The sequence below is a fragment of the Schistocerca cancellata genome, chromosome 11 (assembly GCF_023864275.1).
Source record: "Schistocerca cancellata isolate TAMUIC-IGC-003103 chromosome 11, iqSchCanc2.1, whole genome shotgun sequence".
Taxonomy (NCBI): Eukaryota; Metazoa; Arthropoda; class Insecta; order Orthoptera; family Acrididae; genus Schistocerca; species Schistocerca cancellata.
Window position 1 is genome coordinate 100,165,495 of NC_064636.1, and position 72,089 is coordinate 100,237,583.

The 72,089-nt window shown below is 43.2% G+C and overlaps 1 protein-coding gene across 1 annotated transcript; it reads right to left on the minus strand.

Annotated features, from left to right (window-relative positions):
• Positions 1-23,688: 23,688 nt before the first annotated feature.
• LOC126108263 (ankyrin repeat domain-containing protein 65-like) lies at positions 23,689-53,754 on the minus strand. Its single transcript, XM_049913491.1, has 3 exons — positions 53,300-53,754; positions 37,957-38,301; positions 23,689-24,070 (listed from the first exon to the last, which is right to left on the minus strand). The coding sequence occupies exons 1-3, from the start codon at positions 53,752-53,754 to the stop codon at positions 23,689-23,691; spliced, it is 1,182 nt and encodes a 393-aa protein (XP_049769448.1).
• Between the last annotated feature and the right edge of the window lie 18,335 nt (positions 53,755-72,089).

The following is a 72,089-nucleotide window of genomic DNA, read 5'->3' on the forward strand; positions in this document are numbered from 1 at the left end:
GGCACACCTGAAATCACTATTACTTCGGAAGACTTCTCTCCATTGAGAACGACATGCTGCGTTCTGTTATCTAGGAACTCTTCAATCCAGTCACACAATTGGTCTGATAGTCCATATGCTCTTACTTTGTTCATTAAACGACTGTGGGGAACTGTATCGGACGCCTTGCGGAAGTCAAGAAACACGGCATCTACCTGGGAACCCGTGTCTATGGCCCTCTGAGTCTCGTGGACGAATAGCGCGACCTGGGTTTCACATGACCGTCTTTTTCGAAACCCATGCTGATTCCTACAGAGTAGATTTCTAGTCTCCAGAAAAGTCATTATACTCGAACACAATACGTGTTCCAAAATTCTACAACTGATCGACGTTAGGGATATAGGTCTATAGTTCTGCACATCTGTTCGACGTCCCTTCTTGAAAACGAGGATGACCTGTGCCCTTTTCCAATCCTTTGGAACGCTACGCTCTTCTAGAAGGGGGGCAAGTTCCTTCGCGTACTCTGTGTAAAATCGAACTGGTATCCCATCAGGTCCAGCGGCCTTTCCTCTTTTGAGAGATTTTAATTGTTTCTCTATCCCTCTGTCGTTTATTTCGATATCTACCATTTTGTCATCTGTGCGACAAACGAGAGAAGGAACTACAGTGCAGTCTTCCTTTGTGAAACAGGTTTGGAAAAAGAGATTTAGTATTTCGGCCTTTAGTCTGTCATCCTCTGTTTCAGTACCATTTTGGTCGCAGAGTGTCTGGACATTTTGTTTTGATCCACCTACCGCTTTGACACAAGACCAAAATTTCTTAGGATTTTCTGCCAAGTCAGTACATAGAACTTTACTTTCGAATTCATTGAACGCCTCTCGCATGGCCCTCCTCACATTACATTTCGCTTCGCATAATTTTTGTTTGTCTGCAAGGCGTTGGCTATGTTTGTGTTTGCTGTGAAGTTCCCTTTGTTTCCGCGGCAGTTTTCTAACTCGGTTGTTGTACCGCGGTGGCTCTTTCCCATCTGTTACGATCTTGCTTGGCACATACTCATCTAACGCATATTGTACGATGGTTTTGAACTTTGCCCACTGATCCTCAACACTGTCTGTACTTAAATCAAAACTTTTGTGTTGAGCCGTCAGGTACTCTGAAATCTGCTTTTTGTCACTTTTGCTAAACAGAAAAATCTTCCTACCTTTTTTTGATATTTCTATTTACGGCTAAAATCATCGATGCAGTAACCAGTTTATGATAGTTGATTCCCTGTTCTGCGTTAACTGTTTCAAATAGTTCGGGTCTGTTTGTCACCAGAAGGTCCAATATGTTATCGCCACGAGTCGGTTCTCTGTTTAACTGCTCAAGATACTTTTCAGATAAAGCACTTAAAAAATTTTCACTGGATTCTTTGTCCCTGCCACCCGTTATGAACGTTTGAGTCTCCCAGGCTATATCCGGCAAAGAAAAATCTCCACCCAGAACTATAACATGGTGGGGAAATCTACTCGAATTTTTTTCCAAATTATCCTTCAGGTGCTCAGCCACAACAGCTGCTGAGCCAGGGGGCCTACAGAGACATCCAATTACTATGCCTGAGCCTGCTTTAACCGTGACCTACACCCAAATAATTTCACATTTCGGATCTCAGTCAATTTCCTTCGGGACAATTGCACTTCTTATCACTATAAAAACGCCTCCCCCTTCACTGTCCAGCCTGTCTCTGCGGTATACATTCCAATCTGAGTTTAGGATTTCATTCCCGTTTACATCTGGTTTCAGCCAACTTTCTGTCCCTAGTACTATCTGGGCATTGTGACCGTTTATTAATGAGAGCATTTCTGGGACCTTTCTATAGACACTCCTGCAGTTTACTAATAGCTTATTAATATTGTTATTCCCCGTTGCGTTTTGCCTACTACTACCTTGTCGCGTCTCAAGAGGGGTCTTGTTGGGCCTAGGGAGGGAATTCTCTAACCTAAAAATCCCACATGTGCACTCCACACGTACTCCGCTACCCTTGTAGCCGTTTCCTCACGCCTGACCTATTGATTGGGACCGTACATTTCTCCACCTGATAGCGGAGGTCGAGAAATTTGCACCCCAGATCTCCGCAGAATCGTCTGAGCCTATGGTTTAAGCCTTCCACTCGGCTCCAAACCAGAGGACCGCGATCGGTTCTGGGAACGACACTGCAAATAGTTAGCTCAGATTCCACCCCGCGATCGATGCTTTCCGCCTTCACCAACTCCGCCAACCGCCTGTACGCACTGAGGATGACCTCTGAACCCAGACGGCAGGAGTCATTGGTGGCGACATGAGCAACAGTTTGTAGTGGGGTGCACCCAGTGCTCTCTATGGCCGCCAGCAGGGCCTCCTCCAAATCTCGGGTGAGACCCTCCGGCAAGCAGACAGAGTGAACACTGGCCTATTTCCCAGACCTTTCCGCTTTTTCCCTAAGCCTAACGTTGGAGCTCCCAATAACTAATAAACCCCTCCCCCCGTGTGCCTGCTCGGACCTTGCTGAAGGAGCGGCCACATGTCCACTCACAGGCAGAGCGGGCGATGCCACACGGACAGCCTCCACATTGACCCTCCGCCTCGTGCGCCGCGAACGCCGCTGAACCCGCCACTCCCCTTGGGGAGAGGGTGGCCCAACCGCGCCCGGTACCCGCGAAGGTGTCTCGACAGAAGGGACAGTGGGTGACGCATGTAACACCTGGGGTGTACCTTGCGACGCACCAGACTCCCCACTGCCGCTACACTCCGAGGCAGCAGCCTGAAGATGGCTGACCGCGGCCATCAACACGCTCAGCTGTTTGCGGACAGTGGCCAGCTCCCCCTGCGTCCGTACACAGCAGTCACACATCCTATCCGTCCTAAGAAATCAATTTACTGTAGATAGTTAATCAACTTTTAACTAGACTGCTAATTCACTAAAGGCAGCTGATAGTTGACTTAACTGTGGTTACCAGACACTTTTTGCACAAAACAATGAAAAAAGCACTACCAGTGTAAGGACTGTATTCAAAACACTAGCACTGCTGGCACTATGGCTGACTAAAGGGACTCTAGAGATCAATTACTGCCCTGAATGGTGATTACAAAATTTATGGTGCGCGTTCTTGCCTGGAGAGTGAAAATGATAATGCATGAGCTAACTGGCCCGTATCGAACTACTGTGGGTAGAGACAGATCAAGTATTCAAAGTGTCCGTGAATATAGCGACATGGTAGCTGCGGCACATGTTGTCACGCTCGAGTGCGCCGTAATGTCGCTCGATTTCGGGAATGCTTTCGATAGGGTGAGTCACCAGTGCCTTCTTGAAACAATGACCGTACTGGATTTTCTGCAATATTTTGTCAAGGTAATTGGTATAATGTTGAAGAACAGCAGTTTGCAAATCATGATCAGTGGTCAGCTAACAAGGCAGCTCGCACTCAAGAGTTGTGTGCGACAAGGTGGTCCTGTGTGGAGGGCCTCGTTCGCCACTGCCGCTGAGGCCCTGCTAGCCGCTCTGCAGAAACAGCTACGAGGGCTGCACGCATGCACACACACACATACCGCCAGAATATCGTGTGTTGGGCATACACAGGTGATATGGATGTAGTGATCGTTGGCGACAGCGACTGGGAGAAGGCACTGCAGGTCATCAGCAAATCCGAACTTGCATCAGGTGCGAAGCTGAGCAACATTAAATCACACGTGGAATATCTCTGCAAAACACGGGAGACCTTAATGTGTTGCCCCATATGGAAATTTTGGGTACCAGCTACAGTTACATATGAATCGTACTGCAGCTGCAAACTCTAGGAACTTCCTTGCCAGTCTGCCAGCTAGCGCCAAAGAACATAGTGAGAGAAGACTTGACGATATCCAAAAGGCACACTTTTCAAATATGTACGTGGTTTTTAAAGTCAATTGTGTAGCAAAGGTTTTACCCAAACCACGTGAAACAGCAGCAAGATTTCTCTCAGCTCGTGGTAATATTTTCAAGGTAAAGTTTGACACGCTGACTCCTTCAGCAGGAAATGGCCCGGGGCTGGGGGGGGGGGGGGAGAGAGAGATTAAATCTCACAATCTCTCAGACGTTGGGAGAATATCACAAGCTGTATTCGTGTGTTCCACACACGAGATGCGGAAGAAGACTCACACGACCCTGGTGTCTCACTTAGCAGACGAAATTACTCCCACTGTCTTGAATCCAGCCATAGATGCACGGCTTCTATCATTTTGAACAATTTCGATTCGAACTCAGTTACACTCGAACCAGAGTTCGCCCGTCGAATATGGTAAAAGTTAGGAACATATACGTGCAATTAACGGAAAAGGAATGCGGAAATGTGGCTGTACAAAAGTAACTGCACAACAGATGGAAGGTCATTTGGATAAACATCAGCACCCCTCAACTACCAACAAGTGTGAAACCTGCTGGGTAGAGGGCAGTAAACAGGAAAGTAGCAACCAAAGGGAAACTTCAGGCAGTCCACCTGGGTGATTCGCCAACACGTGATAATTGGGACCTGATAGCAAGCGAAGAAGACAGGTTTGTGAGCACTAAAGTGGAGGATATCCGGGGACTTACCAGACAAATGTTGGCCACAATAACACCAACATTATTTGCAATAACTTGCATGACGATTTTTTGAATTCTAGCAAGGTGACATGCCATTTAGAATAAAGAAATGCTGTAAAGTGGCTAAAAGGACAAACAACGTGTCACCTGCTAACAGAAGGAAACAAAACAAAACGCACGCCGGGCACAAGCGGACAACGGGTCGGCGCGTCTCCTCCACTCCGGCCGCCCTGGGTGTGCATCGCAGAGGCGACAATCTGCAGGAGAAACTCCGCAAAAATATTTTAGTACATATAGTTACGTGAAACAGTGTGCAAACTGAATAGAAAGAGACGTAAACGCAAGAACAACGTAATGAATCGTGCTTAACCTCTTTTGTCTTTAACACTATTTTTTACTCAGTTATTCATTTATTTTTAAGGAAACAGAAATCTACACTAAAATAAGTGGATCAGAAGCACCCTATTTCGTGTTGAAGGCATCTCGCAGGAAAACTTTGTCCTCACGACAAAAGACATGGTACTTCTTAGTACATTTTATTTTACTTTATTCCGTATGCCACAACTTGCTTTAACCAGAAGACGGGACTGCCCTCATTTCTTCTTTTCTGTGTTACATTCTTCGTTACCCGAAGCATCCAAAGTGGCAGCACGGAGCTTCCAGCGAGTGGATTGCTCGGAGTTAAGAGAGGACCAAAATGGGAAAGAAACCTCGCGAGAATTATGCATTGGATTAGGAAGAAGATACTGCGAAATAAATTGGAAAGCCAACCAGAGTGAACACGAACTTCGAAGCCGTCGCCCGCAGCTGACATAGTTTCTGTGCAGACGTAGTCTTCTGGATGAAGTATTAAAAATAAAAAATAAATAAATAACCCACGAAAACAACGGAGTGACTCGGAGACATGTATGGCGGGAGGCGTCGTGGCCAGGCACCGGAATGGTTAAAAAATTAAATGAAAGAAAAGGGGTTAAGGGCGCGAGTTTCTAGTCTGCACGTAGTGTGTTCGAATCCCGCAACTTACATGAATTTAAATTCGTGATCAAGGTAGCTAGTTAAAAAAAAGTTGAAATGATTCTAGCTACCTATGCTGAAGTTCTGGGTTCGTTTCTTACATCCGGCAGTCATTTTCATCCAACAGAAGTAGCAGCTCTCCCACCACTGGTAGCCTGGAGGAGAGTCGGTACAGGCTGGGCCCTGACAGAGGAGGAAGTCATGCCGGGTCGAAACTCTGTCACCAGTTACCTTCCTTATGCCATTTTTGTTTTAATGAGCCAATCGCTGTGCAAGATCACAGGGGACTTGACTCTACCAGAGCCTGAGATGTAGAAAATATTGGTGGCGAAACACAATTCAGATCGTTCCGTAAAGTTTCTGGCGTGCTGCCGCATAAATTCAGCCTCTTCTCCTAATATTTCCGCCGAACACCGTCCCGCCATCTCCTGAGTGAGCCGAGGTGACTGACGCTGCCGCACGTGGTCCGTCCTTTTAAACCCGAGGACCGAACCACTGAATTTATGCGGCTGCACGCCAGAAACTTTATGGAACAGTCCTTACGCCGCAAAAACATTAAGATGGACGACAACTGAGGTCGTTCAGATGATTTTGAGCATGATAGCACATGTTAAATACATGTGCATATGCTATCAGGCCATAAAGTCTGACACAGAGACAGGTTTTGATGTGGGTGGAGTTGCCAATTTGGTGTTTTTATATGACGTGTTTTGAATAAATTGTTGTCTGTGTGTCAGTTTCGGTATTTGGTGAGGCTGTGTCAAGAAAACTGCCGTTAACTGCAGTGAAATTTTTTTGCCTGCATGCCAGGAAAGTGTCTGTTTGAAAACCAGGAGATGGGATTCTTCTTGTGTGTGACGTCTGGCAGTGCAGCTGCAGACAGAGACCAGTATCAGCTGCAAGAAGGCTGTTCCGTAGCGGAGGTGAGCGACTGGTTAGGTGTTGCGTCCCGAGAGCAAAGAAACTGACTTGCAGTAATGAGTGCGACAAAATGTGGTAATGAAATTCTTTCACAGGTTGTATAATGCTATTTGTAATGGACGATGAATGAAGATTTTCATATGAGGGGGATAGAACAGATGTACTGTAATTTAATACACACACACAATTGCGCACTGTTTTGTACTGTGGCAGGGGGAATACGGTAGGTTTGTTTGAGGACAGATTTGTATTTGCAACAGTTGTTTCCTCATGTGGCTGTTTTCCCCGTTCTGTGTGCTGTGTGTTTGTAGCAGAGAGTGGCAGTTTGTGTGTTTTGTGCAGGAGCCTCTCTGCAGAGGAGAGGGGCAGGAGGCTGGTCCAGGCGGCTCAGCGGGGGGCAGTGGGGCAGCTGAAGGCGCTGATCGCCGCAGGGGCCGACGTGGAGGCGAGAGGCGGGGATGGGAGGACCGCCCTGCACTGGGCAGCGGGCTGGGGAGACGTCGAGGCGGCGAGGCTGCTGGTGGGGGCGGGGGCGGTGGTGGACGCCAGGAGTTGCGGTGGGTGGACGCCGCTGCATTACGCGGCAGGCAATGGCCGCGCAGAAGTGGCGGCTGCGTTGCTCGTCGCGGGGGCCGACAGGGGGGCCACAGATGGTGGTGGGCGGACAGCGCTGGACCTCGCCAGGCAGTACAAGCACAGGCGGCTGGTGGAGATGCTGTCATGAGGCAGCCCGTCCAGCGAACTCTGTGCAAAAAAATAGGAACTGAAAGAATTTGTAGGAGAGCAATATTCATCATTTTTTAAATAAAGATCCAAAAAACTCAATCCTATTGTGACTCACTAATTTCAGCCCTCCTCAAGTAACATAGAGCACACACATACTCTAAGGAACGTTGTAGCAAAACCCAGACAACGCCAGATAAAAGTAAAATAATTCATATAACAATGGACAATCCTTCTCTCAAGAAAAATCTCACGAGTACACTTGCAGACTAAGCAGTTCATTGTGAACAAACACGACTGCTGTATAATATCTTATCGCTCAAAAGTATTTCACACCACTCTACAAGGTGCTACATCAGACTATTCTAATTTGCAACATACCGAGAGTAACGCTATATGAGTTCTATCACCAGAATTTTTGCTCCTGATATCAGACTCAATTTACTTCTCCATATTCAGCAAACATTCTACTCTACTGTATCTGTTGTGTTTAATAACAACGAGATCGTAGTAGCAGTATTCACACTACATAATGCGACTATCATCTGGAACCATACTGTCAGTCTACATTTAACTAAACACAATCAGACCACAACATGACACGCAAAAAAAAAATGTGAAGGAAATGCTGTCTATCTGGTATTGTTGTCTCTACTTGACGTAAAAGATTGCAACAACCAAAGTAATTATAGTTGTATTCGAGACAGAACAGCGAGGCCAGAGTTTCAGCACACGAAAGCAATTTTGCAACGATGCACACGAGTCTCCACACTCATCGGTCAGAATGGCAAAGCTGAGACGGAGTCGTGGAGCTACAGGTAATAAAATTACACTTACCTTCACTCATACATCGAGTAAATAAGTGTAGTGGAGAGTGTACGCCTATCAACTCAGTTGCTGTCACCTCACTTCATTCCCTGTGGCCGTGCTGCGGCCGCAGCTGACGCAGCTCGCCCCTCCCCGCCAGTCCGTGGCTCCTGCCACAACTGTCAGCGGCCTCTCTGCTTGTGAGGCGCCAGCAGGCAAACGGCAGAACAGTCCGTGAGGCCGTCACTCAAACTTCACTCACAAAGAGTACTGACAAGGCGCAGAAGAAATGCTCAGACACAACATTGACTTCACGAATCTTTTCAACACTAAAATTTCTTCTCCGAGACCTTCGTTATTAACGTCTACACTGTAGCAAGATTCGTCGTTTCCCACAAGCTCTTGGACCGGAGAATCGTTTTCCCTTACGTAGTTCCACGGTAAACGGCATGTCTCCATGTTGCATGTGGCTGCACACGGTACAGTCAAGTTCCCTACAGCTGTGTAATAACGTGGCAAACATTTAGTTGAAAACTGTTCCTCGAGCTATGGTTTAAATCGTCCCCTGCTGCTTCATCAACAAAGCGTTTTCTTCTGCCTTGCCGTTTCTCTCCGTCATCCATCATTACATTCAGTTCAGGTGATATTCCAATATTTTCTGCTACTTGGCAACTTCCTGCGTAAATAGTATCCCAACATTTCTCAGCTGATTTAATTCTTCCGCGAGACTATTATTAATACTACTTGAAACATATGTTTCTCCGGTTTGAAGTACAACTTTACGTATGTTTATTGCAGCTAATAATTTCAAATACTTATGAATGCTCCTTAGTTCAATGTGTTGCTCCCGCAGTCCAGGTTATTAGCAAGTTCAACCGCCCATTGTAATCCTGGCAAATTCTCGGCAAATGGATGCGTGGCACCTACCCACACAGACCCTCTCGTTGCCGATATTTTCTTTTTAAAACTTTCCATAGCTGCCACTTTCATTTTAAATGAGTTTCTTAGAAACAGCAGTTGTACTGAAAACAGAGCAGAAACGTCATCGGGAAGTATCGCAGTTAAACTCGAGTGCTTATTTTTGCCGCATCTACCCCACAGGTGGCACATGTAAGCTGACGTTTCGTTGCTCTGAGTGCAAATATGACTTCCACATCAGACACAATCTTACACACCGCCGCGATATTAAACGCTCTTTATGCAGGTAACACAGAGCCATGTTGTGCATCTCGCCGAAAGTTCGGGATGCGCCTGACGCCCTCCACCTGGTGTTGCCTGCTACTGCGGCTCACTGGAACGGCACAGCACGCTACAGCAGAGGGGAAACAGCCCAGAACTCCGTCCCCTTTCCTCGCATCGTCAAACACGCCGGAATTCACTGCTCATATCGCTCAATAACCGGACGCCAAATAGTCTGAAACGTGTTCCTGTTTAAACTCGTGTATGTAAATGTCTGGTTGGTATCTGAGAAACTGGTAAAATTTATGTTGATATGTAAATAGGTTAATCTCAGAGCAGGGCATGTAGCGTTGCTCTTGGGGGACGAAAATAAAAAGAATTGTTACTTTTTTTTTTTAATGTCGAAAAAGTGAATATTTTTGGTGGGCCACTTGGCAACAGAATCAGGGATTGATTACACTATTATAATAACATACCTTGAGCATTAAATACCTGAATAAGAGCAGCATATATATATATATATATATATATATATATATATATATATATATATATATATATATATATATTTGAGATTGTTCGGAAGAAACATTATCATTTCTATGCATTTTTATAGTCGTGATGTAGTCATACCCGGATCAACACTAAGGGACCAGAAGATTTATAGACTTTTAAAAAATGCAACACTACACAAAAAAAATTGGTTCAGAAATAATAGGAAAACGATAATGTTCCTTCTGCCTCATGCTGCGTTCGGCCCATCAGCGTGATCGTAATTTCTGATGATGAAGTAACACAAAAATAATTATCATACAGGTAAATAAGGAGATGGAATCATCAAGGTTAATTTACGAAAATAAGCACACTTATCTTTAACACACGTTTTTTAATGCTACGTACCTTTTCATATTAAATTACAATAGATGACCATTGTGGTTAGATACTTTATACATAACAGTCAAAATGTCCTCTTGACGCTGTCTGTTCGATATCAGTTACAAGAAACTACATGTTTTCTGTTTGGAAAAAATAACAATTAGCATATTCACTCAATACTTTCACATAGAATATAAAATACAGTTGCGGAACGCAGCAAGTCCGCGTCCGCCTCTTATGGAATACAAACAGTAAAAAGTGAGGCGCCAAAAACCTCATTTGTCTTGAAACAACAGAATTCTTTTTTACACCATTAATCGATACATGTACATAGAGATTTACTGGCACCGCGCAAGAACGGCAAAGATAAAGAATAATAGATTCTGTCGCTGCTATGCGATGGTTCATTTCTTTTACTTTACAATTGTTCGATAACTTTAGGCCATCAGGCGTTTACTATTGAGCGTATATTAATGTTTGTGAGGCGAAAATTACTAATATTACACTGCCTCCCATGAGGAGGGAAGGAATACCGAAGGTATTACTTTCATCCTCATGCCCACTGGAATATTTGTAATTTTCGGGTGTAACATACAGGTTATTAAAAGTTTCATTTCATATTCATTCTATAATAAAAGAATTAACGTTTCAATTTGTAATTACTGCCGGTGGATCATTGTGAATTTGTTCTGTTTTTCTATCAGTGTTTGTATGGACTCAGTCCATCTTGATGATTCTTAAAATTAAGGCTATAAGTACACATATTTACAAAATTTATAAGGAAATAGAGTCACACTTCATTTTTCATCGTTGCAAAAGTAATTTGTCTATCACAACTGGTACACAACTTTCTGTTTTGACTGTATTCATTATATTGTCATCGTCTTGTCGATTGATTGCCTTGTCCGTTGTCGCACTTAATTATACATTTATTTTCGTCGCACATACACTATTTATGATAGACTTGGATTGTAGAGCGGCCACTGGTGATGGCTTCGACAAGGAAGTCCATATCTTTCACTTTCAGGGCTCGAGTGTGGCTCTCCGAATTATTTCACATACGAAACAGATAAAATATCTTATATTAGAATAGCTTACAAAACTAATTTTATATACATGTGGGATGGGGTATATGAAGGATCGGATCCTTTGACGTACTTTCGTGTGCTTATTTTCATTCGTATCGTGACCTCTCGTTAAAGTTTACATTTCAACATTGTTTAGAGGTGACCTTGTGACTTGTCTCTGTGTACAATCAGTCATTATACTAATTACGTTAACTTCTCTTTCTTAGAGTCTCTCGGAAGGTTTATGATACATACAAAATGTTTTTCAGTACTGGGTGTGAATGTTTTTTGCTACAGAATGTAGCGCACAGCAACCGGGTTGGCGGTTGAACGTTTACATTATTTCGTCACGTGGTGGGTGTCAGCCTCCACTGTTGCGAGCAGTCTTGAAATTCAGTCTGTGCGCGCGCACGTGACCGGAGCTTTCTTGCAGATCGTTGATTTCGCGCTTGAGGTGCCGTGCGTCGCTTTTGTTCGGCGGATCGTGGCATTGTGCTTTTTAGATTGCTGGAGGGAGCCTCTGCCACCGAAACTGCCTCACATCACTTCCTGTCCACTATCCAGTTACGGATTCACAGGTAAGTAGTAGCTACCGCTGCAACTGCACGTGTGGAATAACACTGATTATTACACACTGCACACATCAATGAATTTTTCACACATTTGGTGCAGTAGAATACTGCCACTGAAAATCGTCGAACTTTAAATCTTCACTTGCACTGTGGTGAGCGTCTGCGTGAACGATGTATTAAAAGAAATTCTCGCTTCATAACATCACACGGTGTTTACAATTTGATTTACATACTAATATTTACAAGAGTTCATTTAAATCGAGAAATAATCTAATTGATCACTTTGAATACATACAATTGTTTCTTAATTAGTCCTCCTTTTTTATTTATGCCTACGGTCACAGGTAGGCTATTATAAGTCCTTTTTCTTTGACCAAATTCATTCCAATCTCCTTTACAAATTAATTTAATTCATAGTAATCTTTATCACGCTTGCTTATTCATTTTGTAGGCCCAATAAATTAGTGCTCATCTTATTTAGTGACTTGTGAGGGGAGCTTCATTTATGTCAAAGTTTTTTCTCGTATGTGCTTGTCTTTAAAGAAAGTTCGAGGACATATTTGAAAATAGCAATTCCGCCTCGGGATTTCGTGTAGGAATACAAACAGTCGAAAAAGAAAAATGGGCAAAGCGGGCCTACTCGCGGATCGTCGACAGAATTTAAATTACACCTCTACCAGGCCGAAAATTTAATTTACATTGCGCATTACAAAAGCAATTTGCGCGTCGCGAACCTACTCATTTTTATATGTAGTGCCTCACTTCCTAAGCACACGTGCATCTTTACAAGTTGATCCTGAGGAGTGGATAGGATCAAGGATCTTAAAGGATTTGCACTTAGGAAAGGGATTCAATAATCACATATTCACAGAGAAAACAATAAATATTGCAGTGCGCACTTAAAATAAAATCTATCACTTCTAGCATTTATATCTAATATGTATCTTGCTGCAGCTTGCTTACTACTCTTTGCTCATTTCTTAGACTAAGTCAAGTTTATGCATTACGCATTTGGGTATTAATTATCATTTGTATGTATAAGCCTGTCACTAGAGTGTTGTTGTTTGCTGCTGTCGCGACCTGTGAAGCTTGGGCGAGATCCTTATTCTATTTGCTACTAGCTTGTGAGTTTGCAGTATCGCTAATGCTCAATAGTACCGTGAAGTTGGCATAATAAACCATGCTACTTATATGTTCTTTTACTCAGCTCGTTTATAGTCTGGACTCATCTTACTTTGCGTTATATAATAAAATTCCTTTTTATTCCATCACGCTTTTACTTAAGGTTAACGTCAGGCCTTTTTTAGAACAATTGCACTGCGTTATCAATTTGTTCATGCTTAATCCTAGGTATCTGTTTACTTCAGAGAGATGTTATTTCATCGCTGGCACAGCACTGTGCTGGAAGTTACAAGTTAAATCTACCGACTGTTTTGCGCTAACAGGTGGTGCCTTATTTACGTCACATTTGAAAATAGGGAATAACCTCATGGAATCGAATCTTCTCTCACAACTTTCCTCTTTTGTCTGGACGTTTAAGTATTTCCTTTTAAAACAGGTCATTAATTTGTCCTCGATTAAATTTCACTTACTAATACTAAGCACATATAATCATCATTTTCATATTACTATTTAGTGAGAGAAGTGCATTATTCGCTCCTTCCTGCTCATTCTCAAATTACTGTTTAGCGAGAGAAGTGCATGATTCGCTCCTTCCTCTTTCCTCATTTTAATACCTCGGGGCTAATTAATACCTCTCGAGTACATCATTTTTCTTACATACTAATTTATAACTAAAATTGAAAATCGCCTCTAGGACATGTCCTCCTGTTTGCATAAAGATTATTCATGTAAATACTTGTCTACAACTTATTCTGTATTTTATTTTCCAGACGCGTTGTTTTAATACATAGGTTCCCTTTTAGCACCGGTTAACGTCCGTAGTCAGTTCAGTTCAGTTCTTGTTACTCATTGGTTAATCCTGATCTCCAATACCTTAGAATTTTCTTACAGCTTAAATTAACTTAATTCCTGGCGTTATAAAATTTTCTTAAATCATGATGGTGGAACAATCCTTTGATTTTATTCGTGGCAGGGTCAGATAACAAATAGCTACCATTATCACAAAGGGACCTTCATAAATGTGTTGCCACTTACGATTCTTCTTTAACAACAGGGATGGTTAAAAGTGAGTCCTGACTAATACCTTTTCTCCTTCTTTGAAATCTATAACTCTATTTACCTTCTTATCAAATGCCGTTTTTCGGAGGTTAGCATACGTTGTCAATGATATGAGAGCTTGCCTGATTTTTGCGTCTAGGTCCAATTCGTTGTCTTGTAACTTTGGAAGGGGGTCTATCCATTCAAACCTGCAGCATCCTCTAGGAGGCTCAAAGGTGCTGCTTTTAATTTTCCGCTCGACGCTTACTTTCCTGCTGATTTATATTTCTTAAAGTTTCTTCCGTCTGGAACTGGTGTTGGTTTTGTGGTACGAACTCGGTTGGAAATGGATCTTGTTGTCCTGGCGTATTCGCTTGCGCATAATAAATTTGCGTATTATGCGGGCGTTTAGGCTTCAGACTTCCCGGAGGTCCGTTCGCTTGTTGCGTGTAGTGTATATTTTGTGGCTGAAAGGTATTTTGCTGTGGCTTGTGTTGATTGTAACCGTTACTGAAAGGTGTACATTGGTCTCCACCTTGATTATGCCATTTATTTCTTTTCCACTGACGATTTGAATCGTAAGACTGATCGTTTTGATAATTACCGTTGATCGGTTGCGTGTTTCCATATTGCTGGTGCTGTGTATTATAAAGTGCATTTCCGTACTGAGGTGTTGACGAATTATATATTGGATTGTATCTCTGGCCGTTATTGTACTTATTTTTGTATTTGCTGTTGAAATACGTAGTGTGTTTATTTTTGAAACCGTTGTGGGGTTGGTACTGGCTGTCGCTGTGACGCGCTTTCGCTCGGCCACCATTGTTGCCTGCATATTCTGTATTATGCTGGCCGCCTGCACTGAAGTGAGCGTTGCCAACATCAACTCTAGCATCCTCGTAAATCAGATCTAACGAGTCTAACACAGATAGGAAAGTGTCCGTATCGTCCTCAGACACGTTTACTAACTTTTCTCTGATCGCAATCGGTAGCTTAGTTTTTAGAATCATAATAACGTCTTTGGCGGTGATCGGCGAATCCCAGATCTTGATTTTCGCTAAATACTTTTCAAAATTTCTTCTCAAACTACCGCGCTTGCTGTTAAACACTTCGGCGTTGTAAACCTCTTTTCTCAGGCGCTGCTGCACACCAGAACTCCAGAATTTAGCTAAAAACATCTGTTCAAACTCTTTGTAACTTTTACAAGCGTCGACCATTTCGGTTCCCCATAAGGCAGCATCGCCTACGATAAATCCACTAACGAATTGAATTCGCTGGCGGTCACTCCAGCTACTCGGGAAAATTCCTGAAAAATTTCGGAGGAACACTATAGGATGAATTTCTCTTTTCTGTGGGTGAAAGGTCGGAAAAATACGATGTTTGATCACGCTTTCCTCCTGCATCAAACTGACGAAAGTGGGTGGGCTGGTACTCTGGTTAACTTGTGCTTCTATAGAACTATGAGTTTGAGCGTTATCAAATGGTGAACGGTAATGTACCTGCTGTTGTTCATTACATCGTGGTGAATTATTCCACTCTCCTGACACGGAAGGTGGGGAATTTTCAACTTGACATTTTAGTTTACGAACTTCATCAACTATCTGTTGACGCCATTCAGGTAAATCTTGAGCTAACGTTCGTCTTATCTGGCCGAATTCTGACATCACCGTGTCTCCTGTTTTTCCAGGGGCTGCCAATATTTCAAAGGTCACGTTTTTGACAGTTTCCCTGAGTTCGTTCTTAACCTTGTTTTCTATGAATCCGTTTTTGTTTTTAATCCACTCTTGGTAGTGGTCGGACAATGCTTCAGCATGTGCCTTAACAGTATTCTTTATTTGATCCTCTACATTAAGAGTCTCAATCTGTTTGAAAAGATCATCAACAACATTCTCGATCATGTCAACTGCGGTTTTAACTCCTTTGACCTCATCAGAGATTGCAGTATAATCTTCTTTTAAGGTCACAGCTTGTTTTTGATATTCCATCACTTTTGAATTTATTTCTCCCTTGGCTGCTTCGATTTTTTCATCTAACCGTTTTGAAATATCCTCTATTTTGGACTCTACTTGTGTGTCAATTTCTAGCCTCATGGTCGTGATCTGACTACTGATTTGGCTTTGGACATTACCCAACAGGGTATTTAAATCAGCTGTTATGTCTGCCTTTAGTTCGGCCTTTACCGAATTTAACCGTGTATTTAGGTCATTTATCTCCGTTTGCAGATCTGTTTTTACCGAATGTATTTCTGTTTTTACTGAATTTATGTCTGCTTTTACTGAGTTGCACAGATTTGTAAGGACCTGATTTTTATTATGCCGTCTTTCGGCCTTCTCTTTTCGTTTGCGGGCCTTTTCATCTAATTTTTCCTGCTTTTCACGTTCCTGTCTTTGCGCTTCTCTCTGTCTTTGACTTTCGAACTTGCGTTCCATTATTGCTTCGATCATTGCAGCCAAGTCATTTTTTTCAAAAGCGGGAATAGTTTGCACACTAGGACCAGCTTCAAAAACTTCGGTCGAGGCTGTTTCTGCCTCCGCTCGTGTACCTATCGCGCGTGATCGTAATGGATAGTGAGGTCCATTCGCATCACCGCTGTCGTCTGGTTTTGTTTGTGTCCGCTGTTTACCGTCAGCCATGTTCATGAATTATTTGTCAAACGTCAAATTGCTACAGATATTGTTTGTCACTGCCGTCAGTCGTTTGCCTGTGACGTAGTGCTATGGCTTACTGGGACCTAAGATGAAATTTTAACTCTGGGTAACAACTGACGTTCATGTACGCCAAGAAGACAAGATGGTTCCTACTAATTACAAACAAATGAAGTATCACACGTTTTACCAGTTTTGGGCGTAGTTATCCGCCATACCGTAATTTTTTTTATGCACTGACAACAATGGTACACTTTCACTGAATTTAACTACATAAGAATGGACTATGGACAAATTGAAATAAAGCTGTTTCAAGGCAAGGAAAGACAGGTTTACGTTCTGATCAACTCGAAAGATGCTACGTCACTACGAAAGCTTGGCTACTGCGTATAAAAATTTGACTTACTATGGCTGTCTTGATGATGATACGGCTGGATACTCGGGTTTTTTTGGTAATTTCATCAATCGTTCTCCTGGATTAATTAAAAGGCTTTCCCACTTCTCTTTCTCGGTTGAATTGCATCCGCATGAAAAAATGAAACAATTATTAGAACAAGCACTGAAAAATTTTTAAACACATACATGAAATGATTTTTGATCAAGTCCCTGTTCGGGCGCCAAGTGTAGCGTTGCTCTTGGGGGACGAAAAGAAAAAGAATTGTTATTTTCTTTTGAAAAATGTCGAAAAAGTGAATATTTTGGTAGGCCACTTGGCAACAGAATCAGGGATTGATTACACTATTATAATAACATACGTTGAGCATTAAATACCTGAATAAGAGCAGCATGTTGATATATATATATATTTGAGATCGCTCGGAAGAAACATTATCATTTCTGTGCATTTTTATAGTCGCGATGTAGTCATACCCGGATCAACACTAAGGGACCAGAAGATTTATAGACTTTAAAAGAAATGCAACACTACACAATTTAAAAAAAGTTGGTTCAGAAATAATAGGAAAAAGATAATGTTCCTTCTGCCTCATGCTGCATTCGGCCCATCAGCGTGATCGTAATTTCTGGTGATGAAGTAACACAAAATGATTAATATTCAACTTAATAAGGAGATGGAATTATCAAGGTTAATTTACGAAAATAAGCACACTTATCTTTAACACACGTTTTTTTTAATGCTACGTACCTTTTCATATTAAATTACAATAGATGACCATTGTGGTTAAATACTTTATACATAACAGTTAAAATGTCCTCTTGATGCTGTCTGTTCGTAATCAGTTACAAGAAACTACATGTTTTCTGATTGGAAAAAAAATGACAATTAGCACATTCACTCGATATTTTCACATACAATATAAAATACAGTTGCGGAACGCAGCAAGTCCGCGTCCGCCTCTCATGGAATACAGACAGTAAAAGGTGAGGCGCCAAAAGCCTCATTTGTCTTGAAACAACAGAATTCTTTTTTTAGACCATTAATCGATACAGGTACATAGAGATTTACTGGCACCGCGCAAGAACGGCAAAGATAAAGAATAATAGATTCTGTCGCTGCTGTGCGATGGTTCATTTCTTTTACTTTACAATTGTTCGATAACTTTAGGCCATCAGGCGTTTACTATTGAGCGTATATTAATGTTTGTGAGGCGAAAATTACTAATATTACAACACGTCACGAGTTGAGTGGATTCTGGGAGCAACGGCCGCCCAACGTCGGTCTGTCGCCAAAGGACGAAAAACCAGACAGAGCTCTTAACAGACGAGTAGTCCGAAGATATTTCTCGCACCGTCCCTGAGGACTAACCTGCCACGGCCTTTCACTTACCGAATATTCTAGAGTCCTCCATTCCGAAATCATTCACACCTGGAAAGCATGTCAATAGAAACGGCAGAATTTCAGCTCCGTTCTCGATTGGTTCCTCAGTTACAGTAAGCCTAGCGTCAGAATGAACCTTGTCCACTACAGTTGTGAAGCAGCTTTTAGGAAAAGGAGGACAATGCAATTTCATAATCTCAATACAGTTCAACAGAACTGTACAAAAATTTAATTTTGAACGGAAGTACGTGATCGATGCGCTCGGCACTTCTGCCTCTCGTAAGTGGAACTGATGCTTTGAGATGAAACATATGAAAGCTGTTAACTCTTGCGGGCGTAAAGTTTTTCACTCGATTTCAAACATTCTGATGAGAGTACAACACATTGGCGACTGCAACAGGAAAAGGCTGAAACACCTGTGGTACCCAGACTTACCTCCGCCACACACCAGAATGCATCTGTGAAGATATCACATCATTTCAGACGTTTCTGATCGGTAAATTGTTTCAGAAAGGTGTTATTTGTCAATTTTTAAGCAGTTTGACACAAACTCAGATGCGTTAAATTTTATGTTTATTTGCATTATAAATACAATAGCAGTTCTGGTACAGTCATTGTTTCCATGTCTAAAGATAAGGATTAACAGTATCCAGGGCCAACATTTTAATCTAAGTCATTAGTTTTGTAGACAAGTTGCGTATATAAATTACATTCAAAACGGCCTGCTCTCTCGCAGGCAAATTGTTTGATGAACTGGCTACAGGGGATTTCGCATCGTGTAGCGTGTCCTTCACATACATTTTTATACAGTTCTGCTGCACTGTATTGAGATTTACAGTATTTCGGTATCAAATTTCAACTATTACTCAGTTACCAGACAGACACTTTAACGACGAGTTTAAATACGAACTCGTTTCAAAAGATATCACTTTATTTTTATCACAACATATATGCTGTGAATGCCGTTGTGTTTGGTGATGGAAAGAACGCAAATGGAGTTCTGGGCTGTTTCCCCTCTGCTGAAGCGTGCCGTACCGTTGCAGTGCGCCGTAATACCAGAGAACAACAGACGAAGGCCGTTAAAGGAGCGTTCCGTAATTTTCGGCAGTCGCCGTTCTTAAGCGCGCTCTATCGCCGTCACCGCTCGCTGTCAGAAAATCAGACCTGATTGGTGCGTTTTGTAGAAGAGTTTGGCTACTGTAATTTTGTGCCGGGTTTCAACTTCGAGAAACGCATAGTCTTCTTGAAACGGACGAAAATCTGAGAAGAGAGTGAAAATTTTGAGGCTTTCTGGATCTTTCGTTGTGAAGCCGATCTCCTACAATGCACCAAACACGAAAATTGAATTTAGCATCACAAAACACGTAATTATAGAACCGCTGAGAAATTATGTTCCGCAGTTTAGTTACGGTACAACCTCCAGTTTTCTGCGCTTCATTCAGTTGCAGAGGTGAAAACAGACATACACAACGTTGTATTTTAAGAATCTGCCAAAGGAAAGAGGTCTAAAACTAAACTTTGGAATATTTGTAGTTATTTAGCTCCATAACTTTGTAGATTTTTCCATTCTCTTCGATGGCGGTGCGCTCAACACCGATTATGTTAATTATTTTTCCACTTCAGCTCTAAGACATTTTTTGCACAATTAGATATCCGTTGCGTCATTTGAATTACATTTTCGAAATTACGGTTGACCCTTTCTTCACCTGATTGTTCTGTAATCTCCTAGGGACTGTCGCAACCTGTAAGAACTGTTCTATAACTGGCAATGGGAGAAAAACAGATTACTTTTCCTAATATCAGCCTTTACTGTGCAGCTGTAAGTAAACATATACAGGGCTGATAATATTTCGTAATGATTTTCTCATGTACGGCCTGGCTCGTGCAGCACTGCATTCAGACTTAGTTCTGGAGGTATATTGTGCTGGAACAGCTGGAGGCTGTCAACCACACCGAGCGAGGTGGCGCAGTGGTTAGACACTGGACTCGCATTCGGGAGGACGACGGTTCAATCCCGCGTCCGGCCATCCTGATTTAGGTTTTCCGTGATTTCCCTAAATCACTCCAGGCAAATGCCGGGATGGTTCCTCTGAAAGGGCACGGCCGACTTCCTTCCCCATCCTTCCCTAATCCGATGAGACCGATGACCACGCTGTCTGGTCTCCTTCCCCAAACAACCAACCAACCTGTCAACCACAGACGTATCAGTAAAAACACGAAATGTAGAAATTACCCCAGAACTAATAACATACCACAAAATATTTCAAATATGAAACGATGTAACAATCATGGTGCCAAGATGGACAATGTGTTTTGCATTATAGCACAGCACTGTAGCTATCAACGCAGCGTGCGAAATCACAATAAATTCTCCAGTTCCTGCGTGGTGAGTCGTTTCAAGTATTTCACTCGTAGTATGTAAGCGCGTCGCACCAGTGAGTGTGGTGACATGTGTAGTTGTGAGTAATTGATGAAAGGGTGTGTTGCTGTTGTGGCTTGGTGAAGAATAGTTATACTTGGAACCTTTTTCTCATTTGTCAGAAGTTAACTTCAGTTCCTCTTTTTTGGTTTTTGACAGTTCTGTCATACTAATACTAAATAGGTTGCAGAAGAAACGAACCTTCCGTTCTCAGAGGCAGGCCAACATATTTAATTACCATTTCCCACTGTCAGATAGTGTAATTGACGGGATATATCTGTGAAAGTACATCATTTCAGAGGTTTCAAATCGGTAGATGATCTGAGACCGGTGTTACCTTGTGAGTTTTGGAACAGTTTTAACACAAAGTTGGATGCGTAAAATTGTGTGTTCATTTGCTCTGTAATTACCGTAAAACTGCTGGTACAGTGATTCTTTGCGAGGCTGAAGATAAACATTAACAACATCCAGGGCCAACATTTTAAACTGAGTCATTTGTTTGCAATCACATAGCATTTGTAAGTTTCATTGAAAACGCCATGCTCTCTCGCAGGCGAATTGTTTGATGAGGTGGCTCGACTGGATTTCGCATCGTGTAGCGTGTGCTTCACATACTTCCGCTCAAAATTTAATTTTAAAACAGTTCTGCTGCCATGCTCTGAGCTTAACCTATTTACATATCGACATAAATTTTACCAGTTTCTCAGGTACCAGGCAGACATTTACATACACGAGTTTAAACAGGAACACGTTTCAGACTATTTGGCGTCCGGATATTGAGCGATACGAGCAGTGAATTCCGGCGTGTTTGACGATGCGAGGAAAGGCGATGGAGTTCTGGGCTGTTTCCCCTCTGCTGTAGCGTGCTGTGCCGTTCCAGTGAGCCGCAGCAGCAGGCAGCACCAGGTGGAGGGCGTCAGGCGCGTGCCGAACTTTCGACGAGATGCATAACATGGCTCTGTGTTACCTCCACTAAGAGCGTTTAATATCGCGGCGGTGTGTAAGATTGTGTCTGATGTGGAAGTCGTAGTTGCACACAGAGCAACGAAACGTCAGCTTACCTGTGCCACATGTGGGGAAGACGCGGCAAAAAGAAGCACTCGAGTTAACTGAGATACTTCCCCATGACGTTTCTCCTCTGTCTCCAGTACTACTGCTGTTTCTAAGGAACTCATTTAAAATGAAAGTGGCAGCTATGGAAAGTTTTAAAAGAAAATATCGGCAACGAGAGGGTCTGTGTGAGTAGGTGCCATGCATCCATTTGCCGAGGATTTGCCAGGATTACAATGGGCGGTTGAACTTGCTAATAACCTGGACTGCGGGAGCAACACATTGAACTAAGGAGCATTCAGAAGTGTTTGAAATTACTGGCTGCAATAAACATACGTAAAGTTGTACTTCAAACCAGAGAAACATATGTTTGAAGTAGTATGAACAACAGTCTCGCGGAAGAATTAAATCAGCTGAGAAATGTTGGGATACTATTTACGCAGGAAGTTGCGAAGTAGCAGAAAATATTGGAACATCACCTGAACTGAATGTAATGATTGATGACGGAGAGAAAGGGCAAGGCAGAAGAAAACGCTTTGTTGATGAAGCAGCAGGGGACGATTTAAACCATAGCTCGAGGAACAGTTTTCATCTAAATGTTTGCCACGTTATTACACAACTGTAGGGAACTTGACTGTACCGCGTGCAGCCACACGCAACACGGACACATTCCGTTTCCCGTGGAACTACGTAAGCGAACACGATTCTCCGGTCCAAGAGCTTGTGGGAAACGACGAATCTTGCTACAGTGTAGACGTGAACAACGAAGGTCTCGGAGAAGAAATTTTACTGTTGAAAAGATTCGTGAAGTCAATGTTGTGCCTGAGCATTTCTTCTGCGCCTTGTCAGTACTCTTTGTGAGTGAAGTGTGAGTGACGGCCTCACGGACTGTTCTGCCGTTTGCCTGCTGGCGCCTCACAAGCAGAGAGGCCGCTGGCAGTTGTGGCAGGAGCCACGGACTGGCAGGGAGCGGCGAGCTGCGTCAGCTGCGGCCACAGGGAGTGGAGTGAGGTGACAGCAGCTGAGTTGACAGGCGTATACACTCTCCACTACACTTATTTACTCGATGTATTGTACGAGTCAAAGTAAGTGTAGTTTTATTACCTGTAGTTGCACGACTTGCGTTACCGCCTCAGCTGTGCCGTTGTGACCGATGAGTGTGGAGACTCGTGTGCGTCGTTGCGAAATTGCTTTCATGTGCTGAAACTCGGGCCTCGGTGTTCTGTCTCGAATACAACTAGAATTACTTTGCTCGTTGCAATCTTTTACGTCAAGTAGAGACAACAGTACCAGATAGAGAGGATTTCCTTCACATTTTGTATGCGTGTGATGTTGTGGTCTGTTTGTGTTTAGTTAAATGTGGTTCCAGATGATAGTCTCATTATGTGGTGTGAATACTGCTACTAATATCTCATTGTTATTAAACACAACAGGTACGGTAGAGTAGAATGTTTGCTGAATATGGAGAAGTAAATTGAGTCTGATATCAGGAGCGAGAATTCTGGTGATAGAACTCATATAGCAGTGATCTCGGTATGTTGCAAATTAGAAGACGCTGATATAGCAACTTGTAGAATGGTGTGAAATACTTTTCAGCCATCAGATATTATAGAGCAGTTGTGTTTGTTCACAATGAACTGTTGACTTTTGGTGTGTTTAGTCTGGAAGTGTAGTCTACACATTTTTCTTGAGAGAAGGATTGTCCGTTGTTACCTGAATTATTTTGCTGTTATCTGGAGTTGTCTGGGTTTTGCTACAACGTTCCTTAGAGTATTTGTGTGCTGTATGTTAGTTGAGGAGGCCTCAAATTAGTGAGTCACAATAGGATTGAGTTTTTTGCTTCTTTATTTAAAAAATATGACGATTGCTTTTCTACAAATTGTTTCAGTTTCTGTTTTTTGCACAGAGTTCGCTGGACGGGCTGCCTCATAACAGCATCACCACCAGCCGCCTCCGGTTGCACCGCCTGGCGATGTCCAGCGCTGTCCCCCAACCACCAGTTGTGGCCCCCCTGTCGGCCCCCGCGACGAGCAGCGCAGCCGCCACTTCTGCGTGGCCATAGGCTGCCGCGTAATGCAGCGGCGTCCACCCACTGTCATTCCTGGCGTCCACCACCGCCCCCGCCCCCACCAGCAGCCTCGCCGCCTCGCCGTCTCCCTTGCACGCTGCCCAGTGCAGGGCGGTCCACCCACCCCCGTTTGTCGCCCCCACGTCGGCCCCTGCGGCGATCATCGCCCTCAGCTCCCCCACTGCCCCCCGCTCAGCCGCCTGGACCAGCCTCCTGCCCCTCTCCTCTGCAGAGAGGCTCCTGCACAAAACACACAAACTGCCACTCTCTGCTACAAACACACAACACACAGAACGAGGAAAACAGCCACACGAGGAAACATCTGTTGCAAATACAAATCTGTCCTGAAACAAAACTACCGTATCCCCCTCCTACAGTACAAAACAGTGCGCAATTGTGTGTATGTATTAAATTACAGCAAATCTGTTCTATCCCCCTCATAAGAAAATCTTCATTCATCGTCCATTACAAATAGCATTATACAACCTCTGAAAGAATTTCATTACCACATTTTGTCACACTCATTCCTGCAAGTCAGCTCCTTCACTCTCGGCACGCAACACCTAACCAGTCGCTCACCTCCACTACAGAACAGCCATCTTGCAGCCTAATACTGGTCTCTGTCTGCAGCTTCACTGCCAGAGGTCACACACAAGAAGAATCCCATCTCCTGGTTTTCAGACACACACTTTCCTGGTACGCAGGCAAAAAAATTTCACTGCAGTTACCGGCAGTTTTCTTCATTCAGCCTCACCAAACACTGAAACTTTCTGACACATAATTTATTCAAAACATGTGAGAGATAACAAACACAAACTCGGCAACACCACCCCCATAAAAAAACCTGTGTGTGTGTGTGTGACATTTTATGGCCTCATAGCATACGAACATGTTTTTAACATGTGCTATCATGCTCAAAATCATCTGAACGATCCCAGTTGTCGTCCATCATAATGTTTTTCGGCGTAAGGACTGTTCCATGAAGTTTCTGGCATGCAGCCGCATAAATTCAGTGGTTCGGTCCTCGGGTTTAAAAGGACGGACCAAGTGCGGCAGCGTCACCCACCTCGGCTCACTCTGGAGATGGCGGGACGGTGTTCGGCTGAAATATTACGAGAAGAGGCTGAATTTATGGAATTCAATATTTCTTCTGTTATCCAAGAATTTCTACTATCCCTCGTCTTTTTACCTATTTGGTCCTCTGCTGCCTTCACTATTTCATCTCTCAAAGCTACCCATTCTTCTTCTACTGTGTTTCTTTCCCCCGTTCTTGTCAATCATTACCTAATGCTATGTCTGAAACTCTCTAAAACGTCTGGTTCTTTCAGTTTATCCAGGTCCCATCTCCTTAAATAACCACCTTTTCGCAGTTTCTTTAGTTTTAATCTACAGTTCATAACCAATAGATTGTGGTCAGAGTTCACATCTTCCCCTGGAAATGTCTTACAATTTAAAACCTGGTCCTTGAATCTCGGTCTTACCATTATATAATCTGTCTGAAACCTTCCAGTGTCTCTAGGCCTTTTGCATGTATACAACCTTATTTCATGATTCTTGAATCAAGAGTTAGCTATCATTAAGTTACACTCTGGGCAAAATTCTACCAGGTGGCTTCCTCTTTCATTCCTCACGCCCATTCCATATTCACCTATTACTTCTCTTCCTTTTCCTACTATCGAATTCCAGTCACGCATGACTATTAAATTTTCGTCTCCCTTCACTATCTGAATTATTTCTTTTACCTCATCATACATTTCATCAATCTCTTCGTCATCTGCGGAGCTGGTTGGCATATAAACTTGTACCACTGTGGTACGCATTGGCTTTGTATCTATCTTGGCCACAATAATTCCTTCACTATGCTGTTTGTAGTAGCTTACCCATGATCCTACTTTTTTATTGATGATTAAAACTGCTCCTGCAGTGCCCCTATTTGATTTTGTATTTATAACCCTGTATTGACCTGACCAGAAGTCTTGTTTCTTCTGCCACCGAACTTCACTAGTTCCCACTATATCTAACTTTAAGCTATCCATTTCGCTTTTTAAATTTTCTAACCTACCTGCTCGATTAAGGCGTAACACATTACAATTATTGGGTAACAGTTGGAAAGGAAGCAAAACGAAACATCCACTTATCAGTATAATACATTTGTTTGTATCAAAACACTACATCCTTCCGTACATGGTGGTAATTATATACGAGCATCGAAGTCATGCTGTTGTTGCTAGAATATCCCCGAATATCAAACGTCCCTCCTGCGACACCCTTTGCGTTTGTGTGTGTCAGGATATTGTAGCGCAAAGATCCAACACAAACAGTAGCCTGGCAGAGTCACTTCAGGCTATACAATATAGTTGGTGGCACTGCTGCACCAACTGGTTGTCACCAACCCGACACCACAGCACCACAGCTATCGATTCGTTGAGTACAACGGTTTCGAATTCAGATCATTCGTGTGCCATACAAGGTATGATGAAGATGAAAATGTCGTCAGCGTCAAGGTAGGTGGCATCAAATTCGTACCACGTATTTCCTGATTCGCATATCGGAAAAACCCAAGCCACAAAAGGCATTCGATATGACTAGAAAGGCATGCTGTTATGGCATTGACGACAACATATCTAAGTTTTCTATTTGTTGTGAAAGACAATCAATAGTTACTGTATCGGTTCTGCCTATGAGTGATTGTAATGTATACCGACTGTTGTGGAACAGGGAGAAACAGAGACAGAACGCAAAAAACTATCTGCTTTTCGAGCACATATGTGATTCATACATGTTAACTGGCATAAGACAAATGTCACTGACTATGTACGAACATTTCAGCACATTTCCCAGCTGATCAGGAGGCGAGTAACTCACACCGCAAAAATTCGCAACTGCGACTGGTCACCATCACAGCTGTCTACGGTCTCCTACTGACTGGTGAATTATCCTTACCTTTGCGCCGAGAAAACTTCCTTGTCCACACTGAGAACTGAAATTCAAATTTCGTGTTACCGATTTCTTTAAAAGGAAACTAGTAACTTCGAATTCTCTTTTTATGCAGGTGTCTATTACAGAACAACGATGACTAATGCCGAAAAGGAGTAAATAAGATTTTAGAGCCGCGTTTGTCGACCTTTTCCACTCTTTGGCACACCAATTTACGTTTCAAACTTTTGTGACACCCCTGCATATGACCACTTTTTGTAGGTGCAGAAAAGCGAACACATTATGTTCATACAACATGCTTGTAATAATGATTAGTGATTTCTTACAAATTCAGCTATTCCAAAAAATGGTTTGGCGATAAATTTTTTGCGGTCAAGATGTTTTATCTGCGGACCACGGGAACAAAAAGGACTCCGCCCGAACACGCTTTGAAGGCACAACGGTTCCGACCGGCCGCCGTGTCATCCGAGGCTCACAGGCATTACTGGATGCAGGTACGGATGGGCGTGTGGAGAGCACACCGCTCTCCAGGCTGTTGCCAGTTCTGGTGACCTGTGTCGCTGCTTCTCACTCGAGTAGCTCCTCGACTGGCCTCACGAGGGCTGAGTGCGCCTCGCCTGCCAACAGCACTCTGCAGACCCGGACAGTGACCCAGCCAGGTGCCAGCCAAGCCCGACAGCCCTTAACTCAGATGAACTGATGGGAACCCGTGTTACCACTGCGGCGAGGCCGTTTGCTGGAAGATGAGAAGGCACTGAGGATCCTACGACACACCTGACGTGTATTTGTGTATATCGCGTCGCAGTGGCTGCGTGTTGTCTAACCACAGTCTGGACTAACAGGTTACTCTCACCACACTGGTGCCCGTTTTCCTTATGCACAGCGACGGCAGCGCCCCAAGCGGACAGTAACCTGCACTCCTGAAGACGGTAAGGGATGAGAGCCGGTAGTAACGTCTGTGTGATGACTTACAACACAGTTTTCACAAGAGGCAGCGTGTGTAGTGCAGTAAACATCGGGATTAACTAAAAAACTACGCCGTATTTGTCTCTCTTTAGTTTGCTAAAGACCTCGGGAGGTACAGAGTGGTACATTAAGCGGGGTTTACATGGACACGTATCAGTCGCGCACGTTGACTTACACATGTAAAGATGCGCGTGTGGACGACCAAATTAGCACGTCATAGCAACTGCCTCACGTAGAAATGGAAATTCAAACCAGGTGTACCCAGTATCTTGTCTCGTTTTGACTTTATCCATTTACCTACCTTCATGCAAAATTTGAACCCATTTATGCAAGTTAGAAGTACAGAAGCTGCACGTTTCAAAAAATTCCCAGATAAACGTGTTTTCTGCATGCTGTTGCACACAAAATGCTATCGGTGCAACTACAAATGGTGCCATTAGCTGTGCATTAGTTTCATCCCAATTAAAATCTTTTGCAAAACGAATTAATAGCATTGCACAACTTGCCTGGGCGCCAGCTCAGGGTCGTCGTTCGAATCTCGCTTAATACAGTACACTGTAACGTAGCTGCAGTAAGACAGATGTCGAATGGCTACACAAATGGCCGCCGGTTCGAAGTAAACCAAAGGCAGTTAACCCTATGCAGCTAGCTCAGACAGGAACCGAGCACCAACACCTCCCTCCCTCCCTCCCCCCCACCCACACACACACTGTTACAGTGCTCCTGCGTTGTAACGATAAGTAGCCTAGCACGGCAAAAACAGTCTCGTACCGAACGACATTCAATGTTTATTGTCAGTCATAACAAAAAAGTTAAGCAAACTGTCGATTTGAAAACAACTACGTCGATGGTACTAGTCCCATGTTACCCTGTATACGTATTGGCAAAAATGTTACTCCAGTTTTATCCACTTAATGAATTTTTCGCCCCTGTATTTTGGACGGTGCGTCTTTTTCAGTATGCCAAAATTAAACGTCCTGGCAGATTAAAACTGTGTGCCGAGACTCGAAATCGGTCCGGCATACAGTTTTAGTCTGCCAGGAAGTTTCATATCAGCGCTGACTCCGCTGCAGAGTGAAAATCTCATTCTGGGAGCCAAAATTAGACGCACCTGTGCAACTGTGTTTTGTTAGTTTGCTGAGGATGACAACCAGATTCGCAGTGTGTCTCAAACTAACCGGTGCTCTTTCACCCTGCACTCAATACTGTTCTATCCTGATTAAACTGAGCTTAACTTAAATTCCATAAGGCAGTGAAGCAATTTCGAAGTCTCGGTGCGATGAAAATTGTCAGTCGATCTCATAAAAACATTTGTAATAATTATTAACTTTCGGTGATCACATGGGGAAGACCGGAGATCTGCTGGTAAGACCGTGTTAGCCTATTTATTGAAAGTAATAAACTGGATATCTTGAGCGTACAAAACGGCAGGTTCGTCCAGTGTAAATCAGACGTTCCCCACTGATCCCGTGGAACACAGCGTAGTAAGCAGACACTGTCAGTAATAATCAGTTAAATAACACGCCAACACACTTACTTTAGTTTAGTTCATGTATTAAATTCCTTCTCGTACAGAATCTCATAAAGATGGCGACTAACTCAGCAAACATACATATACATCTTCGTTCTTTCACTGCTAATCGGCAAGATCTGAATCCTTCTTTTCATAAGAGAAAACGTAGACAGCAGAGGAGCTATTCCATGGAGTAAATGCACGCTCCAAGGAATAATAGGACTTGAAACTACTTTGCATTGATAATCATCGTATATTAAAGTTTAGGAATCGGTAACATAAGAAGAGATATTTCGAGATATGTACTGAGTTATATAATTTATAAAATTTCTGAAAATAGCGCGGAGAGACCGCTGCAAGAGACATTTCAAACTGATCAGCTGTCGGACCCGCTCCATCTACTTGCCGCTGCTCATGCATCGTTGTTTAGATCTTTTGGGACAGTTTAGTGACATCTCTGAACAATCAAAGGGACCGAGTCTGTGATACAATATCCACAGTCGACGTCTGTCTTCAGGAGTTCTGGGAAGCGGGGTGACGCAAAACTTTTTTTAATGTGTGTATTTGAAACAAAACATTTACTTCAAATCTGCTGACCAAATTTGCTGCTTAGTCAGCTTCATACCTGGTAACGCCAATAGTGCGGAACAAAAGACTTCGTTTCAAATAAACTAAGTGCCTCAACGGAAAAAAATTAATAGAAGCAAAGTTCTCCACAGATGTTACAGAAATAGCTTCATTAAGAGATTAATGGTTGATTGTTAATAACGTGGAAATAATATAAAATCAGAAAATTGAAACTACTGACTTATTTTAGTCTTTCATTATCATGAGAATGTATATTAATTCACTTGATGGCTGCCAGACACAGAAATCCGTTTTGTTTTCATTTGATGTGGAAGCTGTAAAGGAAGAGAGACCGGCAATATCACGAAACATACACACAGGTCACGTGGAGATTGACTCCCCACTACAACTCAGCTACTGGCTACTCGCTGCTGCTGCTCATACGGGAAACAGCCGCGTTTCAAGTGGCCAGGAGCGGGAGAAGCCACTGCTCATACGCGAATTCAGCTCTGCGCATGCGCACGAACGTGCTGGCAACTGCTCACAGGAACCCCGGGCTTCCTACGCAGTCGCCGCCGCGCGTGCGCAGTGACGCCTGTTTCCTGGCGCTCCCTGGCAGCTGCTGAGACGGACGTAAGCAGCCGTAGCAAGACGAAAGGCCCCAAAAAATTGTCGCCAGAAATAGAAAATACTTTTTTCGTTGCAGATGTAACACTGGCTGAACTTAATTTAATTGTTATCAGCGTATGACGCGGAATGTACAAAGTAGCTGTTTAGCGGAAGAGTGGAACTGTTTTCTAGCAACACTGCAATAGTTAATTCCGGTTGGGAATGGCGGTAGCTTTTTAGTTTCATTTCTTTCAGCTAAACACATATCTGCAAAGAAGAGGGATTTGCTTCCTGAAAGCGGAGGAAAAGCGTGACGCATTACAACTGTAACAACACTCGTGTTGCCATTTTTCCAGATGTCGATGAGTCTGTCACTACTCTGTCTGTGGGTGACGTTGACCTTTCCACAAGTCCTGCACTTTCCAGCCGATTGACACAGGTAACAATGAACATTGAGCCATCCAGAGTGATGATGTGTATTACCCTGTATAGAAATGTGGGTGCAGATACTGGCTCAAAATCCGCCTCTTCACGCCTCTCAATGAAAGCGTCCTTTTATCGCAAATTCAGAGACTGATTTCATTGTTCACGGTAGAGTCACTGTGAACAGCGGTCCTATTCTTTACATATCAGACAAAATGTACCAACACCTAAATATGAATTATATACTTTTAAGACCTTCTTTATTATCTTTATAGACGTGAATTTCTGCGATGTTTTGGGAGCGGATAGTCCAGCTTGGTGAAGTTACAAATTCTTTCGCTCCTTATATCGTTAGCAATATCAGAAACCATGTCATACAAGATGGTGTTTCTGTCACTGATTGACTTTTCTATTGCTTCATAGGAATAGGTCCAAAGTGTGTATATTAAACGTCCCGATTATTAACGACCGGATTTCACGTTATTGTGCATCTTATTTTTCCACCGACGTATTTCGCAGTCAGTAAGGATATCATCGGATTGGTTTCCACCAGGGCTACCAGTATCTAAGCATTCCTTACCATACACTTCTCAGCATGTTCTTTCATCCCGTACACGAAAGCTTTCCGTACTTGCGGCATGGAAATTTTAACTGCCTACGATTTCTTCACTTCGGAGAACCAGCAGTCGGTTTTATGGAGCATTTCAGTCCCAACGAACCACATGCTGCACTATTTAAACGCTCATCTGGGAGGTTAACAACAATTTTGTTCTTCACACAGTCCTTACAGGTGTCTGCCTTTGATGAGTGTTTCATTTTGATGCATTCAGTTGGTGTCTAGACTAAGTCTCCGTAGCAAGCCGTGAAACTTCGACACGCTCATCTGGGAGGTTAACAACAATTTTGTTCTTCACACAGTCCTTACAGGTGTCTGCCTTTGATGAGTGTTTCATTTTGATGCATTCAGTTGGCGTCTAGACCAAATCTCCGTAGCAAGCCGTGAAACTTCGACAGCGCTACCCATGACCTCTGTGTCGAGACTGAATGCGAAGAATTTTTTGAACACGAATAACGCTCATCTGATGATGGTACAGATTTATTCTTTGCTGGGCGTTGTGTAGCTGTGGCTATGGATAAATGACGAAACGTGTAAGCAGTGAGTGTGGCTCGAATTATGTACGACGTGAGATCGACTTAACGGCACTACTTTGAGTTCTGGAGGACACGGTGTGTGTTTTGCCGTAACCTCTCACACCTCGCTACAGCCAGCAGCTGGGTACAGGAGTGCGCTGTGTCGCCTCTACACAGGGTGTTCAGCACCACGGCGACGGTGTGGAAGATTGCGTGCGACGTGGTACGAAATGCTTAATGCAGTTCCTATCGCAATATTTGGTATAAATAGCAGAGGACGCGAAAGAACAAAACTAAAGCCAACAGGCGCTCGCCATCCGGAGTAGCTTAACTTGGGTCGGCGGACGAGAATCGGTGTATTCAAAGAGGTACGGCCGTGTGGGCGTTTCTCCAGACATACAGAATTCACAACTGTCGGCCGAAACCGTGCAATATTTTATGCAAGGATGGCCGCCCTGCATTGCATCCGATGCGGCAATGAAATTACGTGTGTAAGTGGTGGTGAAGTGTTGGTCTGTTTCTACTGTACTCCACTCCGTTCCACCCCCGATTGGATTCAGGAGTTGATACTGCCACTAAACTGGACGCTCACGCTTTTAGGAAAATGCCCATAATGCAGAAATATCCCGTGTTGGCACTTAAATGAGAAATGGAAACGGGGTGTCCTATTTGCTGTGTCAATTTTGTAGAAGTCTGGGCCACAAATCTGAATGAAGTTGTGAATTTGACAATTGCACTCAACTTCTGTAGTATCGGTACAACCATATTCGTTGTAGGTCTGTTGCCGACAGCACGGGTGTTGCTTCCTTTCACGGCAGTGGCAGGCAGTGTGTGTGTCGGGCGGTCTGGCTGTGTACTCGGCCTGCCGTGTGCTGGACACAGCGTTAGCTCAGGGGGACTTTGTACCGACGTACTTCGAGTAATGAAAACATGTCCGTATTTCACATACTTCTAACTGTGTAGTTTGTTATTGTTATGACACTGCGTATGGCTGACGTTTGCAGAAGAAATTTTATAATGCGACGTAACGTTTTGTCTCGTAAGTGAAACAACTGTTATCAAAATAGTGTTTAGTGTTAGTACACCGTATACGGCCATTAGGTAGATGTGACCTGCTGAGACAAAACGGCGAAATTATTGGTAGATCGGGGGAAAATATTTTTGTAATATCGTGACATTAACATCGAGCCGGACGCTGGTGTCTGCGATCACGGCTGAATTTTGAATTGTTGAGTAGAACTGGAGCTCGGATCGCCAAAGACTGTTGCAGATTTTATATGCTAAGTGACAATCCCGATTTATTTTCGGCCTCCCCGTCGCGTGGCCGCTCTTCTCTCTCTCTCTCTCTCTCCCTCTCTGCTCGCAGCGCCCCTACCGCCTGTTCCCGCCCCGCCCGCTGCTTCTGCGCATGCGCGGCCCTCGGCCGGATTCGCTGCCCACATTCCGCGTCGCGCCCCCACCTACGACTTTCCCCGCGGCGTAAATGTCGCCCCCTGAAGCTACTGTACGTGGATAAAAGTGCCGTAAGCATTTTTTCCTAAACCACCAGATCGAATGTTTACGCAGGTTTTCGTCGCGTAGAGAATAACGCAGCATGTTACAGGTGTGGATCGCTTCCCACAAAGAACTCTTTCTTTGGCTCGAGTTCCATGTTGACATTCGGATCTCGGACATTTCTGTACTGTTCTCTCGTGTTCTGGCGTGCGCCGAGGCGCACTTGTATGGAAATCAGTGCCTTAAACTCATCGCTGTGATCCTACAGCGTACTGTACGATGCTCTTCAACTTCTTCCTTTGATACCCACGCTTTTAGTACTGCAGAGGAAATTTTGGTGCTGACTGCTCAGGTAGTCTGAAGCCTGTTTCTTGTCGCTCTTGCTAGGCAGAACGACCTTCCCGCCTTTCTTTGTATTCCTGTTTACAGTCGTCTTCAGTGATGCTGTAGCGGCCTTGTGATCGCCGATTCCGTTCTACCCTAACACATTCGAAAAGTTCGGGTCTCTTTGTTACCGGCAGGCCTAAGATGTTATCTTCACCAGTCGCTTCTCAGATTAATGGCTCGAGGTAGTTTTTGGGTAAAGCACTTGGATCAACTTATTATGATTCCCTGGCCCTACCACCATTCTTAGCCACGTCAGTCTCCCTGTATAGATGGCAGGATAAAGTTTCCACCTAAAACTGTAACATGGACAGCAAATTCACGCGAAATATTCTCCAGGTTCCCCTCAAACTGTTGCGCCGCTATTGCTGCTGAGTCTATAGCGTCCCATTACCACGTTTGATCCAACTTTAATGCTTGGCTTGACACAAATTATTTTACATTCGGGATCTCCACTGATCTCTCTAATGTAATCCTACTTTTCACTGCTTTAAACACCAGCGATCGAACTCTCTTTAAGACCTACGGTGCGACCGGAATTTAGAATCTCGTTGCTAGTGACTTCGCGTTTCACCCAGCTTTCCGTCCCTACTGCTGTGTGACCATTGTTACTGCTTATAAGCGAGATTAGTTCTGAGAACTTTCCGTAGACGCTCCTTTAACTAATACCATGTTGACACAGTGAGAACAATTCAAGACCAAGTTCCCCAGATTATAGCGTGCTGCATGCGTAACGGCGCTGGATCGGTTGTAATAAACACGTCACGAGTTGAGTGGATTCTGGGAGCAATGGCCGCCCAACGTCTGTCTGTCGCCAAAGGACGAAAAACCAGACAGAGCTCAAACAGACGAGTAGTCCAAAGATATTTCTCGCACCGTCCCTGAGGACTAACCTGACACAGCCTTTCACTTACCGAATATTCTACAGTCCTCTGTTCCGAAATCATTAACACCTGTGAAGCATCTCAATAGAAACGGCAGAATTTCAGCTCCGTTCTCGATTGGTTCCTGAGTTACATTAAGCCTAGCGTGAGAATGAACCTTGTCCACTACAGTTGTGAAGCAGCTTTTTGGAAAAGGAGGACAATGCAATTTCATAATCTCAATACAGTTCAACAGAACTGTACAAAAATTAAATTTTGATCGGAAGTACGTGAAGCATGCGCTCGGTACTTCTGCTAATCGTAAGTGGAACTGATACTTTGAGATGAAACTTATGAAAGCTGTTTACTCTTGTGGACGTGAAGTTTTTCAGTCGATTTCAAACATTTTGATGAGACTACAACACATTCGCGACTGCAACAGGAAAAGGCTGAAACTCCTGTGGTACTTCGAGTATCCTCCGTCATACACCAGAATTAATCTGTGAAGATATCACATCATTTCAGACGTTTCAGATCAGTAAATTATTTGAGAAAGATGTTATCTTCTGAATTTTCAAGCAGTTTTGACACAAAGTCAGATGCTTTAAATTTTAAGCTGATTTGCCCTATAAATCCAGGAGCACTTCTGGTACAGTCATTACTTGCAAGTGTAAAGATAAAGATCGACAGTATTCAGGGCCAACATTTTAATCTGAGTCATTTGTTTAAAAGTCAAATGAGGTATACAAATTACATTGAAAACGGATTTCTCTCTCGCAGGCGAAATGTTTCACGTACTGGATAGCCAGGGTTTCGCATCGTGTAGCGTGTGCTTCACATACTTCCGATCAAAATTTAATTTTAAAACAGTTCTGCTGCCATGCTCTGAGCTTAACCTACTTACATATCAAAATAAATTTTACCAGTTTCTCAGATACCAACCAGACATTTACATACACGAGTTTAAACAGGAACACGTTTCAGACTATTTGGCGTCCGGTTATTGAGCGATATGAGCAGTGAATTCCGGCGTGTTTGACGATACGAGGAAAGGGGATGGAGTTCTGGGCTGTTTCCCCTCTGCTGTGGCGTGCTGTGCCGTTCCAGTGAGCCGCAGTAGCAGGCAACACCAGGTGGAGAAGGTCAGGCGCGTGCCGAACTTTCGGCGAGATGCATAACATGGCTCTGTGTTACCTCCTTAAAGAGCGTTTAATATCGCGCCGGCGTGTAAGATTGTGTCTAATGTGAAAGTCATAGTTGCACACAGCAACGAAACGTCAGTTTACATGTGCCACATGTGGGGAAGATGTGGCAAAAAGAAGCACTCGAGTTAACTGTGATACTTCCCAATGACGTTTCTCCTCTGTCTCCAGTACAACTGCTGTTTCTAAGAAACTCATTTAAAATGAAAGTGGTAGCTATGGAAAGTTTTAAAAACAAAATATCGGCAACGAGAGGGTCTGTGTGGGTAGGTGCCATGCATCCATTTGCCGAGAATTGGCCAGGATTACAATGGGCGGTTGAACTTGCTAATAACTTGGAGGAACACATTAAACTAAGGAGTATTCAGAAGTGTTTGAAATTATTAGCTGCCATAAACATACGTAAAGTTTTACTTCAAACCGGAGAAACGTATGTTTCAGGTAGTAGTAATAAGAGTCTCGCGGAAGAATTAAATCAGCTGAGAAATGTTGGCATACTATTTACGCAGGAAGTTGCGAAGTAGCAGAAAATATTGGAATATGACCTGAAGTGAATGTAATGATTGATGACGGAGAGAAACGGCAAGGCAGAAGAAAACGCTTTGTTGATGAAGCAGCAGGGGACGATTTAAACCATAGGTCGAGGAACAGTTTTCAGCTAAATGTTTGACACGTTATTACACAGCTCTAGGGAACTTGACTGTACTGTGTGCAGCCACACGCAACACGGACACATTCCGTTTCCCGTGGAACTACGTAAGCGAACACGATTCTCCGGTCCAAGAGCTTGTGGGAAACGACGAATCTTCCTACAGTGTAGACGTGAACAACGAAGGTCTCGGAGAAGAAATTTCACTGTTGAAAAGATTCGTGAAGGCAATGTTGTGTGTGAGCATTTATTCTGCACCTTGTCAGTACTCTTTGTGAGTGAAGTGTGAGTGACGGCCTCACGGACTGTTCTGCCGTTTGCCTGCTGGCGCCTCACAAGCAGAGAGGCCGCTGACAGTTGTGGCAGGAGCCACGGACTGGCAGGGAGCGGCGAGCTGCGTCAGCTGCGGCCACAGGGAGTGAAGTGAGGGGACAGCAGGTGAGTTGACAGGCGTACTCACTCTCCACTACACTTATTTACTCGATGTATGAGTGAAGGTAAGTGTAATTTTATTACCTGTAGCTGCACGACTTGCGTCACCGTCTCAGCTGTGCCATTGTGACCGATGAGTATGGAGACTCGTGTCCGTCACTGAGAAATTGCTTTCGTGTGCTGAAACTCGGGCTCAGTGTTCTGTCTCGAATACAACTAGAATTACTTTGCTCGTTGCAATCTTTTACGTCAAGTACAGACAACAGTACCAGATAGAGAGGATTTCCTTCACATTTTGTATGCGTGTCATGTTGTGGTCTGATTGTGTTTATTTAAATGTGGACTGACTGTATGGTTCCAGATGATAGTCGCATTATGTAGTGTGAATACTGCTACTACTATGTCATTGTTATTGAACACAACAGGTACGGTAGAGTAGAATGTTTGCTGAATATGGAGAAGTAAATTGAGTCTGATATCAGGAGCGAGAATTGTGGCGATAGAACTGATATAGCGTCAATCTCGGTATGTTGCAAATTAGAATAGTCTGATGTAGCACCTTGTAGAGTGGTGTGAAATACTTTTCAGCGATCACATATTATAGAGCAGTTGTGTTTGTTCACAATGAACTGTTGACTTTTGCCATGTTTAGTCTGGAAGTGTACTCGTGAGGTTTTGTTGAGAGGAGGATTGTCTGTTGTTACCTGAATTATTTTGCTGTTATCTGGCGTTGTCTCAGTTTTCCTACGACGTTCCTTAGAGTATTTGTGTGCTGTATGCTACTCGAGGAGGGGTGAAATTCGTGAGTTACAATCGGATTGAGTTTTTTGGATCTTTATTTAAAAAATTATGAATGTTACTCTCGTACAAATTGCTTCAGTTCCTGTTTTTTTGCACAGAGTTCGCTGGACTGTCTGCCTCATGACAGCATCTCCACCAGCCGCCTGTGGTTGTACTGCCTGGCCATGTCCAGCGCTGTCCGCCCATCACCAGTTGTGGCACCCCTGTCGGCCCCCGCATCGAGCAGCGCAGCCGCCACATCTGCCTGCCAATAGAATGCCGCAACATGCAGCGGCGTCCACCCACCGCCATTCCTGGCGCCCACCGCCGCCCCCGCCCCCACCAGCAGCCTCGCCGCCTCGACGTCTCCCCTCTGTGCTGCCCAGTGCAGGGCGGTCTGCCCACCCCCGCCCCTCGCCCCCACGTGGGCCCCTGCGGCGATCAGCGCCCTCAGCTGCCCCACTGCCCCCCGGTCAGCCGCCTGGAGCAGCCTCCTGCCCCTCTCCTTAGCAGAGAGGCTCCTGCACAAAACACACAAACTGCCACACTCTGCTGCAAACACACAACACACAGAACGAGGACAACAGCCACACGAGGAAACAACTGTTGTGAATACAAATCTGTCCTGAAACAAACCTACCGTATTCCCCCTCCCACAGTACAAAACAGTGCGCAATTGTGTGTATGTATTAAATCACAGTACATCTGTTCTATCCCCCTCATAAGAAAATCTTCATTCATCGTCCATTACAAATAGCATTATACATCCTCTGAAAGAATTTCATTACCACATTTTGTCACACTCATTCCTGCGAGTCAGCTCCTTCGCTCTCGGGACGCTACACCTAACCAGTCGCTCACCTCCACTACAGGACAGGCTTCTTGCAGCTGACACTGGTCTCTGTCTGCAGCTTCACTGCCAGACGTCACACACAACAAGAATCCCGTCTCCTGGTTTTCAAAGAGACACTTTCCTGGCATGCAGGCAAAAAAATTTCACTGCAGTTACCGGCAGTTTTCTTCATTCACCCTCACCAAACACTGAAACTCTCTGACACACAGACAACAATTTATTCAAAACATATGAGATAACAAACACCAAATCGGCAACACCACCCCCATAAAAAAAGTGTGTGTGTGTGTGTGTGTGTGTGTGTGTGCGCGTGTGAGACATTTTATGGCCTCATAGCATACGCACATGTATTTAACATGTGCTATCATGCTCAAAATCATCTGAAGGATCTCAGTTGTCGTCCATCTTGATGTTTTTGCGGCGTAAGGACTGTTCCATGAAGTTTCTGGCGTGCAGCCGCATAAATTCAGTGGTTCGGTCCTCGGGTTTAAAAGGACGGACCAAGTGCGGCAGCGTCAGTCACCTCGGCTCGCTCTGGGGATGGCGGGACGGTGTACAGCCGAAATATTAGGAAAAGAGGCTGAATTTATGCGGCTGCACGCCAGAAACTTTACGGAACGATCTGAATTGTGTTTCGCCTGATTTGTAATCAGTCCTCATAACATTGTTCCTCTGCTCTGTTTGCGGTACAGTCTTTGCCTGTACAAAATGTTCACTGCATCAGGCCACAAGAGACAACTGCTCTGTGTGATTATCGGTTTACATGCAAACTGACACTTCGATAATGCAAATACCAGGAAACGTGTTATTGGACGCTACACAGCCATTACGCTTGCATATTCAAACTTATTGTAATAAATGAAACCTCATAAAGCAGCATCCTCCTTTAAATGACACGACGAAAGTTTTCTTACTGCACTACTATCCGGGAATGCAATCTAACAAGTAAAGAAGAAATATCTGACGTATGGTTTCAGTCACAAGTAACAAACTCTGTGCAAGTTGAAACTTGAAATGATCTGCCATAAAGTTGTGTGTTTCCCGGATATTCGAACGCAGCACTTGATCGGATGGTTAACTAAGCAGAATGAAACGTCAGAAACCGTCATTTTTAACCAGGAGACGAAAGTGTTTTGTGTTAAGGGCATTCGAAACCAACACCTATCGACACTGACCTCTAGTCACGCATAGACGTTATATATTGATTTAGTTCATGAGCAGCGAAATGTGGACATGTCATAATTTTAAATTCAAAGATGAAAATTTTCTGCCGACTAGGAATCGAACCCTGGACACATCGTTGTTGACTACATACAAAGATACCTCGACTGTACTATTCTCTTTCACCAGTAGCTCGGAGTGCCATGTTTGAAACTGACACGACAGGACGAAAAGCTGCCCGTCTGACTTGGGACTCGAAACCAGTACCACCATTATTGTTAACAAAGCCCAGAGAATCGGTAAAATCAGAATAATTCCTCACATGTATTTTGCTGTGCTCATGTTGCAACTTAAAGTGACATGCCAGGGTTCCAACCCAGGGATGTGTCTCTTGTGAATGTCTGTATGACTTTGCAGACAAGTGCAGACAATGAAGCAGTGGAAATGCATCATCTGAAAGTGATCAAACGTGACGAAAAGGGAGATCTGAGTTCGAATTCCAGTCCATCACCAATATTTTCCACGTCTCAGGCTCGAATACAGTAAGAGTCAAGTGCGCTGCGGCCTTTTACAGGAATTGGCTCGTTGATTTAAAAAAATATCGCTTAAGAAAGGTGACTGGTGACCGAGTTCCGACCTGGCGTGACTTCCTCCTCAGTCAGGGCCCAACCTGTAGCGACTCTCTTCCAGGCTACCAGAGGTGGGAGAGATGCTGCTTATGCTTGTTAAAAATGATTGCCGGATGTGAGAAACGAACCCAGACCTTCAGCATATGTAGCAAGAATCATTTCAACTTTTTCTTAACTAGCAACTATTACCACGAATTAAAATTCATGCGAGTTGCGGTATTCGAATCCACTACATGCAGACTAGAAACTCGCGCCCTTAACCCCTTTTCTTTCATTTAATTTTTTAACCATTGCGAGGTCTGGCCACGACGCCTCGCCCATACCTGTCACCGAGTCGCTGCGCTATTTTCGCGCATAATTTTTTTATTTTTTTTATTTCTAATTTTTTTTATTTTTAGCAGTCAAACTTCATTTTTAAGCAGCAATGAGATGACTCCAACTGGCACGCTGGCAAGCACTTTCTTAGAGTTTGCAGCTGCAGTACGATTTACGTTAGACCTGTAGTCCAGAGCCAGAACTTGGACTGAGGTCTCCCGTGATTCGCAAAGATATTCCGCACCCCCACATTCATGACGTGTGGTTTACTGTTGCTTAGCTTTGAACCTGATGCAAGTTCGGATTTGCTGATGACCTGCAGTGTTTTCTCCCAGTCGCTGTCGCCAATGATCACTACATCCACATCACCTGTGTACGCCCAACACACGATATTCTGGCGGTATGTGTGTGTCTGCATGTGTGCAGCCCTCGTAGCTGTTTCTGCAGAGCGGCTAGCAGGGTCTCAGCGGCAGTGGCGAACGAGGCCCTCCACACAGGACCACCTCTCGTCGCACACAGCTCTTGAGTGCGAGCTGCCTCGTTAGCTGACCACTGATCATGATTTGCAAACTGCTGTTCTTCAACATTATACCAATTACCTTGACAAAATATTGCAGAAAATACAGTACGGTCATTGTTTCAAGAAGGCACTGGTGACTCTCCCTATCGAAAGCATTCCCGAAATCGAGCGACATTACGGCGCACTCGAGCGTGTGAACATGTGCTGCAGCTACGATGTCTCTATACTCACGGACAGTTTGAATACTTGTTCTGTCTCTATCCACCGTAGTTCCATACGGGCCAATCACCTCATGCATTATCATTTTCACTCTCCAGGCAAGAACGCGCACCATTAATTTTGTAACCACCATTCAGGTCAGTAACTGATCTCAAGAGTCCCTTTAGTCAGCCATAGTGTCAGTGTCGTCGTAACTGCAGTCTGCTTCACGTCTACTGTGCAGCGAGCTACCTTAATTCAAGTATTAACTGTATTTTTTTTTTTTACTTGTCACTGCTTCTTCCGTGTGTTTATGCTTTTAGGAAGCTTTAATTGTCGAGTGTTCCATAGATTTCCTGTTTGTTTTGAATACAGTCAGAGAGAGTACCTTTAGTCAGCCATAGTGCCAGTACTGCTAGTGTTTTCAATACAATCCTTAGACAGGTAGTGCTACTTCTACAAGAAGTGTCTAGTAACCACAGTTTAGTCAACTATCAGCCGCGTTTAGTGAATTAGCAGTCTAGTTAAAAGCTGGTTAATTATCTAAAGTAAATTGATTTCTTAGCATGGATAGGATGTGTGACTGCTGTGTACGGACGCAGGGGGAGCTGGCCACTGTCCGCGAACAGCTGAGCATGTTGATGGCCGCGGTCAGCCGTCTTCAGGCTGCTGCCTCGGAGTGTAGCGGCAGTGGGGAGTCTGGTGCGTCGCAAGGTACACCCCAGGTGTTACACATGCGTCACCCACTGTCCCTGCTGTCGAGACATCTTCGCGGGTACCGGGCGCGGCTGGGCCACCCTCTCCCCAAGGGGAGTGGCGGGTTCAGCGGCGTTCGCGGCGCACGAGGCGGAGGGTCAATGTGGAGGCTGGCCGTGTGGCATCGCCCGCTCTGCCTGTGAGTGGACATGTGGCTGCTCCTTCAGCAACGTCCGAAAAGCACACGGGGGGAGGGGTTTATTAGTTATTGGGAGCTCCAACGTTAGGCGGGTGATGGAGCCCCTTAGGGAAATAGCGGAAAGGTCGGGGTAGAAGGCCAGTGTTCACTCTGTCTGCTTGCCGGGGGGTCTCACCGGAGATGTGGAGGAGGCGATAGAGCACTGGGTGCACCCCACTGCAAATTGTTGATCATGTCGGCACCAATGACTCCTGCCGTCTGGGTTCAGAGGTCATCCTCAGTTCGTACAGGCGGTTGGCGGAGTTGGTGAAGGCGGAAAGCCTCGCTCGCGGGGTGGAATCAGAGCTAACTATTTGTAGTATCGTTCCCAGAAACGATCGCGGTCCTCTGGTTTGGAGCCGAGTGGAAGGCTTAAACCAGAGGCTCAGACGATTCTGCGGAGATCTGGGGTGCAAATTTCTCGACCTCCGCAATCGGGTGGAGAAATGTAGGGTCCCCCTGAATAGGTCAGGCGTGCACTACACGCCGGAAGGGTAGCGGGAGTACGTGTAGAGTGCACATGGTTTTTTTTAGGTTAGATAATTCCCTCCCTAGGCCCGACAAGACGCCTCCTGAGACGCGGCAAGGTAGGAGTAGGCAAAATGCAACAGGGAATAACAATATTAATGTGCTAATAGTAAACTGCAGGAGCGTCTATAGAAAGGTCCCAGAACTGCTCTCATTAATAAACGGTCACAACGCCCATAAAGTACTAGGGACAGAAAGTTGGCTGAAACCAGACGTAAACAGTAATGAAATCCTAAACTCAGATTGGAATGTATACCGCAGAGACAGGCTGGACAGTGAAGGGGGAGGCGTGTTTATAGCGATAAGAAGTGCAATAGTATCGAAGGAAATTGACGGAGATCCGAAATGTGAAATAATTTGAGTCAAGGTCACGGTTAAAGCAGGCTCAGACATGGTAATTGGATGTCTCTATAGGCCCCCTGGCTCAGCAGCTGTTGTGGCTGAGCACCTGAAGGATAATTTGGAAAATATTTCGAGTAGATTTCCCCACCATGTTATAGTTCTGGGTTGAGATTTTGATTTGCCGTTCATAACGGGTGGCAGCGACAAAGAATCCAGTGAAATTTTTTGAAGTGCTCTATTTGAAAAGTACCTTGAGCAGTTAAACAGAGAACCGACTCGTGGCGATAACATATTAGACCTTCTGGTGACAAACAGACCCGAACTATTTGAAACAGTTAACTCGGAACAGGGAATCAGCGATCATAAAGCGGTTACTGCATCGATGATTTCAGCGGTAAATAGAAATATTAAAAAAGGTAGGAAGATTTTTCTGTTTAGCAAAGGTGACAAAAAGCAGATTTCAGAGTACCTGACGGCTCAACACAAAAGTTTTGATTTAAGTACAGACAGTGTTGAGGATCAGTGGACAAAGTTCAAAACCATCGTACAATATGCGTTAGATGAGTATGTGCCAAGCAAGATCGTAAGAGATGGAAACGAGCCACCGCGGTACAACAACCGCGTTAGAAACCTGCTGCGGAAGTAAAGGGAACTTCACAGCAAACATAAACATAGCCAACGCCTTGCAGACAAACAAAAATTACGCGAAGCGAAATGTAGAGCGAGGAGGACTATGCGAGACACGTTCAATGAATTCGAAAGTAAAGTTCTATGTACTGACTTGGCTGAAAATCCTAAGAAATTTTGGTTTTTTGTCAAAGCGATAGGTGGATCAAAACAAAATGTCCAGACACTCTGTGACCAAAATGGTACTGAAACAGAGGATGACAGAGTAAAGGCCGAAATACTAAATGTCTTTTACCAAAGCTGTTTCACAGAGGAAGACTGCACCGTAGTTCCTTCTCTAGATTGTCACACAGATGACAAAATGGTAGATATCGAAATAGACGACAGAGGGATAGAGAAACAATTAAAATCGCTCAAAAGAGGAAAGGCCGCTGGACCTGATGGGATACCAGTTCGATTTTACACAGAGTACGCTAAGGAACTTGCCCCCCTTCTTGCAGCGGTGTACCGTAGGTCTCTAGAAGAGCGTAGCGTTCCAAAGGATTGGAAAAGGGCACAGGTCATCCCCGTTTTTAAGAAGGGATGTCTAACAGATGTGCAGAACTATAGACCTATATCTCTAACGTCGATCAGTTGCAGAATTTTGGAACACGTATTACGTTCGAGTATAATGACTTTTCTGGAAACTAGAAGTGCACGAGACTCAAGAGGGCCATAGACACCGGTCCCGAGGTAGATGCCGTGTTTCTTGACTTCCTCAAGACGTTCGATACAGTTCCCCACAGTCGTTTAATGAACAAAGTAAGAGCATATGGACTATCAAACCAATTGTGTGACTGGATTGAAGAGTTCCTAGATAACAGAACGCAGCATGTCGTTCTCAATGGAGAGAAGTCTTCCGAAGTAAGAGTGATTTCAGGTGTGCCGCAGGGGAGTGTCGTAGGACCGTTGCTGTTCACAATATACATAAATTACCTTGTGGATGACGTCTGAAGTTCACTGAGGCTTTTTGCAGATGATGCTGTGGTATATCGAGAGGTTGGAACGATGGAAAATTGTACTGAAATGCAGGAGGATCTACAGCGAATTGACGCATGGTGCAGGGAATGGCAATTTAATCTCAATGTAGAGAAGTGTAATGTGCTGCTTATACATAGAAAGAAAGATCCCTTATCATTTAGCTACAATATAGCAGCTCAGGAACTGGAAGCAGTTAATTCCGTAAATTATCTGGGAGTACGCTTTAGGAGTGATTTAAAATGGAATGATCATATAAAGTTGATCGTAGGTAAAGCAGATGCCAGACAGATTCATTGGAAGAATCCTAAGGAAACGCAATCCGAAAACAAAGGAAGTAGGTTACAGTACACTTGTTCGCCCACTGCTCGAATACTGGTCAGCAGTGTGGGATCCATACCAGATAGGGTTGATAGAAGAGATAGAGAAGATCCAACGGAGAGCAGCGCGCTTCGTTACAGGATCATTTAGTAATCTCGAAAGCGTTACGGAGATGATAGATAAACTCCAGTGGAAGACTCTGCAGGAGAGACGCTGAGTAGCTCGGTACGGACTTTTGTCGGAGTTTCGAGAACATACCTTCACCGAGGAGTCAAGCAGTATATTGCTCCCTCCTACGTATATCTCGCGAAGAGACCATGAGGATAAAATCAGAGAGATTGGAGCCCACACAGAGGCATACCGACAATCCTTCTTTCCACGAACAATACGAGACTGGAATAGAAGGGAGAACCGATAGAGGTACTCAAGGTACCCTCCGCCACACACCGTCAGGTGGCTTGCGGAGTATGGATGTAGATGTACATTGTTTCTATTATTTGTGAGTTGTTCAACGTGGCAGACTGTCGAGAGTATCGCTATCTCCAATTCAATTCCAGTTCCAGCATTAATTACAGCGACATACCCCAAGAGATCGTGTAGCGCAGCGGCCGTTAGTCCCTGATGTAGAATAACATCAGTGTCTGCCACATACATAAAGTGTTTCAAGCCACATACTTTCAGATGTTTAAAGGTGCAATCCTCTAAGTTTGACAAGGGTTCGTAATGTACCACGTTTCATAAATTCGACTCTTTCATCGAATACACTCAGTACAAAAGCTATTGGCAAATGTGACATACGTATCCGCCCCCTGCCACTTGGGTCTGGGTGAGGTAACCGTTCTTACCGGAGACTGACAGGTGCGCCTCTGGAAGCTGAACGAGTTTCCGCCGCTTCCCCATCTGCCGCCACCTCGTCCGCGCAGTTCTTCGCGAGGAGGAACCTGCACAGGCCATCAGCGGCTGTTGGGCGCGTTTCTGCGATACCGCTGTGGGGAGCTGCGCTTGAGTCTCGCTGTACTTCCGCGGAGGCTGGGGCGGGCGCACTGGCGGCGGCTGGTGTGTGGATGACAGGTCCAGGCTGAGTAGTGCGACTGGAACCTCCCTCCGCAGTTTCATTTACTTCCTGGACTGCTTGTTGGAACTTTTCGCGCTTCAGTCGACCAGTTTGTGTCTGCTGTGCGGAGCTGACTCATACTAGCATCTCCCGACATTCACGAAGACACAAAGACTGCAGCGGAGAGCTGCGATAAGCTCTCAGACTCACCGCAGCTCGCAGCAGAGGTCCACACGCGGCGGCCGCTGAAGGCACACTGGCGTTCGTTTCACCAGCAGCGGAATGTGCGCGTGTCTGGTTTGGAAATGACACGACGAAAATTCCTGTGGCGACTGGGAATCGAACCCTGCACATACCGTTCGACTACATGAAAAGAGACGCTGACACTCTTTCATCACTAGCCAAAAGCCTCTGACTAAATCGAAACCCATACCCATTGTTATTGTTGACAAAGTACGGAGAGGCGTCAAAAATCATAATAATTTGTGACATGAGGTTTGGTGTGTCCTTGCTACAAGTTGAGAAGACAGACCAAGATTCGAACCCAGTCGTGCATCTTTCGTCAAGACGGTAACGACTTTGGAATCGTGGGGAAACAACGGAATGGTGGAACTTTTTATTTGTGGTAAGGTCTTACTGGACCCAACTGCTGAGGTCATCGGTCCCTAAGCTTACACACTACATCATCTAACTTGAACTAACTTACGCTAAGGACGAGACACACGCCCATCCCAGAGGGAGGACTCGAACCTCCGACGGGGGCAGCCGCGCAGACCGCAAGGCGAACGGTGGAAAGTCTCAACACAAAGGGGAGATCCGAGTTCGAATCTCAGTCCTGCACCGATATTTTGCACATCTCATGCCGAAATAAAATAAGAATCAGCTGCCCAGTGATCTTGCACGATGAGTGGCACATTCATCAAAAGACACTCTCGCTTAAGAAAGCTCACTGGTGACTGACTTTCAACCTGGCATGATTAGGCCTCTGTCATGGCCCACCCTATAAGGACTCTCGCGCAACAAGTAGCCAAGTGACGTCTCTTATGTCCGTTTGGAACCACAGTGCAACACTACATTTTTCAAATGACGTCATCAGAGTGTGTTTGTACTTCTTAAATTGATTGCCTTATGTGAGAACCTAGCCCCGACCATCACAAGAATCATTCCAAATAAACACCCGTCTGCACAGAGCATTGGGTCATGACTGTGTCGTAATGAAGGCCTTTGCACACTAATGGAAAATTCCGATTCCGTGGAGGTCGATTACAACCTGTTGGAAACGTTTCTTTGTTGGTCCACATCGACAGTCACTGGGCACCTTGGCTACCTAAGGCGTGCTCCTGACTTGGTTCTGTTATCGCCGAAATAAGATCACGTTAAGGGGCAGCTGCACGAACGGGCAACACGGTATAGTGCGCAGATTTCTGCAGGATGTGTCTCTCCACTTGCGATTATACGCTCATAGTATTTCGCGTCTATTCACAAATTTGTGTAAACCCTAAGGCCAGATATCGAACATACTCTCGTCTTTGGATTTCGTCTCGCATAATTGCATTCCTGCAGCATTTTATGGGGAGAGTACTTAAGTATGTAAGCAACCACGGTAGATTATACCTACAAACTGCACAAGTTTCTGTCAAAACTTAAATCGTGTTTGCAGGTGCTAGTAACATAATAATTGGTTGGATGAAAACGTGCACTTTTGAAATGCAGCAAACAGCTGAAGTATTGTTCTGCAAGACGATTAAGGCCCACCTGCCAGGAAGGTGGAAATAAAATAAAATCTGAAACTAACAACATATTTAATTCTACTGTACTCTCATCAGTGTATTTTACTTCGCTTGATAGCTCGCGGCCACAGAAATCAATTTTGTTTTCGTTTGACGTGACAGCAATAAACGAAGAGGAGACAGCAAAATCACTAAACGTAAACGCAGGCCACGTGGAGGTCAGCCACCTCCCCACCATAACTCACAAGGAGGCGGCACGACCACGGGGTCGGGGATTTGTCCGAAATTTTGCGAGGACCCCTAACACCTCACGTGGTTAAAATACTAGGACGCGCTACTCGGAAAATCCCGAGAAAAATCGGTCCAAAGATTCTCAGGTGCCTTATGAGTATAAAATGTTGGTCCAGTGCCGAGCCGCCGTTTGGCCTAGTCATTGTGGTATTATTTAGTGAATAGGAAATTTTCAACGAACTCCAGACTACATTCCATTCATCTGGCTGATTCCCCTTCGTGTACCACTTGCAACCTGATTGACACAGATGAGCATCAATTTGTCTGTGGAAATGCAAATAATATATGGTTGTCAATCAGAAAAAAAATTATCAACTATGCAGAGAAAACCGCCGTATTTGATAACGCCAGCGTGCCTTTTATTCCCGGAAGAAGAATTATACCCCACCTCAAAGAAGAATGCCGACAACTGGTTGAAGGGACACGCGGTATTTTACCCGCTGTCCAGTAAAGAAAGGAGCAGAGGAGATTTTTGGACGTACATCTCCGATCGGCATCACAAGCTACTGCGCATAAATAATTACTATGATACATACACCAACTTCCTCAGAAGAAGCGTCATGTGAACTCCATTTTCGATTATGCGATTCAGAACATGAAGAAACGAGACAATTTAATCTTTGAAAAACCAAATACGATCAAGTGACGAACATCACTATCTGGTTTAGGCCTTGATTTCTTCTAAAATGTCAAGGAACCTGTAATTAATTTTCTTTTGTTTTATTACTTTTAAATGTTAGTTGAAAATAATGTACTACTGGGAATGTTATGACCAATTTAAAAAAATGGTTAGGGCTCGGACTCTTATGCCAGAGGCCTTGGGTTCTTTTTCTTCTGATTCATTTTCTTTTGTTATTCCACCAATTATTCAAAAAGTTTCTCAAACTGACATTATTTTAGCTCAAGAATGTAAAGTTTTTCATTTACTGAAAAATATTCGTGCTCGTTGTCCTATTTCGTTTCATGGGGTTTCAAGGTTTAGAGGGGGCTTTGTAAGGGCCCCCTTGGGATTGTAACGGCCATCTGCGCATAGGACTGAGCGCGAGCCGCGAGAAGCAAACGGCAGTTTGTTTTTCGATTCCGTCGTGAACAGCCACGCCTGTTTCAAATTTCGACGTGTTATTCCGATCCGAGGTTGAACACGTCGTCTGAAGAAGTTGCTGGCTCATCTGGAATAGGAGAACAAATTCCTGAAGAGTCCGTTCATAGTGACCTATCAAAATTACGATTGAAGGGCGCAGTGGTGTATTATGAAAAGCTGTTGACGGAAAATATTTTAATTGCATCGACATCTTCGGAAGAAATCTCTCACGATGCTATGTTATTGGCCGGAGGACTTTATGATAATACACTGGAACTTTTGGGTGCAAAAACATTCGTAACTGAAGAGGAATTAATTCCCGCTCAAGAGGATTGTGAAGAATGTGAGGAGAACGACGAACAGTTCGAAGTGCCACAAAATGATTCGTCTCCAGACGAATATAAACCGTCACCGAAAAGATTTAAAAGTGACATGATTCCCATTGCCTACAAAGTCGTGAATATTGCTAAACCGCACCTCAGTGGTCCTTGGCGACGTTGGGAAAAAAAAGGATGCCGCCAATTGAAGAGAAAAGAAGATCTTCCCCAATGGGAAAAAGATATTAAAAGTGGTGGTACGCGAATGGATAAATTTGAGGCGATAGATTCGTGGACCTACGACCGTTTTGTGGAAGCAAGACAGCTACATCAGCAAGTTATGACAAGAAATTTACAGCAATGGACATTGGCTGCGGCTGCAGAATTCGTCGATTTAAAATTCAAGGCGTCTGATCGATAGGTCACGGCATTTAAACAGAAGCACAGAATTTCACAACGCAAGCTCACGAAACTGGTTTCGAAAAAAAGAGGCGGCGTCAATGGAGGCCATCCAGACGTCTGCGGAGGCCTTTCGTCGGCAGACGTGCCGGTTAATCCCTCAATACCACGACGAGGATTATGCGATACATACTGACCAAACAGGTAAATACATGTTTTCTGCGTACAAAATGTTTTTATCGATGTAAAATATATCAATTCAAATTTAATTATAAAAAAAGATATTTACATACACATTCGAATATTGTTTAATATTAAAAATACTATTGTTTTAGTATACCAATAACAATCTCACTGAAAAAGTAAGTAAAACAGTTTTCGTGAAAAAGTCGGATTTGAATAAAGTGACGCATTCGTACACCGCACAATATTCAATAACATTATCCGGAAAACTGCTCCCACATGTCTTCATATGCTTACAAGAAGCGACCGGTCGTTTCGGACCTCGTATTCACTAATTAATAGATGGCTATGGCAATACTTATACGAACGTCATTGTATCATCATCGCATCCCGGAAAAGGAGCAACAGTTTTATACATGGATTTTCTCCGCAAATGTTTAAAACCTTTCGTCGGGGAGAGTAAATATTTACTTTTCATTGACTCTTGGGGAGGTCAAACGATTCAGGAGACATATGATGCAATTTTTCAAGATGACGAAAATATGCCAGCTGGGTCTCTGAAAGTCATACCTCAAAAATGCACTTCTTTGGTGCAACCTTGTGATGTTTACTTTTACAGGCAAGTTAAAAATTTCGTAAAGCGCTTGCAAAATTGCAGCGCATTCTAACAGGAAAATCGTGAAATTAATTCCCGGGAAGATTGCATCAAAATTCATTCTATAATTCTCCATCAATCATCGTCACCAATATTTCGAGACACGATTCAGTATGACTGGTTTGCCTCAAAATTATCAGAAACTAGGAACATTTTCGTAAATGTTAATGGGGCATGTTTTTGTACAGATTTATTGCAAACGCCCGTTTTTATATGTTGCGCAAGATGTCGCAAAAATTATTGCTTTGTTTGTTTTTACGATAATTACCATTGCGGTTCGTGTTTATAATTATTATATGTATAAAAATTGAATGTTTCCTAACCGACTTTGTTATTCTGATTAAAAAACCAATGTTTCTCCTCATATACTTTACAATGGAAAATTGAAAACCCACTGCCATGATTTGTGTTGTTGAACAAAAAGAAAGAAATGACAAATGAGGTGACAGATAATTTCAGTCTTACATTACAGTGTTCACAGAATGAGTCTTTAGCAGTAGCACAAATCGGCACCTTCACTGTCACCTTCAACCCGTGGCAGTTCAGCACGGACATTTTCTTCTTCTGCAGCCTGAGGTTCCTCATCATAATTTCCCAACCCAAATTAATCATTCAGTAAATCCTTGACGAGTGTTCCTTCCAGGGAAAATCGCATCCTTGGGGAGTTCAAGATCTTCCTTTATATCAGACACCAGATGTTTGCCGTCATATTCTTGTATCTGCTGTACTACTGATTTATTTTTCACGTGCGACTTACAGGTGAGGTTGGGGTCGGGAACGTGAACCCAACCCATTCCCTCTCTACTAGGAATCCAGTTCCTAACCAATACCCATTCTATTGAAGATAATTCGGAGCATGTTACCATACTTCTTATTGTGATTCTGATATTTAAGTATTATCTCGAATTCATTTTCCACATTTTCATGTTTCCGTCTTTCAGCTAAAATTGCCTTTGCTGTAACTTTTTTGGAGTTTAAAAGCTTTTTGGTGAGATAACTTAGTTCAAGATTATACTCCCTAACGTGTTTTAGCTTAAAACTTATTTATTGTATATTTATCGGCGGCTCTACACTTTCTGGCCTGACAATGTCGTATAGTTTTGCTGTAGTGCACCATGGAGCGTTACACAATATGCACCATGTTCGTTTAACATACAACACCATCGCTTTACACTTAGACCCATTCCTCCATTGCTTGGATCCAAAACTGCTGTCTTCACCGGCACTCCAAACAATTCCCCTTTCCACAAGAACTTTGCTAAGGTGGACAGGGTCGTCTTCGCCACCATTGATAGAATGGGGAGAACCTGTGCTATGTAGTAGGCCTTGGATAAAATATACGTGTTGATAAACAGTATTCTCTGGAACTGGTCTATGCTACGTTGAAGGTTTTCAATCAAAGCTCCCTTGATTTTTCTTGCCACCTCCCGCCAACTTATTGCTATCATTTTTAAAAGGGGAGTTGTCAATGCTATTCCAAGAGCTTTGCGTTCATTAACATGGTTCACCCACTCAATGCGCAAGTTAGCAAGCCGCTTTATATCTAGAAATGTACTTTCGTTTTCATTTACCCTCGCACCTGATGCGGAACAGTATTTTGCAAGTACCATCTCTAGTTCCGTCACATCTGTTTGGTCTCTGATGATTACGCCTGCATCGTCAGCGTAAGCGCCTACCACGGTCTTTGTTCCTTGAATGGTAATGCCTGTCAGCCTGTGCTGTAGCTGTCTCAGGAAAGGTTACAGCGGTATAACGAACAGGAGCATGGATAAGGAGCTTCCTTGGGTAACATCCCTTTTTATGTCAATTTGTTTTGTCAGTTGACAGCTAACGGGGATTTGTGCAGTAACACCCATAGTCACGTTCTCGAGGATGTCGCTGGTTCTTGGCAGGAAGTCCATTCGACGCATTGTCTCTATCAGGTATTTGTGATTAATTTGATCAAATGCCTTATGGACGTCTATGAAAAGCAGTCCACATTTTATGTTACTTGCCTGCGCTAGCGCAGTGACATCGCGATACAAAGCCACAGTTTGTAAAATCGTCCTTCTGAAAGCACAAGTCTGCTGTTGGCCTATGATGTCAGCTGTGCATGGTGTAAAGCGCTTGTTAATTACTCGAGCTATAATTTTATAATCCGAATTTAAAAGCGAAATCGGCCGTAGGTTGTTTATTTTTTTGCAGCCTCTGTTCTTCGGGATCAACACGATTTTGCTTTGTTTGAACTCTGCAGGCACTGGCTTCCCCTGTAAGACTTCACTGACGATTTCGGTGAACTTTTCTCCTATTAGGGTCCAAAATCGTTTATAGAATTCAATGGGCAGTCTGTCAAGTCCTGGAGATTTCCTAGCGGGGGAGCTGCACACGATTTCTAATAAATCTTCCTTGGTGATGTCCGAAGAAATGTTATCATCATCTCGCGATATTCGTGGAAGATAAGCACCAAAGAGCTCATCGTATTCTCCTTCGTTTGTTTCCCCTGACGCATACATACGTTCATAGTACGCTGAGGTCTCTGTAATTATTTCCTTCTGGGTGGTGAGTATGGTACCATCATTGATCTGAAGTTCATCCACGAAACTACTTCTATTCTTGGCGTGTCTGACAAGGTGGTACACTGCAGCAGTCTCATCTTCAGTGACTGACTCTGCTTTGGATTTCATTTCAAGTCCCTCCAGTTTCTTACGTTTCAGACTTGATAATTTTGCTTTTATTTGCTTGATGTCTTTTAATCTCGTAGGAATTGCATCTGTTAGATTGTAGAGTTCCCTTAGCACGCTGTAGTAGAATTCTACAGTCTTTTTCCTTTCTCTGGCCATATCTATACTGAAAGATATTAAAACTTTCCTTAGCTTCGGTTTCGCTCGTTGGGTCCACCATTCTATCACACTTGGAAAGTTCTTCAGTGAATGTAGACACATTTCCCAAGCTCTGGTTAGGGCATCTTCTAAGTCGTCTTCTTATAATAACGAAATATTTAGATTCCACTGGCTTCCAACTCTTCTGGTAGATTGTGGTGTTAAATTTACGCAGGTCAACAACGCACTGTGATCGGAAAAACTAACGGGAACAGTTTGTTTTCAGTACTTTATCTGCTCAATTTTTCGATACGTAAATTCTGTCAATTCTACTACATGAATTCGCAACAATATGAGTGAAGTTCACCATTGTTGGTTATTTTATTTCCCACGCATCTTTTAAATTAACAACGAGACGTCACAAGTCAGTTCAGTAATTGAAGTTGGGGATTTGATCCTTTCGACTCAATACACAATTAAAATTTCCCCCTATTAAGTCGGAGGGGGTTTTTCCTCAGTAAAGAAATTACGCTTTCATTAAAGAATGTGGCTCTTGCAGCTTTATTACTGCTGCCAGAAGGAGCATATAAATTGACTATACTAACTCATGCTACGTTTATTCCAATACCTCACCCCGATTCTAATTTATCAACGTTATGTACGGGGATGCCTTCTCTAACTAAAATGGCCGTGCAACACTCGTTTCAGTGGAAATATTCTAAAAATCGACGTAATTGGACAAATTTAATTGTGGGAATACCACTTCCTGTAGGAGAGCAATATCCGTCGCTGACTCATACAGAAACTGTTTCAGAGCAGCTACTTTAACATCCGACTGTATCCTATTAATATTTAACGTGGTAATCGTGTATGACTGACACAGGGGAGTGACCTTTTTTCCGGCTTCTATCATTTCATGCCACTCGATGGCGGATACTTCCTGAGAATCTGGAGACCACCGTCCCGGTTTGCTTTAGAACCTTTCTTTTTACTTTTCTTGCGATTTGCACTGACTCTGGCCTTCACCGAATGTCTGCTCCGCCCACCCCCTGAGTAGTTTTCCACTGAGGGCGGTGTCGGTGGATCTGAGGGGCAGTCGTGTGCCACCATCTCGTCTCGTCTGCCAAAGGCGGCGCAGACGCGGTTTGCAAACGTTCTCCAATGCCCCGTCACTTCTATGATCACTTTCGTTTGCTGTTTGTGTGCTATTGCTGTAAAACTCCGCTTCTTCGTCTTGGGATTTGGGCTGTGACGTCGCCTGTTGTTGACAATCACTCGCTACCTCGTCACGTTTGGTTTCAGTTGCATCTGCGAGTGAATCTGTCTGCGTTGGTTGACGTACGTCTACTGCAGCGCGGGGCTGTGGCGTCACCAAGACGAGCGCATTGCCATCTACTGGAGCGTCCAGCGCTACAGAATGGGACTGTGGTGTCACTTTGACCTGTTCGGGTGATGGTGGCGGATTCGATTTGTCTACTGATGCACTTGACTCAAGAGTTTGAATCTATGCTGACAATACTGTCTGAAACAGTAGTTCCCAGTACTGTTTTCTGAATGTCACCTACAGCTTTCAGCGACAGGTTGATGTCTTCTTCATCTGTGCTACTGCCGTTACAAGTTCGACGTCTCTTGTTAGTGGCTATACTACTTTTTCCAGGCGGATTGTCTGCAGTGTCTTTCCTGAGTAAAGGTGGAAATTCTTCAAGAATATTTTGTGGCCTTTCTTCCACATTTCCCGTAATGCTAGAAAGGTCACCACCCGTCATTGATTTTCGGTCACAAGATAAGCCAGTGATAACCTTTCAGGCTGTTGTAAATTATTCTGCAATACAAACATATTATTTTTACATTTTAGCCAGAGATGCCCACTTTCATATATGACAAGTCAAAGTCTGTCCATTGTATATAACGTGCGCTTTGTAGCCACAGACAAAAATATGAGATGGAATGTTTTGTTTGACATGCATATCGACAGAACAAACGCCACTAAAGCATCGCAATCTATGCTGGCTGGACCATCGTTCATTACAAATTTGCCTGATCCCACCATATTTAGGTAATACGTCTTTTAAGTAGCAGTTTTCTACCTCAGGGGGCAAATTAAATTCTCTGGCTTGTTTCTAATCAACATCAGCATTTGAAATGGTAACTCTACTCACCGAGTTATTGCGATGGCGGAATTCAGCTTTTCCTTCAAATTTCTGCAAAACCCGTTCCAGCACCAACGAGGAAAGCAGCTTCACAAAAAAGCAGTATTGCTCCAAGTTATAATAAGCAGTGTGCGTCTGATCCGGAGTAAGGCCAATAACGTCAACGATCCAGTCATGAGTTTCCAGTTAACTTGGCTGAACATTACGGGCTGCTTTGTCAAATCCAAATCTTGGGGTACGCTTTCTGGGAAACATGGTTCCCATGTCAGCAGTTAACAGCTCACGAAAACAAGGAAACCAAAATGCTGTATCACCAGAATCAGTTTTACACAACACTGTAACGCAGAGACTGAATGTAAAGTCTTAAAACCCAAACAGAAGCGCCACAGCGCGCCCGGTCAGGGCAGCCGCAAAAGCCGCTATTCTGGTCCCAGACAAACGAAACTTTTGTGTAATTGCTTGTCGAAAGGCTATGAACGATAATGGACACCGCCCAAAGCACAACTGTCCGTAATACAAATATATTTTTTAATTATTTAGCAGTGCGAACCAAACTGCGATCTCTGTTTACGTTGTTAAGCAGAGATACGATCTACGATACAGGGGTTCACTGATTTCGCTTTGAATACTAAAAACTCAACGGAATTGCCCATTGCTCTGCTTCTTTCGATGCGCTGTATTTACATTTCACTTTTTTTCCTGGAAGGGTAATCAGAAGTTTGCGTCAATGACAGAGTTACCGCCACAATCTTATCTTTACGGATACAGACTAACATTGAATTTACTTGCATTATTGCAGTGCCTGTGGTATTCCGAATTACGATGCAAAGTTCCTGTGCACCTCCGAAGGAACGGGCAAAGCGGTGACTACAGGTGCTATGAAATACGAGAAACGTTTCCGCAGTCGCGATTACGGACAACCATCAGATGTGGTAAAGCAACACTGCAACATACCCAGTCCCGTTTACCCCTGGTGTCCGAAACCTTAACAGAGAAGTACTGAGAAATGGCACTTACTGTGAAAAAGCAAAGGACTCACCTCAGCGTGAGTGGCGGACTGCAACGCATTCGCGTCGCTCGAGGCGGAGGGCCAATGTGGAGGCTGGCCTCGCCCGTTCTTCCTGTCCGTGAGCAGGTGGCCGCTCCTTCAGCAGGGCCCGAGCAGCCACACGGGGGCAAAGGCTTGCTGGTTATTGGGAGCTCCAACGTTAGGCGGGTGATGGAGCCCCTTAGGGAAGCAGCGTACAGGCTGCAAAGAATTCCAACGTGCACTCTGTTTGTCTGCCGGGGGGCCTCATCCGAGATGTGGAGGCGGCCTTGCCTGCGGCTATCGAGCGCACGGGGCGCAGTTGCCTGCAAGTAGTTGCTCACATTTGCACTAATGATGCCTGTCGCTAGGGTTCTGAGACGATCCTCAGTTCGTACGGGCGGCTGGCGGATTTGGTGAAGACCGCTGGCCTCGCACGCGGGGTGCAAGCAGAGCTCTCTATTTGCAGCGTCGTTCCCACAGTAGATCGGAGTCCATTTGTTTGGAACCGAGTGGAGGGTCTCAACCAGAGGCTTCGTCAACTCTGTGACGGTCTTGGCTGCAGATTTCTAGACTTCCGCTATTGGGTGGGGAATTGTAGGACGCCCCTAGATAGGTCAGGGGTGCACTACACAAAGGCAGTGGCTACTCGGGTAGCAGAGTACTTGTGGCATGCACATGGTTTTTTTTTTAGGCTAGGCAGTAGTGCGAGGTGTCCTGATGAACACTCACCAGTTGACGTGCAGGCAGAGAAATCAGGACGCGCTCTGTGTAAAGACACTTCAGCTGTCAAGATATTAGCAGTAAATTTCCAATGTGTTCGGAATAAAGTTCCTGAATTTACTGCCCACCAGGAAGCGTGTGGTGCACTAATTATTCTCGGAACTGAGACCAGGCTGAACCCTGAGATAGGAAGTTCTGAAATATTTAGTGAGGGTTGGAACGTGTATCAGACAGACAGATTAGACATCGTAGGAGGTGGTGGTGTCTTCATTGCAGTTGACAAAAATATTGTGTCTACTGAGGTCGAAGTAGAGTGTGATTGTGAAGTTATCTGGACACGTTTAACAGGGCTAGGGGAAATAAAGTTAATTGTGGGGTGTTATTACCGGCCACCAGGTTCCACCATGACAGTTCTAGAATCATTCAAAGGGAGTCTACATTCTGTATCGCAGCAGTACCCGGATCATGCTATATTAGTCAGAGGCGACTTCAACCTACCTAGTATAGACTGGGATGTCTATGGATTCAGTACAGGTGGTACAGACAAGCCGTCGTGTGAATTACTTTTGAACATTTTATCCGAAAACTGTCTTGAGCAGCTGAATCAACAGCCAACGCATAATGGAAATATTTTAGATCTGGTAGCCACAAACAGACCAGACCTCATCGACGGTGTCAGTGTTGAGGCAAGGATTAGTGATCATGATGTTTTCATTACGACTATGGTTACGAAAGTTACAAAGTCAGTCAAGAAGGCTAGGAGAGTAATCTTACTAGAAAGAGCAGATAAGCAGTTGTTAGCACCCCACTTAGTAAATGAACCGACTTCATTGACTTCCGGTACGATGGATGTGGAAGTATTACGGGCAAATTTTAAACACATTGTAAATCACGCACTGGACAAGTATGTGACGAAAATGTGGGTTACGGACAGAAAAGACCCACCGTGGTTTAACAGCGCAATTTGGAGAATGCTCAGGAAGCAAAGGTAGTTACACTCGCGGTACAAGAAAGATCGGGAGAATGAGGACAGCCAAAAGTTAGTAGAGATTCGTGCTGCTGTAAAAACGTTGGTGCGCGAAGCATTCAACCACTACCACCGTCATACCTTAGCAAAAGATCTTGCTAAAAACCCAAGGAAATTCTGGTCTTACGTAAAATCAGGAAGCGTGTCGAAGGCTTCCATCCAGTTATTCACTGATCAGTCCGGCCTGACTACCGAAGACAGCAAAACGAAAGCTGAAATTTTAAATTAGCATTTGAGAAATCTTTCACGCAAGAGGATCGTACAAACATACCACCGTTTGAGTCTCGTACAGATTCCCATATGGATGACATAGTGATAGACATCCCTGGGGTTGTGAAGCAGCTGAATGGGTTGAAAATAAATAAATTGCCAGGTCCTGATGGGATTCCAATTAGGTTTTACAGAGAGTACTCTACTGCATTGGCTCCTTACTTAGTTTGCATTTATCACAAATCTCTTGCCCAACGTAAAGTGCCGAGCGATTGCAAAAAAAGCACAGGTGTCGCCTGTATATTAGAAGGGTAGAAGGACAGATGCTCAAAATTGCAGACCAATATCCTTAACATCGGTTTATTGCAGGATTCTTGAACATATTCTCAATTCGAATTTCCTCGAGACAGAGAAGTTGCTGTCCATGAATCAGCACGGCTTTAGAAAGCATTGCTCCTGCAAATTGCAACTTGCACTTGTTTCGCATGAAATCTTGTAAACCATGGATGAAGGGTATCAGACGGATGCCACATTCCTTGACTTTGGGAAAGCGTTTGTCTCGGTGCCCCACTGCACACTACTAACCAAGGTATAAGGATATGGGATTGGTTCCCAAGTATGTGAGTGGCTCGAAGACTTCTTAAATAATAGAACCCAGTACGTTGCCCTCGATGGTGAGTGTTCATCGCAGGCAAGCGTATCATCTGGAATGCCCCAGGGAAGTGTGGTAGGTCTGCTGTTTTCTGTCTACATAAATGATCTTTCGGATAGGGTGGATAGCAATGTGCGGCTGTTTGCTGATGACACTGTGGTGTACGAGAAATTGTCCTCATTGAGTGACTGTAGGAGGATACAAGAGGACTTGGACAGGATTTGTGACTGGTGTAAAGAATGGCAGCTAACTCTAAATATAGATAAATGTACATTAATACAGATGAATAGGAAAAAGAATCCTGTAATGTTTGAATACTCCATTAGTAGCTTAGCGCTTAAAGAATGGCAGCTAACTCTAAATATAGATAAATGTACATTAATACAGATGAATAGGAAAAAGAATCCTGTAATGTTTGAATACTCCATTAGTAGCTTAGCGCTTGACAGAGTCACATCGATTAAATATTTGGGCGTAACATTGCAGAGCGATATGAAGTGGGACAAGCATGTAATGGCAGATGGTCATCTTTGGTTGATTGGTAGAATTTTGGGAAGATGTGGTTCATCTGTAAAGGAGACCGCTTATAGAACGCTGGTGCGACCTATTCTTGAGTACTGCTCGAGCGTTTGGGATCCCTAACAGGTCGGATTGAGGGAGGACATAGAAGCAATTCAGAGGCGGGCTGCTAGATTTGTTACTGGTAGGTTTGATCATCATGCGAGTGTTACGGAAATGCTTCAGGAACTCGGGTGGGAGAGTCTAGAGGAAAGGAGGCGTTCTTTTCGTGAATCGCTACTGAGGAAATTTAGAGAACCAGCATTTGAGGCTGACTACAGTACAATTTTACTGCCGCCAACTTATATTTCGCGGAAAGACCACAAAGATAAGATAAGAGAGATTTGGGCTCGTACAGAGGCATATAAGCAGTCATTTTTCCCTCCTTCTGTTTGAGAGTGGAACAGGGAGAGAAGATGCTAGTTGTGGTACGAGGTACCCTCCGCCACGCACCGTATGGTGGATTGTGGAGTATGTATGTAGATGTAGATCTATGTTCTCAGTTGTTTAAAAATGACTGGGTACTGCAATTCTTTTTTGTAGCCATTGGTGAAAACTAAGTGTTTGCTGTGCCACCAAATAATAGGCAGCCAGCGTAAGTTTTCAATTGAAAGACACTACAATACATATCACAAAGACGAGTGTAGTGTACTCAACAGTGAAGAACGGCAAGCAAAATTAAATGTCCTTAAGAAAATGGATGAGACACATCAACTCGATTTTACAGTACATCAGAGTAACTGATACTTCTTAGTTTCTTGTGCTACATTTATGTCTATTTTACTGTATGCTGTACAGTGTACTGTTTTCAATTTTCCAGAATGACAACCACACTAAATCTTCACTGCAAGCAAGTTTTAAAATCGCATTAAGAATTGCGCAATCTGGCAAACCCTTTTACGAAGGGGAGTTTGTGAAAGGGTGTCTCACTGATGCTGCAGAACTTGTGTGCCCCACGAACGTCAGCAGGTTTCAAGAAATCAGTCTATCCAAGCAAACAGTGACAAGACTTATCAGTGCTATGGTCGGTGATGTGCACAGGAAGCTAATAAATAAGACAAAAGAATTTGTTGCTTTCTCTGTTGCGCTCAATGAAGCAACAGATCTTACAGATACAGCCCAGGTTGTGATATACATACGAGGTGTCGATAACGCACTTTGTGTAACAGAGGACGTTTTGGACTTAGTACCTTTGAGAGGGACTACTACAGGTGCGGACTTACTCCAAGCTGTCGAGCAAGCGATTGATGGTGTCGGTATGGATTGGAATCTGTTAGTCTCAGTGACCACAGATGGAGCCAAAAGCTAGGGCGCACAAATGGGACGTATGGAATTCACTGCAGTCTGCATCGAGAGGCGCTTTGTGCAAAATCAGTAACGTTAGCAAACGTCACGCAAATTGTTGTGCGTACTGTAAACTACCTGAAGACACATGGGCATAAGCATCACCAGTTTCGGCGGTTCTTGGAGGAATTAGGAGCGGAGTACGGCGACATAGCTTACTATACTGAAGTACGCGTGATCAGTTCAGGTAAAATGCTGAAAATATTTTTTGATTTATGTTTGGTCATAGTAACATTCTTACATGAGAAGGGAAAAATTGAACCTATGTTGGAAGACCCTTGTTGGATATCAGACCTTGAAATTCTTGTGGACATTACATCTCACATGAACAGCCTGAACGTCAGTTTGAAGGTGAAAATAATTTAATTTCTGACATGTTGGAAAAAGTAAATGCCTGTGAAAGGAAGCTTGCGCTTTGGGAGCACCAGCTAATGACAGAAAACACTACACTTCCTGACTCTTGGACTGGTCCATGAAAGTGCTAGATTTCAAGAATACATATCAATAATTGTAAAAATTAAGGAACAATTTCGAGCACAATTTGCAGATGATACGAGTTTGCCTCCTGCCATTCGCCTCTTGGCTCGACCATTCTCGTCGTCAGTTGAAGATGCTCTGAATGATCTACAGATGGAACTGATCGACCTACAGTGCAATACAAGACTGAAGGGCAAGAATTCTACGAAAATTTTTCACAACAAGAATTTCCACGCCTGCACAAAGATGCTGTGAGACTTATGTCCATGTTCGGGTTGACGTATGTTTGTGAAAGGTTTTTCTGGGTGATGAAAATGAATAAATCTAGGTTTCTATCAAGCATAAGTGATGAAAATCTTCACAACTGCTTGCGTTTGTCAATGAGCTGATCTTTTATGCCCAATATTAACTATATCATTTCTCATGACCAGTGATAAATGTGTTTGGATTTATTCCTTTCATAATAAAAAATTATTGTTTACTAACTGTGCATTATTGCATCATTCTGCTCCATGGTACATTATTATCAGGAAAATTGCTCCTTAAACCGATTGTTCCAATGTATACTTAGATTTAGGGTTTCTTTAATGTGTGAAGGGCTGAAGTCGATAAACAATAACCTTCATCTAATTGTCTGTTATTATGCAGATTTTAGACGGAACTGATAATAGTATTGAAATAGCAGGTGATCAAGAGGTCTGCGGTTAATCATTCTGTTCAGAGGTCAGTGAGACAGAAATTATGTGGGTGTAACTGAGGGCACCGAGAATTAGTTGTAGGAAACCTTGCATTAGTTTAATGTTATCTGTAATCATGAATAAGGTTCGCTGGAAGTCACTAACTGCTCTCTTTCTTAAATACTAGATCAAAAACATCACGCGTATTTGCGTGCCGACAGTCAAGCTGCCTTAATAAAAACCCACGGTTGTTAACTGTATTACTCGTCTTACTGGGTTAAACTGGTAACATAAAAGTAGACGTCTCAATGAGTAGAGTGTGACAGTATTTTAAATGTTTTAATACGCAAAATACCTTCCCATGGTTGGCTTGCAAGCTGTGGAAAGAGCACTAGAATGCGCTGGTACAGAGTACCCCAGCAAGTGGATAAAGCGACATCTGTGTATAGAAACCTGCACTACGTGAACGCTGACTGCGGCATGCACACTGTGACCCGGAAGTTGCACATGTTCAGGAGCACCGCACGTGTGCAGAATTTCTGGCCGGCCCTGAGAAAGCAGAATTTATTACTATGAGAAAGCAGAATTTATTACTATCTTAGAAAGCAACAGTAGATCATTTTCGGCTAACCCGGACAGACTCGAAATTTTGGATACTGTATTGCAACTCTGGATCATGATCAATTCTTTGTGGAGCCGTATTGGGTACCTTTTTCTAAGAAACAGGCCGTGCAGAATGAAACAGATAAGATTATGGAATGAGGAGTGATATAACACAGTAACAGCGAATGTATCAGTCCACTTATCATTGTAAACAAGGATGGAGGAGTACATGTGGCCGTTTATGCACAAACTCTAAACAAAGTAAAAAGAAAGGTGAACAGGCCTGAAAATTTGGACAAAATGCTGCAAAAATTTCATAATGAGGTATTTAACCAGCTACGACATGACTGCTGGCTATTGGCAAATCCCATTAAGTCTAGAATCGCATGAATATAAAGCATTCCTGTTTGCGGGGAAATGTTATCGATACAAAGTAGTTCCATTTGGACTGAATACCTCTCTGCCAGTGTTTATTATAGCTCTTGACTTTGTGTTAGGGGAGGAGTTGAGTTCCAGGTTAACTATTTATGTAGATGATTATTTATCTCCAATGAAAACTGGCAAAAAAAGCTCCAAAATGTTGCTCTTCAAGCAGGAGGCATCACTTAAATTATAGAAATGTGAACTTGTAAAATTAGAAATTAATGCCAGTAGTAGTAATTATATGGCTCAAGAATTTAATAAGGACCTGAAGAGAGCTACGGGCCTTAGAAAAATTTCCCCCACCAAAAAATACGAAACAGTTGTAAGCCTTTTTAGGTTGGTGTGGATTTTACACAATATTTGTTAAGGGGAAACCCTTCAACAATCCACACTTGAACAATCTATAAAAAGATTTAGTGCTTTTGTTCAGACAGATGAGAGTCGGCTTATTGTGAATCTTTAAAGATTAAACTTTGACATGATAATGCTTTACATCACCCAGTACTGTCAGAGACTTTCAATATGAATACTGACAGTAGCACCTATGGGATTGGTACTGAAATTTTCCAGGAGATAAATGGTACAGGAAATTTAGCACGTAGAACTATAGCTTTTGACAGCAGGACATTGACAGGAAACAAACGGAACCATACCATACCAGAGGAGGTAGCCTTGGCCATATTATGGGACCTAAAGAAATTTATAGATTGGTGGGGTTTTAAGATCATCACACATTGACCACAAAGCTCAAACATTCCTTAAAGATTGTTGCCTTCTAAATGGTAGGCTCACCAAATGGGCTTTATACTTGCAACAATTTAATTATGAAATCTATGTAAAGGGTACAAAAAATTATGTGGCAATGAATTGTCCCAACGGTACTGGTGAAGTACCCAAGGAATGCAATGGAGATGGAACTTTCCAAATTAATTACATGAAGTTCAGGCAAAAATGAATTTGAACAGATTTGCAAAACCATGCGATATCATCAAAATGAGCAACCAAATAGGAAATCTGTGTAAGTAAATTTTGATTTTTAAAAGTATCTTGTATAAGAGGAAAGGCTTCATTACTGAAGAATGGATGGTGTGTTGGCCTACCCAATTTGATACAGATGTCAGATTATTTTCACTAGTATTGGGCCACAGGAGTGTCTAGATAAATTGGCTAGTGTTATAGTGATTGCCAATAGTACGAGTCTAAAGATAACTGAACGTATTAGGTCCTGTGACATCTGCCAGAGAGCTAAGGTAACCAGTAGAACTGATCAAGGCTCAATGCAGAACACATTACCTAAAGATACCATGGATTTGTCTGTGGACCTGTCAGGAGCCCTCCCCACAACTTCTGGTAATTGTAAATGTATTTTAGTGTTTTTGGAAGTATTTTCTAAATTTATAAAATTGTATCTCCTGAAAAAGGTGACAACAATGTCAGTATTTAATAGGATGATTCAGTATTTGAGAACCATTGGAAAACCCAGTGCAGTACTGCCCAATAATGGCCCCAATTTAATTCCAAAACCTGGAAAGATGGAATGGAGCAGAATGGTGTAGAAACTAAATATATTTCGGCCTACCATCCAGGCAGCAACCCTGTTGAACGGTATACAAGGGAAATAGCATGGTTATGTAGGACCTATTGTCACCATAACCACTGAGTGTAGGGAAGCTATATGGACGACATGTGCCACATATGGGGACAGGGCTCCCGTTAATACAAATGAATGACCAGTAAGCTAGTAACTATCAGCTGCACCACCCGAGCTTCCCACGGCAGTCGCCGAACACGATACAACATGTAGTTCAAAACAAAGTGCAGCCAGAAGGTACATACATTTGCAAAAACTCAATTACAGAATTACTGGAGAGGTCAGCTCAGGTATTATCACCATCAAATCTATACCAACGGCCTGAATTCCACTCCACCTAAATTGTATTTCCACTCCACCTAAATTGTATGCACCCACATAATGTTACAGTCTTACAGTCCCTCCGATCTCTTTTCAGTACGGGCATTTCACTCTACAAAATGGTTACTACGAGACACTACTTGAAGAAATTGATCTGTAATACTGAGTCCACAATCAGACTAATGTCACGATAATGTAAATATCACGAAACCTAGTATAATCAGGTGACAGTCTTCAACACTTGTAAACTCAAGTTTATTGCAATAAATGACATTCCAGAAACTTAAGTTTCAACTTGAAATTACATGACTAAGACATTTGTATTACAATAAAGCAACTATTGTCTCTTAAGTAAGTATGAAAGATCTTAAATATCATTTTGGCCACATGTAAGCATGTGTGTGCAAATGTTGAAATAACATAGCATAAAGTTTTGTGTTAGATGATTCAAACACAGCAAGCAATAGGATTGTTAACTAAGGGCAATAATACATTACATATCCAAATATAGCTAGATGCGAATCTGAAATGTTGAGAAAGTATTTTGTACCTTTACCGGGATTTGAATCCAGCACCTATCACTGTTTTCTAACCACAAATACACATTAAACATCTGCTTAGACTAGCTGTAGCGCGATTTGCATATGTCTGAAACGGAAATAACTTAATGGAAACTTCTGTGTGGAGTGGAAATCTAAGCCTGCATGCTGCATGACTGCATGCATCATCATTGTTGACTGCACACAAGAAAATGTTTATTATCGAATTCCTTTTTGCCAGTTGCTACGAGTGACATGTCTTAACTTGAAATGATGGTCCGAAAAGTTTTGTGTGACAGTTGAAATCAACACCACCCATCATTGTTGAAAAGACACGTAGAGGCGATAAATATAAAAATTACTTTTCTCCTTTGGTTTGATGAGCACATATTACTATTTCAAATGACACAATGAAATTATTTGCAGACAACCACGAATACAACGGATGCTAACTACTATGGACATATCCCTGGGAACAATTTCTTAGCACAAAAGACCTTTGTCACACCAGATGCATATTGTTACATTCTGAGGACTCATTAGCCTCTGATTGTACATTTTTTTCTAAGGACCAAACTTTTCATTTTATCAAGTTAAGGCCCAATGGCTCAAATGTCGACCCAACCATCCTGGTTTACATTTTCCTTTTTTTTTTTAAACTGATCAATGCAAATGCTGTGACCTTTCCCTTGAAATGCCACTATCTATTTCCTTTCCCACATTTGAGTGCTGTAGATTCTGCTTCGTCTCTTATGGTCTTGCAGTCGATAGGACGTTTAACACTAAATTACTTCTTTCTTTCTTCCGCAATATTTGCTATTGAATTAAAGTGTTGCATGATGGTTAACTGGTCACATTTCATGACGTTTGCCAGTAATCAATTGGGCCATACTGGTAAACCACCACATCAAGACAAACCAACTCAAAATTAGAAAATTATTTTCCGATTTGATTTGTTCAGCGCACTTACCACATACACGCACAAAATACTTTGTGCACCATTTTCAAAGGCTTAAACAACAATCTTCATGACCGTCAAGAGTACAACATTCAGTAAGTCACTCCAAGAATAATTTATAGCTTCCAATAAAAAATTATGGCTGATAACTAAACTTATTGCAACCTGTATGAGAACATGTAAAACAAAATCTCTATGATCTTATGCATGAATCTACTTGTTTCAGTAAAATTATGGGTGGCCCTTTTAGGCAATATGCATCAATGTAGTACGCTACATAGAAAAAATTATGGACTATCTTACGCAATTGCACGATACTTTTTTTAGGCCTCCTTTTACCACCTGGAATTTATCTGGAGGGATTATCTGTGCTACGTAAGCTACGTTTACTGAAGACAAGTCTCGTCTTTGCAATGACCGGTGGTGTTAATAGTAACAGAAGAAACTACAATAATGAATGACCTCTTCAAAAAAACATTATATTGGATAAACAAAGCTGCTTAGCACCACCTCAAAGTAAAAAATAAATTTCTTCAGAAATTATAACAAAAGGAATCCACTTCGAGAATAACAATGGACCCATTCTCAGAACAGCAACTGCGTATGATTGACTTCCTTATAAATCAAATGCATCTCTTCTCTTAGTAAAATTATATGCCCTAGCACAAAAATAAAGAACTAGAAAATAATTAACTTTCCTTGACACAATACCACACTACTGCAGCTATTAATACAACAAAGGTACCAGGAGAACATTCTGGAAGTTTGATTGATACTTGTCACCGAGTTTTGTTCTATGATCTAGTGTTGGTGCAACCTAAACTTTTAGAAGATGACAGCTGCTCAGGTGGGAGAAACATTTCCTGCAAACATTTCCATAGGCTACAATAATTCCAGTAAGGCAGCTGACAATTATGTGATTTTATTTCATCGATTACAAAATCAAGTCGAAAGTACACATTAGGTAGGTAAGGCCACTAGTGAAAGTTGATTATTGGTAAACAAGGAAAAGAATGTTTTGTAAAGGCTGTAATTAACCTCCAGGAAAAGGGAACGCTCATCCAGTGAGGAGCATCCTCCGCTAACAACAAAACAATGGCACTGGACTGAAAGTTTGGTGGTCTGTTAAAATGGCTCTAGCTTCATATGATTAAGCTCTGTGTTCGAGTCACTGATCAGCCGAACACTAAACAACTATGAAAAGACCCTCTTAGCTTCTGCTGAGTTCAGTTAAACAACATAGTCCGACAATTAGAAGCTCACCATCAACCTTTCCTATACCAGAAATTTTATTTCATTACTGAACCAATGATCATGTCGATTATGTAGAGTGCTGTATCTGTCGTATGTAGAGTCTTTTATCTGTCATGGAAATTCTTTGATAACGTATACATATTTCACTTATGTGAACTTTTGGAACAAAGTTTAAATTAAGCTTGTTAATGTAAATAACTACTGGAATGATTATTATGTAATGCACTGTAAATGACTTGGTCCATAGTTAGGGAATGCAGGGTTGAATGTAAAAAATGTGGGGAATCCCTGCAGCTACAGAAGTAGCCTGACAGAATGGAAAAGGTGTCGTTCACGCAAGCGGCAACTTGTCCCTTGCGACGGCTAAGGAGTCTGGCTTCAGCAGTGCTGTGGTTAATATCTCGCTAGCAGTAGCGGAACATTGTGGCTCATTCTTGCAGTTTTGAGGCAGAGGAGCTAAGAGCGTTGCTTATGCACCTTTGATTCTGCATTTGGTGATACCATGTATAATGGCACGGTTTTCGGCCCTGCAAAAATATAATTCAGAGGACCTATAACAGGGCGAGGCCAACAGTACTGCCATGACTACATCGCCGCCATGTTAACAGCCACTGCAAATCACACCACCAGTGCCACCAGCCTTCCACCAAAATGTTTATATTTTGCCGTCTGCAAATGGACCAGGTATTTGTGAAATTTGGTTGATTTTCATAATAATCGTGGTATTGCTAAAACCTCTATCTTGCACCTGTGATTATCCCAAATCACAAACCTCACCAGGAATCCTACCCTAGTGAATTTAATTCCGAGTGTGCTAATTTATTATGAAAAGACTATTCAGAAATAGTTGTGACTACTTTCTGATGTGTGGAGTTGTGTTTAAAGTTCAGTTTTATAGTTTGAGAAATACTACACTGCCAGTGTGGTTTTCAATCTATCTGCAATCATTTTCTTAAATAATTTGCCTTACTTAAAAAAGTACCAGTAAATAGTAAAGTTGTTAGTTAAAAGAATAATAATATTGAATAGAAGTAAAAAAGATTATTAATTATGCACTTTGATCAGAATTACAAAGCTTTATCACTGTTCATTTTATGAGTAGGTGTTTGAACTTGAATTTAAAATTGTTTTGGCATTTGCACAGTCAGCCATATTTTGAGAAGGTTAAAAGACTGCTTTTCAAAGCACACTTGTTATTTGAAGAGTTATAGTTTGTTGTGCTTCACTTAATGAATAATTATTCATGACAATACTCACAATTTCCCATACACACTTGAGTAGTTTTGTTAATGAGCATGGTTCATCAAACCATTAAAGTTTAATAGCCCTCATGTGCTAGGCTAGTTGGTTAATGAAGCAAAGCAAAGGTCCCTCCAGAGCCACTGTAGTTAAATTTGCTTTCTGTTTAATTGCTTCAAACTGAGCTCAAGAAAGAAATATTTACTGTGTTTGCTATTTTAATGCAAGCTGGTTCATGTAATGGCATAGAGAAACTCTACTAAGCAATGATGTTATAGAGTATGATCATAATAAACCCCGATTTAAATCAGAATCATTTCATGCTCTGCCCTGTTCAGTAATGCTATTAGTATCATGTGTGTTGGTGACCGGTTGTATTAACTGCTGCATCTAGTTCATTCAAGGTACATCGTCTTCACTTCCAAGTTAGTACTACATTTATCTACAAGGTTAGGTTACTGTGTTCTAGTGCGAACAGATGTCAAGAAAGAGTTTAGTAGGTGTTAAGCAAAGTTAGGTTAGCCCTAGCACTGCCTTGAGCTTTATTACATTGTTTGACAAAAATTCCTAATTAGGCTGGCAACTGATATTAATATGTAGTATTACGACTTGCTTTTGTGCTGGAGAACATCTGTTCCTCACCCACCTGTTTAGTGTTGGTTATACTCTGCTGGAGTGTTTTGGAAGTGAATCCCAGTCAAACAGATTGTTTGTTCTGTTCCCATTAGGTTATCTCACGGTCACAACTTTCTCAAAAATTCCTCATAGAGGTTTAATGTAATCACTGACTGCCATTTATGGTGGTCAGTGTTACCATTACAAGCACTCCCTTTGGAGGAGCCCTCCTGCACCATTCCACCACATGTGGATGGCTGACTTGCTGCAAGGCTGTGCCCTGTGTTCTGTGACATTTGTATGGCTGCTTCGGTATCTTGGCATTTTCAGCTCTTAAGGAGGGAGGCAGAGCTTTACTTGGTAAATACATTTCCAGCTGGAGTACATCACAACCAGACACACATTATAGAATCAGGTATTGGATTTTAAGGTGTACCCAGGACCAGATGTACAGTCTGATCACAATTTAGTTATGACAATGAGTGAAGTAAATTTTAAGAGAGTTGTTACGTGAATTCAGTGTGTAAATAAATAGGATACTGAAGTACACAGGAATGGAATGTGAATTTTAACTTCTATGAGGCTCTAGATCAGGCTGTTCCAACAGAGCTCCAGGGAGCCGGAGCGCTCACTGCGGCGGCTTGGAGCCCGCGTGGAGGGGGAAAGCGAACTCACTGCCCCCTGGCCGCATGCAGCTGCAACTGATGCAATAATCCGTGTCAATGACAGCTATGACTAGCCGCGGGAGCCCTGTACCTCTATTGGAGGATACCTTTATATTCATTGAGAGGGATGGTCGTCCTCACTGTCTTCTATGTCATAAAGTATTTAATTCTGCGAAAAGGTACAATATACGACGACATTATACGCGTCTACGATCAGGTAGAAGGCGTTGCACGCAGAGAATTGGTAGCCAGGCTTAAGAACGACATACCAGGAGACGTAAGTTTAAAAACGGTTTCGTAATACTGAGGGTATCAAAATATGCAACATAGTTCGTGTTCTGTAATGCGTTTATAATTTTCAGGTGAATGAGAGCGGAGAAAACACTACTGAATCTGCAGTTCGAGCAAGCTGCAGGGTCGCTCACATGATTGCGACGAGTGGCAAGCCGTTTTCGGTGGGACCACTCGTAAAATCGTGCATGGTAGCAGTTGCAGAATGTTGGTTTCCAAAGGAGGTGAAGGCAATTGAAGGGGTTTGCCTATCAAAGCAGACAATGTCTCGTCAAATCCTGGACATGGCAGCGGATTTAGAAACACAGATCAGGAAAAAAGGCGGAGAGCTTTGTTGCATTTTCGCTAGCGCTTGGCGAAAGCACCGATATATAAGACTGTGCTTAGCTGAAGAACTCTTGGATGAGGTACCACTCGATTACACCGCCACAGGACGTGACATTTTTGAAGCCGTTTGTGAATCAGTGGACAATATGAATTATCCGTGGTATAACCTCCATTCTGTAGCGACATACGGTGCACCACAAATGATCGGGCGTCACCAAGGATTTGCATCTCGTTTGAAAAATAAACTCAGGGACGAATTCGGGAAAGACAATTTGACTCTTCATTGTTTTATTCACCAAGAGGCACTGTGTGCTGAAACAGTAGAGCTAGGTGGCGTAATGAAAGATGTGAAGTGCGTGAATTTTGTGCGGCGTCACGGTATGAATCACGGATTCCTGAAAGATATGGAAGCGGAGTATGGGGATATATCTTACCACAGTGCAGTTTGTTTTTTAAGTAGGGGAAAAGTTCTTGATGTTTTCTTCGCCATTCGTGAGGAAATATCCCGTTCTCTCGAAATGAAAGGGGAAGAAATGCGTTGACTGAAAGATATGAAATGGGTATCAGACCTGGCGTGCCTAGCTGACATAACTATGCATCTGAATAAATTAAATCTGTCATTGCAGGGCAAAGGGCAGCTAATCGTTGACATGCACGACCAGATCAAAGCGTTCATGGAAAAGTT

Coding starts and splice junctions, on each gene's coding strand:
- LOC126108263 (XM_049913491.1), bottom strand. CDS start 53,754: ATGGCCAGAGAAAGGAAAAAGACTGTAGAATTCTACTACAGCGTGCTA. Junction 38,302..53,299: donor GAAGATTTATTAGAAATCGT/GTGCAGCTCCCC, acceptor TGTTTTGTGCAG/GAGCCTCTCTGCTAAGGAGA. Junction 24,071..37,956: donor GCGCTGGACATGGCCAGGCA/GTACAACCACAG, acceptor TGTTTTGTGCAG/GAGCCTCTCTGCAGAGGAGA.